This window comes from Coregonus lavaretus, assembly GCF_964263955.1.
Source record: "Coregonus lavaretus genome assembly, chromosome: 27".
In the NCBI taxonomy this organism is placed as follows: Eukaryota; Metazoa; Chordata; class Actinopteri; order Salmoniformes; family Salmonidae; genus Coregonus; species Coregonus lavaretus.
Window position 1 is genome coordinate 37343294 of NC_140014.1, and position 72089 is coordinate 37415382.

General features: G+C 43.8%; 1 pseudogene across 1 annotated transcript; it reads left to right on the plus strand.

Moving 5' to 3' along the window:
- Nucleotides 1-31572: 31572 nt before the first annotated feature.
- Nucleotides 31573-57227, plus strand: LOC311102992 (MAP3K12-binding inhibitory protein 1-like; annotated as a pseudogene). Its single transcript has 10 exons — nucleotides 31573-31581; nucleotides 31968-32066; nucleotides 33102-33221; nucleotides 38653-38913; nucleotides 39550-39646; nucleotides 51050-51115; nucleotides 51231-51407; nucleotides 53112-53191; nucleotides 55917-55962; nucleotides 57113-57227. The product of its transcript is annotated as an MAP3K12-binding inhibitory protein 1-like (transcript).
- Nucleotides 57228-72089: the final 14862 nt, after the last annotated feature.

Here is a 72089-nt window from a genome sequence, read left to right on the forward strand (position 1 = left end):
CTAAGGTACACAATAGTAGGTTTTAGTAGACAGAAGGTGTTGCTAAGGTACAATAGTAGGTTTTAGTAGACAGAAGGTGTTGCTAAGGTACAATAGTAGGTTTTAGTAGACAGAAGGTGTTGCTAAGGTACACAATAGTAGGTTTTAGTAGACAGAAGGTGTTGCTAAGGTACAATAGGTAGACAGAAGGTGCTGCTAAGGTACAATAGTAGGTTTTAGTAGACAGAAAGGTGCTGCTAAGGTACAATAGTAGGTTTTAGTAGACAGAAGGTGTTGCTAAGGTACAATAGTAAGTTTTAGTAGACAGAAGGTGCTGCTAAGGTACAATTGTAGGTTTTGGTAGACAGAAGGTGCTGCTAAAGTACAATAGTATGTTTTAGGAGACAGAAGGTGTTGCTAAGGTACACAATAGTAGGTTTTAGTAGACAGAAGGTGTTGCTAAGGTACAATAGTAGGTTTTAGTAGACAGAAGGTGTTGCTAAGGTACAATAGTAGGTTTTAGTAGACAGAAGGTGCTGCTAAGGTACACAATAGTAGGTTTTAGTAGACAGAAGGTGTTGCTAAGGTACAATAGTAGGTTTTGGTAGACAGAAGGTGTTGCTAAGGTACAATAGTAGGTTTTAGTAGACAGAAGGTGTTGCTAAGGTACAATAGTAGGTTTTAGTAGACAGAAGGTGATGCTAAGGTACAATAGTAGGTTTTGGTAGACAGAAGGTGCTGCTAAGGTACAATAGTAGGTGTGTTGCTAAGGTACAATAGCAGGTTTTAGTAGACAGAAGGTGTTGCTAAGGTACAATGTAGGTTTTAGTAGACAGAAGGTGTTGCTAAGGTACAATAGTAGGTTTTAATAGACAGAAGGTGTTGCTAAGGTACAATAGTAGGTTTTAGTAGACAGAAGGTGTTGCTAAGGTACACAATAGTAGGTTTTAGTAGACAGAAGGTGTTGCTAAGGTACAATATTAGGTTTTTGTAGATAGAAGGTGCTGCTAAGGTACAATAGTATGTTTTAGTAGACAGAAGGTGTTGCTAAGGTACAATAGTAGGTTTTAGTAGACAGAAGGTGTTGCTAAGGTACACAATAGTAGGTTTTGGTAGACAGAAGGTGTTGCTAAGGTACAATAGTAGGTCTTAGGAGATAGAAGGTGCTGATAAGATATAATAGTAGGTTTTAGTAAACAGAAGGTGCTGCTAAGGTACAATAGTAGATTTTAGTAGACAGAAGGTGTTGCTAAGGTACAATAGTAAGTTTTAGTAGACAGAAGGTGCTGCTAAGGTACAATTGTAGGTTTTGGTAGACAGAAGGTGCTGCTAAAGTACAATAGTATGTTTTAGGAGACAGAAAGTGTTGCTAAGGTACACAATAGTAGGTTTTAGTAGACAGAAGGTGTTGCTAAGGTACAATAGTAGGTTTTAGTAGACAGAAGGTGCTGCTAAGGTACACAATAGTAGGTTTTAGTAGACAGAAGGTGTTGCTAAGGTACTATAGTAGGTTTTAGTAGACAGAAGGTGTTGCTAAGGTACAATAGTAGGTTTTAGTAGACAGAAGGTGTTGCTAAGGTACACAATAGTAGGTTTTAGTAGACAGAAGGTGTTGCTAAGGTACAATAGGTAGACAGAAGGTGCTGCTAAGGTACAATAGTAGGTTTTAGTAGACAGAAAGGTGCTGCTAAGGTACACAATAGTAGGTTTTGGTAGAGAGAACGTGTTGCTAAGGTACAATAGTAGGTTTTAGTAGACAGAAGGTGCTGCTAAGGTACACAATAGTAGGTTTTGGTAGACAGAAGGTGTTGCTAAGGTACAATAGTAGGTTTTAGTAGAAAGAAGGTGCTGCTAAGGTACAATAGTAGGTTTTAGTAGACAGAAGTTGATTCTAAGTTACAATAGTAGGTTTTAGTAGACAGAAGGTGTTGCTAAGGTACAATAGTAGGTTTTAGTAGACATAAGGTGCTGCTAAGGTACAATAGTAGGTTTTGGTAGACAGAAGGTGTTGCTAAGGTACAATAGTAGGTTTTAGTAGACAGAAGATGTTGCTAAGGTACAATAGTAGGTTTTAGTAGACAGAAGGTGCTGCTAAGGTACAATTGTAGGTTTTAGTAGACAGAAGGTGTTGCTAAGGTACAATAGTAGGTTTTAGTAGACAGAAGGTGTTGCTAAGGTACAATATTAGGTTTTAGTAGACAGAAGTTGCTGCTAATGTACAATAGTAGGTTTTGGTAGACAGAAGGTGCTGCTAAGGTACAATAGTAGGTTTTGGTAGACAGAAGGTGCTGCTAAGGTACAATAGTAGTTTTTGGTAGACAGAAGGTGTTGCTAAGGTACAATAGTAGGGTTTAGTAGACAGAAGGTGTTGCTAAGGTACAATAGTAGGTTTTAGTAGACAGAAGTTGTTGCTAAGGTACAATTGTAGGTTTTAGTAGACAGAAGGTGCTGCTAAGGTACAATAGTAGGTTTTAATAGACAGAAGGTGTTGCTAAGGTACACAATAGTAGGTTTTGGTAGACAGAAGGTGCTGCTAAGGTACACAATAGTTGGTTTTAGTAGACAGAAGGTGTAGACAGAAGGTGTTTGCTAAGGTACAATAGTAGGTTTTAATAGACAGAAGGTGTTGCTAAGGTACAATATTAGGTTTTAGTAGACAGAAGGTGCTGCTAAGGTAGACAACAGTAGGTTTTGGTAGACAGAAGGTGATGCTAAGGTACAATAGTAGGTTTTACTAGAAAGAAGGTGCTGCTAAGGTACAATAGTAGGTTTTGGTAGACAAAAGGTGTTGCTAAGGTACAATAGTAGGTTTTAGTAGACAGAAGGTGCTGCTAAGGTACACAATAGTAGGTTTTAGTAGACAGAAGGTGTTGCTAAGTTACAATAGTAGGTTTTAATAGACAGAAGGTGTTGCTAAGGTACAATAGTAGGTTTTAGTAGACAGAAGGTGTTGCTAAGGTACACAATAGTAGGTTTTAGTAGACAGAAGGTGCTGCTAAGGTAGACAATAGTAGGTTTTAGTAGACAGAAGGTGTTGCTAAGGTACAATAGTAGGTTTTAGTAGACAGAAGGTGTTGCTAAGGTACAATAGTAGGTTTTAGTAGACAGAAGGTGTTGCTAAGGTACAATAGTAGGTTTTAATAGACAGAAGGTGTTGCTAAGGTACAATAGTAGGTTTTAATAGACAGAAGGTGTTGCTAAGGTACACAATAGTAGGTTTTAGTAGACAGAAGGTGTTGCTAAGTTACAATAGTAGGTTTTAATAGACAGAAGGTGTTGCTAAGGTACAATAGTAGGTTTTAGTAGACAGAAGGTGTTGCTAAGGTACACAATAGTAGGTTTTAGTAGACAGAAGGTGCTGCTAAGGTACACAATAGTAGGTTTTGGTAGACAGAACGTGTTGCTAAGGTACAATAGTAGGTTTTAGTAGACAGAAGGTGCTGCTAAGGTACACAATAGTAGGTTTTGGTAGACAGAAGCTGCTGCTAATGTACAATAGTATGTTTTAGTAGACAGAAGGTGTTGCTAAGGTACAATAGTAGGTTTTGGTAGACAGAAGGTGTTGCTAAGGTACAATAGTAGGTTTTAGTAGACAGAAGGTGTTGCTAAGGTACAATAGTAGGTTTTAGTAGAAAGAAGGTGCTGCTAAGGTACAATAGTAGGTTTTAGTAGACAGAAGGTGTTGCTAAGGTACAATAGTAGGTTTTGGTAGATAGAAGGTGCTGCTAAGGTACAATAGTTGGTTTTAGTAGACAGAAGGTGTTGCTAAGGTACAATAGTACATTTTAGTAGACAGAAGGTGTTGCTAAGGTACAATAGTAGGTTTTAGTAGAAAGAAGGTGCTGCTAAGGTAAAATAGTAGGTTTTAGTAGACAGAATGTGTTTCTAAAGTACAATAGTAGGTTTTGGTAGACAGAAGGTGCTGCTAAGGTACAATAGTTAGTTTTGGTAGACAGAAGGTGCTGCTAAGGTACAATAGTTGGTTTTAGTAGACAGAAGGTGTTGCTAAGGTACAATAGTAGGTTTTAGTAGAAAGAAGGTGCTGCTAAGGTACACAATAGTAGGTTTTAGTAGACAGAAGGTGTTGCTAAGGTACGCACGTAGGTTTAAGTAGACACAAGGTGTTTCTAAGGTACAATAGTAGGTTTTAGTAGACAGAAGGTGTTGCTAAGGTACATTAGTAGGTTTTGGTAGAGAGAAGGTGTTGCTAAGGTACACAATAGTAGGTTTTGGTAGACAGAAGGTGTTGCTAAGGTACAATAGTAGGTATTAGTAGACAGAAGGTGTTGCTAAGGTACAATAGTAGGTTTTGGTAGACAGAAGGTGTTGCTAAGGTACAATAGTAGGTTTTGGTAGACAGAAGGTGTTGCTAAGGTACAATAGTAGGTTTTAGTAGACAGAAGGTGTTGCTAAGGTACAATAGTAGGTTTTAGTAGAAAGAAGGTGATGCTAAGGTACAATAGTAGGTTTTGGTAGACAGAAGGTGCTGCTAAGGTACAATAGTAGGTGTGTTGCTAAGGTACAATAGTAGGTTTTAGTAGACAGAAGGTGTTGCTAAGGTACAATGTAGGTTTTAGTAGACAGAAGGTGTTGCTAAGGTACAATAGTAGGTTTTAGTAGACAGAAGGTGTTGCTAAGGTACAATAGTAGGTTTTAGTAGACAGAAGGTGTTGCTAAGGTACACAATAGTAGGTTTTAGTAGACAGAAGGTGTTGCTAAGGTACAATATTAGGTTTTTGTAGATAGAAGGTGCTGCTAAGGTACAATAGTATGTTTTAGTAGACAGAAGGTGTTGCTAAGGTACAATAGTAGGTTTTAGTAGACAGAAGGTGTTGCTAAGGTACACAATAGTAGGTTTTGGTAGACAGAACGTGTTGCTAAGGTACAATAGTAGGTCTTAGGAGATAGAAGGTGCTGATAAGATATAATAGTAGGTTTTAGTAAACAGAAGGTGCTGCTAAGGTACAATAGTAGATTTTAGTAGACAGAAGGTGTTGCTAAGGTACAATAGTAAGTTTTAGTAGACAGAAGGTGCTGCTAAGGTACAATTGTAGGTTTTGGTAGACAGAAGGTGCTGCTAAAGTACAATAGTATGTTTTAGGAGACAGAAGGTGTTGCTAAGGTACACAATAGTAGGTTTTAGTAGACAGAAGGTGTTGCTAAGGTACAATAGTAGGTTTTAGTAGACAGAAGGTGCTGCTAAGGTACACAATAGTAGGTTTTAGTAGACAGAAGGTGTTGCTAAGGTACAATAGTAGGTTTTAGTAGACAGAAGGTGTTGCTAAGGTACAATAGTAGGTTTTAGTAGACAGAAGGTGTTGCTAAGGTACACAATAGTAGGTTTTAGTAGACAGAAGGTGTTGCTAAGGTACAATAGGTAGACAGAAGGTGCTGCTAAGGTACAATAGTAGGTTTTAGTAGACAGAAAGGTGCTGCTAAGGTACAATAGTAGGTTTTAGTAGACAGAAGGTGTTGCTAAGGTACAATAGTAAGTTTTAGTAGACAGAAGGTGCTGCTAAGGTACAATTGTAGGTTTTGGTAGACAGAAGGTGCTGCTAAAGTACAATAGTATGTTTTAGGAGACAGAAGGTGTTGCTAAGGTACACAATAGTAGGTTTTAGTAGACAGAAGGTGTTGCTAAGGTACAATAGTAGGTTTTAGTAGACAGAAGGTGTTGCTAAGGTACAATAGTAGGTTTTAGTAGACAGAAGGTGCTGCTAAGGTACACAATAGTAGGTTTTAGTAGACAGAAGGTGTTGCTAAGGTACAATAGTAGGTTTTGGTAGACAGAAGGTGTTGCTAAGGTACAATAGTAGGTTTTAGTAGACAGAAGGTGTTGCTAAGGTACAATAGTAGGTTTTAGTAGACAGAAGGTGATGCTAAGGTACAATAGTAGGTTTTGGTAGACAGAAGGTGCTGCTAAGGTACAATAGTAGGTGTGTTGCTAAGGTACAATAGTAGGTTTTAGTAGACAGAAGGTGTTGCTAAGGTACAATGTAGGTTTTAGTAGACAGAAGGTGTTGCTAAGGTACAATAGTAGGTTTTAGTAGACAGAAGGTGTTGCTAAGGTACAATAGTAGGTTTTAGTAGACAGAAGGTGTTGCTAAGGTACAATATTAGGTTTTTGTAGATAGAAGGTGCTGCTAAGGTACAATAGTATGTTTTAGTAGACAGAAGGTGTTGCTAAGGTACAATAGTAGGTTTTAGTAGACAGAAGGTGTTGCTAAGGTACACAATAGTAGGTTTTGGTAGACAGAAGGTGTTGCTAAGGTACAATAGTAGGTCTTAGGAGATAGAAGGTGCTGATAAGATATAATAGTAGGTTTTAGTAAACAGAAGGTGCTGCTAAGGTACAATAGTAGATTTTAGTAGACAGAAGGTGTTGCTAAGGTACAATAGTAAGTTTTAGTAGACAGAAGGTGCTGCTAAGGTACAATTGTAGGTTTTGGTAGACAGAAGGTGCTGCTAAAGTACAATAGTATGTTTTAGGAGACAGAAAGTGTTGCTAAGGTACACAATAGTAGGTTTTAGTAGACAGAAGGTGTTGCTAAGGTACAATAGTAGGTTTTAGTAGACAGAAGGTGCTGCTAAGGTACACAATAGTAGGTTTTAGTAGACAGAAGGTGTTGCTAAGGTACAATAGTAGGTTTTAGTAGACAGAAGGTGTTGCTAAGGTACAATAGTAGGTTTTAGTAGACAGAAGGTGTTGCTAAGGTACACAATAGTAGGTTTTAGTAGACAGAAGGTGTTGCTAAGGTACAATAGGTAGACAGAAGGTGCTGCTAAGGTACAATAGTAGGTTTTAGTAGACAGAAAGGTGCTGCTAAGGTACAATAGTAGGTTTTAGTAGACAGAAGGTGTTGCTAAGGTACAATAGTAAGTTTTAGTAGACAGAAGGTGCTGCTAAGGTACAATTGTAGGTTTTGGTAGACAGAAGGTGCTGCTAAAGTACAATAGTATGTTTTAGGAGACAGAAGGTGTTGCTAAGGTACACAATAGTAGGTTTTAGTAGACAGAAGGTGTTGCTAAGGTACAATAGTAGGTTTTAGTAGACAGAAGGTGTTGCTAAGGTACAATAGTAGGTTTTAGTAGACAGAAGGTGCTGCTAAGGTACACAATAGTAGGTTTTAGTAGACAGAAGGTGTTGCTAAGGTACAATAGTAGGTTTTGGTAGACAGAAGGTGTTGCTAAGGTACAATAGTAGATTTTAGTAGACAGAAGGTGTTGCTAAGGTACAATAGTAGGTTTTAGTAGACAAAAGGTGCTGCTAAGGTAGACAATAGTAGGTTTTAGTAGACAAAATGTGTTGCTAAGGTACAATAGTAGGTTTTAGTAGACAGAAGGTGTTGCTAAGGTACAATAGTAGGTTTTAGTAGACAGAAGGTGTTGCTAAGGTACACAATAGTAGGTTTTAGTAGACAGAAGGTGTTGCTAAGGTACAATAGGTAGACAGAAGGTGCTGCTAAGGTACAATAGTAGGTTTTAGTAGACAGAAAGGTGCCGCTAAGGTACAATAGTAGGTTTTAGTAGACAGAAGGTGCTGCTAAGGTACAATAGTAGATTTTAGTAAACAGGAGGTGTTGCTAAGGTACAATAGTAGGTTTTAGTAGACAAAAGGTGCTGCTAAGGTAGACAATAGTAGGTTTTAGTAGACAGAAGGTGTTGCTAAGGTACAATAGTAGGTTTTAGTAGACAGAAGGTGTTGCTAAGGTACAATAGTAGGTTTTAGTAGACAGAAGTTGCTGCTGAGGTACAATAGTAGGTTTTAGTAGACAGAAGGTGTTGCTAATGTACAATAGTAGGTTTTAGTAGACAGAAGGTGTTGCTAAGGTACAATAGGTAGACAGAAGGTGCTGCTAAGGTACAATAGTAGGTTTTAGTAGACAGAAGGTGCTGCTAAGGTACAATAGTAGGTTTTAGTAGACAGAAGGTGTTGCTAAGGTACAATAGGTAGACAGAAGGTGCTGCTAAGGTACAATAGTAGGTTTTAGTAGACAGAAGGTGTTGCTAAGGTACAATAGTAGGTTTTAGTAGACAGAAGGTGCTGCTAAGGTACAATAGTAGGTTTTAGTAGACAGAAGGTGCTGCTAAGCTACACAATAGTAGGTTATAGTAGACATAAGGTGTTGCTAAGGTACAATAGTAGGTTTTAGTAGACAGAAGGTGTTGCTAAGGTACAATAGTAGGTTTTAGTAGACAGAAGGTGCTGTTAAGCTACATAATAGTAGGTTTTAGTAGACAGAAGGTGTTGCTAAGGTACACAATAGTAGGTTTTAGTAGACAGAAGGTGTTGCTAAGGTACAATAGGTAGACAGAAGGTGCTGCTAAGATACAATAGTAGGTTTTAGTAGACAGAAAGGTGCTGCTAAGGTACAATAGTAGGTTTTAGTAGACAGAAGGTGTTGCTAAGGTACAATAGTAAGTTTTAGTAGACAGAAGGTGCTGCTAAGGTACAATTGTAGGTTTTGGTAGACAGAAGGTGCTGCTAAAGTACAATAGTATGTTTTAGGAGACAGAAGGTGTTGCTAAGGTACACAATAGTAGGTTTTAGTAGACAGAAGGTGTTGCTAAGGTACAATAGTAGGTTTTAGTAGACAGAAGGTGTTGCTAAGGTACAATAGTAGGTTTTAGTAGACAGAAGGTGCTGCTAAGGTACACAATAGTAGGTTTTAGTAGACAGAAGGTGTTGCTAAGGTACAATAGTAGGTTTTGGTAGACAGAAGGTGTTGCTAAGGTACAATAGTAGGTTTTAGTAGACAGAAGGTGTTGCTAAGGTACAATAGTAGGTTTTAGTAGACAGAAGGTGTTGCTAAGGTACAATAGTAGGTTTTAGTAGACAGAAGGTGCTGCTAAGGTACAATAGTAGGTTTTGGTAGACAGAAGGTGCTGCTAAGGTACAATAGTAGGTGTGTTGCTAAGGTACAATAGTAGGTTTTAGTAGACAGAAGGTGTTGCTAAGGTACAATGTAGGTTTTAGTAGACAGAAGGTGTTGCTAAGGTACAATAGTAGGTTTTAGTAGACAGAAGGTGTTGCTAAGGTACAATAGTAGGTTTTAGTAGACAGAAGGTGTTGCTAAGGTACAATATTAGGTTTTTGTAGATAGAAGGTGCTGCTAAGGTACAATAGTATGTTTTAGTAGACAGAAGGTGTTGCTAAGGTACAATAGTAGGTTTTAGTAGACAGAAGGTGTTGCTAAGGTACACAATAGTAGGTTTTGGTAGACAGAAGGTGTTGCTAAGGTACAATAGTAGGTCTTAGGAGATAGAAGGTGCTGATAAGATATAATAGTAGGTTTTAGTAAACAGAAGGTGCTGCTAAGGTACAATAGTAGATTTTAGTAGACAGAAGGTGTTGCTAAGGTACAATAGTAAGTTTTAGTAGACAGAAGGTGCTGCTAAGGTACAATTGTAGGTTTTGGTAGACAGAAGGTGCTGCTAAAGTACAATAGTATGTTTTAGGAGACAGAAAGTGTTGCTAAGGTACACAATAGTAGGTTTTAGTAGACAGAAGGTGTTGCTAAGGTACAATAGTAGGTTTTAGTAGACAGAAGGTGCTGCTAAGGTACACAATAGTAGGTTTTAGTAGACAGAAGGTGTTGCTAAGGTACAATAGTAGGTTTTAGTAGACAGAAGGTGTTGCTAAGGTACAATAGTAGGTTTTAGTAGACAGAAGGTGTTGCTAAGGTACACAATAGTAGGTTTTAGTAGACAGAAGGTGTTGCTAAGGTACAATAGGTAGACAGAAGGTGCTGCTAAGGTACAATAGTAGGTTTTAGTAGACAGAAAGGTGCTGCTAAGGTACAATAGTAGGTTTTAGTAGACAGAAGGTGTTGCTAAGGTACAATAGTAAGTTTTAGTAGACAGAAGGTGCTGCTAAGGTACAATTGTAGGTTTTGGTAGACAGAAGGTGCTGCTAAAGTACAATAGTATGTTTTAGGAGACAGAAGGTGTTGCTAAGGTACACAATAGTAGGTTTTAGTAGACAGAAGGTGTTGCTAAGGTACAATAGTAGGTTTTAGTAGACAGAAGGTGTTGCTAAGGTACAATAGTAGGTTTTAGTAGACAGAAGGTGCTGCTAAGGTACACAATAGTAGGTTTTAGTAGACAGAAGGTGTTGCTAAGGTACAATAGTAGGTTTTGGTAGACAGAAGGTGTTGCTAAGGTACAATAGTAGATTTTAGTAGACAGAAGGTGTTGCTAAGGTACAATAGTAGGTTTTAGTAGACAAAAGGTGCTGCTAAGGTAGACAATAGTAGGTTTTAGTAGACAAAATGTGTTGCTAAGGTACAATAGTAGGTTTTAGTAGACAGAAGGTGTTGCTAAGGTACAATAGTAGGTTTTAGTAGACAGAAGGTGTTGCTAAGGTACACAATAGTAGGTTTTAGTAGACAGAAGGTGTTGCTAAGGTACAATAGGTAGACAGAAGGTGCTGCTAAGGTACAATAGTAGGTTTTAGTAGACAGAAAGGTGCCGCTAAGGTACAATAGTAGGTTTTAGTAGACAGAAGGTGCTGCTAAGGTACAATAGTAGATTTTAGTAAACAGGAGGTGTTGCTAAGGTACAATAGTAGGTTTTAGTAGACAAAAGGTGCTGCTAAGGTAGACAATAGTAGGTTTTAGTAGACAGAAGGTGTTGCTAAGGTACAATAGTAGGTTTTAGTAGACAGAAGATGTTGCTAAGGTACAATAGTAGGTTTTAGTAGACAGAAGTTGCTGCTGAGGTACAATAGTAGGTTTTAGTAGACAGAAGGTGTTGCTAATGTACAATAGTAGGTTTTAGTAGACAGAAGGTGTTGCTAAGGTACAATAGGTAGACAGAAGGTGCTGCTAAGGTACAATAGTAGGTTTTAGTAGACAGAAGGTGCTGCTAAGGTACAATAGTAGGTTTTAGTAGACAGAAGGTGTTGCTAAGGTACAATAGGTAGACAGAAGGTGCTGCTAAGGTACAATAGTAGGTTTTAGTAGACAGAAGGTGTTGCTAAGGTACAATAGTAGGTTTTAGTAGACAGAAGGTGCTGCTAAGGTACAATAGTAGGTTTTAGTAGACAGAAGGTGCTGCTAAGCTACACAATAGTAGGTTATAGTAGACATAAGGTGTTGCTAAGGTACAATAGTAGGTTTTAGTAGACAGAAGGTGTTGCTAAGGTACAATAGTAGGTTTTAGTAGACAGAAGGTGCTGTTAAGCTACATAATAGTAGGTTTTAGTAGACAGAAGGTGTTGCTAAGGTACAATAGTAGGTTTTAATAGACAGAAGGTGCTGCTAAGGTAGACAATTGTAGGTTTTGGTAGACAGTAGGTGTTGCTAAGGTACAATAGTAGGTTTTAGTAGACAGAAGGTGTTGCTAAGGTACAATAGTAGGTTTTAGTAGACAGAAGGTGCTGCAAGGTACATAGTAGTAGGTTTTAGTAGACAGAAGGTGCATCTAAGGTACAATAGTAGGTTTTAGTAGACGGAAGGTGTTGCTAAGGTATAATAGTAGGTTTTAGTAGACAGAAGGTGCTGCTAAGGTACAATAGTAGGTTTTAGTAGACAGAAGGTGTTGCTAAGGTACAATAGTATGTTTTAATAGACAGAAGGTGCTGCTAAGGTACACAATAGTAGGTTTTAGTAGACAGAAGGTGTTGCTAAGGTACAATAATAGGTTTTAATAGACAGAAGGTGCTGCTAAGGTAGACAATTGTAGGTTTTGGTAGACAGAAGGTGTTGCTAAGGTACAATAGTAGGTTTTAATAGACAGAAGGTGTTGCTAAGGTACAATAGTAGGTATTAGTAGACAGAAGGTGTTGCTAAGGTACAATATTAGGTTTTAATAGACAGAAGGTGTTGCTAAGGTACAATAGTAGGTTTTGGTAGACAGAAGGTGTTGCTAAGGTACAATAGTAGGTTTTGGTAGACAGAAGGTGCTGCTAAGGTACAATAGTAGGTTTTAGTAGACAGAAGGTGTTGCTAAGGTACACAATAGTAGGTTTTGGTAGACAGAAGGTGTTGCTAAGGTACAATAGTAGGTTTTAGTAGACAGAAGGTGCTGTTAAGCTACATAATAGTAGGTTTTAGTAGACAGAAGGTGTTGCTAAGGTACACAATAGTAGGTTTTAGTAGACAGAAGGTGTTGCTAAGGTACAATAGGTAGACAGAAGGTGCTGCTAAGATACAATAGTAGGTTTTAGTAGACAGAAAGGTGCTGCTAAGGTACAATAGTAGGTTTTAGTAGACAGAAGGTGTTGCTAAGGTACAATAGTAAGTTTTAGTAGACAGAAGGTGCTGCTAAGGTACAATTGTAGGTTTTGGTAGACAGAAGGTGCTGCTAAAGTACAATAGTATGTTTTAGGAGACAGAAGGTGTTGCTAAGGTACACAATAGTAGGTTTTAGTAGACAGAAGGTGTTGCTAAGGTACAATAGTAGGTTTTAGTAGACAGAAGGTGTTGCTAAGGTACAATAGTAGGTTTTAGTAGACAGAAGGTGCTGCTAAGGTACACAATAGTAGGTTTTAGTAGACAGAAGGTGTTGCTAAGGTACAATAGTAGGTTTTGGTAGACAGAAGGTGTTGCTAAGGTACAATAGTAGGTTTTAGTAGACAGAAGGTGTTGCTAAGGTACAATAGTAGGTTTTAGTAGACAGAAGGTGTTGCTAAGGTACAATAGTAGGTTTTAGTAGACAGAAGGTGCTGCTAAGGTACAATAGTAGGTTTTGGTAGACAGAAGGTGCTGCTAAGGTACAATAGTAGGTGTGTTGCTAAGGTACAATAGTAGGTTTTAGTAGACAGAAGGTGTTGCTAAGGTACAATGTAGGTTTTAGTAGACAGAAGGTGTTGCTAAGGTACAATAGTAGGTTTTAGTAGACAGAAGGTGTTGCTAAGGTACAATAGTAGGTTTTAGTAGACAGAAGGTGTTGCTAAGGTACAATATTAGGTTTTTGTAGATAGAAGGTGCTGCTAAGGTACAATAGTATGTTTTAGTAGACAGAAGGTGTTGCTAAGGTACAATAGTAGGTTTTAGTAGACAGAAGGTGTTGCTAAGGTACACAATAGTAGGTTTTGGTAGACAGAAGGTGTTGCTAAGGTACAATAGTAGGTCTTAGGAGATAGAAGGTGCTGATAAGATATAATAGTAGGTTTTAGTAAACAGAAGGTGCTGCTAAGGTACAATAGTAGATTTTAGTAGACAGAAGGTGTTGCTAAGGTACAATAGTAAGTTTTAGTAGACAGAAGGTGCTGCTAAGGTACAATTGTAGGTTTTGGTAGACAGAAGGTGCTGCTAAAGTACAATAGTATGTTTTAGGAGACAGAAAGTGTTGCTAAGGTACACAATAGTAGGTTTTAGTAGACAGAAGGTGTTGCTAAGGTACAATAGTAGGTTTTAGTAGACAGAAGGTGCTGCTAAGGTACACAATAGTAGGTTTTAGTAGACAGAAGGTGTTGCTAAGGTACAATAGTAGGTTTTAGTAGACAGAAGGTGTTGCTAAGGTACAATAGTAGGTTTTAGTAGACAGAAGGTGTTGCTAAGGTACACAATAGTAGGTTTTAGTAGACAGAAGGTGTTGCTAAGGTACAATAGGTAGACAGAAGGTGCTGCTAAGGTACAATAGTAGGTTTTAGTAGACAGAAAGGTGCTGCTAAGGTACAATAGTAGGTTTTAGTAGACAGAAGGTGTTGCTAAGGTACAATAGTAAGTTTTAGTAGACAGAAGGTGCTGCTAAGGTACAATTGTAGGTTTTGGTAGACAGAAGGTGCTGCTAAAGTACAATAGTATGTTTTAGGAGACAGAAGGTGTTGCTAAGGTACACAATAGTAGGTTTTAGTAGACAGAAGGTGTTGCTAAGGTACAATAGTAGGTTTTAGTAGACAGAAGGTGTTGCTAAGGTACAATAGTAGGTTTTAGTAGACAGAAGGTGCTGCTAAGGTACACAATAGTAGGTTTTAGTAGACAGAAGGTGTTGCTAAGGTACAATAGTAGGTTTTGGTAGACAGAAGGTGTTGCTAAGGTACAATTGTAGGTTTTGGTAGACAGAAGGTGCTGCTAAAGTACAATAGTATGTTTTAGGAGACAGAAGGTGTTGCTAAGGTACACAATAGTAGGTTTTAGTAGACAGAAGGTGTTGCTAAGGTACAATAGTAGGTTTTAGTAGACAGAAGGTGTTGCTAAGGTACAATAGTAGGTTTTAGTAGACAGAAGGTGCTGCTAAGGTACACAATAGTAGGTTTTAGTAGACAGAAGGTGTTGCTAAGGTACAATAGTAGGTTTTGGTAGACAGAAGGTGTTGCTAAGGTACAATAGTAGGTTTTAGTAGACAGAAGGTGTTGCTAAGGTACAATAGTAGGTTTTAGTAGACAGAAGGTGTTGCTAAGGTACAATAGTAGGTTTTAGTAGACAGAAGGTGCTGCTAAGGTACAATAGTAGGTTTTGGTAGACAGAAGGTGCTGCTAAGGTACAATAGTAGGTGTGTTGCTAAGGTACAATAGTAGGTTTTAGTAGACAGAAGGTGTTGCTAAGGTACAATGTAGGTTTTAGTAGACAGAAGGTGTTGCTAAGGTACAATAGTAGGTTTTAGTAGACAGAAGGTGTTGCTAAGGTACAATAGTAGGTTTTAGTAGACAGAAGGTGTTGCTAAGGTACAATATTAGGTTTTTGTAGATAGAAGGTGCTGCTAAGGTACAATAGTATGTTTTAGTAGACAGAAGGTGTTGCTAAGGTACAATAGTAGGTTTTAGTAGACAGAAGGTGTTGCTAAGGTACACAATAGTAGGTTTTGGTAGACAGAAGGTGTTGCTAAGGTACAATAGTAGGTCTTAGGAGATAGAAGGTGCTGATAAGATATAATAGTAGGTTTTAGTAAACAGAAGGTGCTGCTAAGGTACAATAGTAGATTTTAGTAGACAGAAGGTGTTGCTAAGGTACAATAGTAAGTTTTAGTAGACAGAAGGTGCTGCTAAGGTACAATTGTAGGTTTTGGTAGACAGAAGGTGCTGCTAAAGTACAATAGTATGTTTTAGGAGACAGAAAGTGTTGCTAAGGTACACAATAGTAGGTTTTAGTAGACAGAAGGTGTTGCTAAGGTACAATAGTAGGTTTTAGTAGACAGAAGGTGCTGCTAAGGTACACAATAGTAGGTTTTAGTAGACAGAAGGTGTTGCTAAGGTACAATAGTAGGTTTTAGTAGACAGAAGGTGTTGCTAAGGTACAATAGTAGGTTTTAGTAGACAGAAGGTGTTGCTAAGGTACACAATAGTAGGTTTTAGTAGACAGAAGGTGTTGCTAAGGTACAATAGGTAGACAGAAGGTGCTGCTAAGGTACAATAGTAGGTTTTAGTAGACAGAAAGGTGCTGCTAAGGTACAATAGTAGGTTTTAGTAGACAGAAGGTGTTGCTAAGGTACAATAGTAAGTTTTAGTAGACAGAAGGTGCTGCTAAGGTACAATTGTAGGTTTTGGTAGACAGAAGGTGCTGCTAAAGTACAATAGTATGTTTTAGGAGACAGAAGGTGTTGCTAAGGTACACAATAGTAGGTTTTAGTAGACAGAAGGTGTTGCTAAGGTACAATAGTAGGTTTTAGTAGACAGAAGGTGTTGCTAAGGTACAATAGTAGGTTTTAGTAGACAGAAGGTGCTGCTAAGGTACACAATAGTAGGTTTTAGTAGACAGAAGGTGTTGCTAAGGTACAATAGTAGGTTTTGGTAGACAGAAGGTGTTGCTAAGGTACAATAGTAGATTTTAGTAGACAGAAGGTGTTGCTAAGGTACAATAGTAGGTTTTAGTAGACAAAAGGTGCTGCTAAGGTAGACAATAGTAGGTTTTAGTAGACAAAATGTGTTGCTAAGGTACAATAGTAGGTTTTAGTAGACAGAAGGTGTTGCTAAGGTACAATAGTAGGTTTTAGTAGACAGAAGGTGTTGCTAAGGTACACAATAGTAGGTTTTAGTAGACAGAAGGTGTTGCTAAGGTACAATAGGTAGACAGAAGGTGCTGCTAAGGTACAATAGTAGGTTTTAGTAGACAGAAAGGTGCCGCTAAGGTACAATAGTAGGTTTTAGTAGACAGAAGGTGCTGCTAAGGTACAATAGTAGATTTTAGTAAACAGGAGGTGTTGCTAAGGTACAATAGTAGGTTTTAGTAGACAAAAGGTGCTGCTAAGGTAGACAATAGTAGGTTTTAGTAGACAGAAGGTGTTGCTAAGGTACAATAGTAGGTTTTAGTAGACAGAAGATGTTGCTAAGGTACAATAGTAGGTTTTAGTAGACAGAAGTTGCTGCTGAGGTACAATAGTAGGTTTTAGTAGACAGAAGGTGTTGCTAATGTACAATAGTAGGTTTTAGTAGACAGAAGGTGTTGCTAAGGTACAATAGGTAGACAGAAGGTGCTGCTAAGGTACAATAGTAGGTTTTAGTAGACAGAAGGTGCTGCTAAGGTACAATAGTAGGTTTTAGTAGACAGAAGGTGTTGCTAAGGTACAATAGGTAGACAGAAGGTGCTGCTAAGGTACAATAGTAGGTTTTAGTAGACAGAAGGTGTTGCTAAGGTACAATAGTAGGTTTTAGTAGACAGAAGGTGCTGCTAAGGTACAATAGTAGGTTTTAGTAGACAGAAGGTGCTGCTAAGCTACACAATAGTAGGTTATAGTATACATAAGGTGTTGCTAAGGTACAATAGTAGGTTTTAGTAGACAGAAGGTGTTGCTAAGGTACAATAGTAGGTTTTAGTAGACAGAAGGTGCTGTTAAGCTACATAATAGTAGGTTTTAGTAGACAGAAGGTGTTGCTAAGGTACAATAGTAGGTTTTAATAGACAGAAGGTGCTGCTAAGGTAGACAATTGTAGGTTTTGGTAGACAGTAGGTGTTGCTAAGGTACAATAGTAGGTTTTAGTAGACAGAAGGTGTTGCTAAGGTACAATAGTAGGTTTTAGTAGACAGAAGGTGCTGCAAGGTACATAGTAGTAGGTTTTAGTAGACAGAAGGTGCATCTAAGGTACAATAGTAGGTTTTAGTAGACGGAAGGTGTTGCTAAGGTATAATAGTAGGTTTTAGTAGACAGAAGGTGCTGCTAAGGTACAATAGTAGGTTTTAGTAGACAGAAGGTGTTGCTAAGGTACAATAGTATGTTTTAATAGACAGAAGGTGCTGCTAAGGTACACAATAGTAGGTTTTAGTAGACAGAAGGTGTTGCTAAGGTACAATAATAGGTTTTAATAGACAGAAGGTGCTGCTAAGGTAGACAATTGTAGGTTTTGGTAGACAGAAGGTGTTGCTAAGGTACAATAGTAGGTTTTAATAGACAGAAGGTGTTGCTAAGGTACAATAGTAGGTATTAGTAGACAGAAGGTGTTGCTAAGGTACAATATTAGGTTTTAATAGACAGAAGGTGTTGCTAAGGTACAATAGTAGGTTTTGGTAGACAGAAGGTGTTGCTAAGGTACAATAGTAGGTTTTGGTAGACAGAAGGTGCTGCTAAGGTACAATAGTAGGTTTTAGTAGACAGAAGGTGTTGCTAAGGTACACAATAGTAGGTTTTGGTAGACAGAAGGTGTTGCTAAGGTACAATAGTAGGTTTTAGTAGACAGAAGGTGCTGTTAAGCTACATAATAGTAGGTTTTAGTAGACAGAAGGTGTTGCTAAGGTACACAATAGTAGGTTTTAGTAGACAGAAGGTGTTGCTAAGGTACAATAGGTAGACAGAAGGTGCTGCTAAGATACAATAGTAGGTTTTAGTAGACAGAAAGGTGCTGCTAAGGTACAATAGTAGGTTTTAGTAGACAGAAGGTGTTGCTAAGGTACAATAGTAAGTTTTAGTAGACAGAAGGTGCTGCTAAGGTACAATTGTAGGTTTTGGTAGACAGAAGGTGCTGCTAAAGTACAATAGTATGTTTTAGGAGACAGAAGGTGTTGCTAAGGTACACAATAGTAGGTTTTAGTAGACAGAAGGTGTTGCTAAGGTACAATAGTAGGTTTTAGTAGACAGAAGGTGTTGCTAAGGTACAATAGTAGGTTTTAGTAGACAGAAGGTGCTGCTAAGGTACACAATAGTAGGTTTTAGTAGACAGAAGGTGTTGCTAAGGTACAATAGTAGGTTTTGGTAGACAGAAGGTGTTGCTAAGGTACAATAGTAGGTTTTAGTAGACAGAAGGTGTTGCTAAGGTACAATAGTAGGTTTTAGTAGACAGAAGGTGTTGCTAAGGTACAATAGTAGGTTTTAGTAGACAGAAGGTGCTGCTAAGGTACAATAGTAGGTTTTGGTAGACAGAAGGTGCTGCTAAGGTACAATAGTAGGTGTGTTGCTAAGGTACAATAGTAGGTTTTAGTAGACAGAAGGTGTTGCTAAGGTACAATGTAGGTTTTAGTAGACAGAAGGTGTTGCTAAGGTACAATAGTAGGTTTTAGTAGACAGAAGGTGTTGCTAAGGTACAATAGTAGGTTTTAGTAGACAGAAGGTGTTGCTAAGGTACAATATTAGGTTTTTGTAGATAGAAGGTGCTGCTAAGGTACAATAGTATGTTTTAGTAGACAGAAGGTGTTGCTAAGGTACAATAGTAGGTTTTAGTAGACAGAAGGTGTTGCTAAGGTACACAATAGTAGGTTTTGGTAGACAGAAGGTGTTGCTAAGGTACAATAGTAGGTCTTAGGAGATAGAAGGTGCTGATAAGATATAATAGTAGGTTTTAGTAAACAGAAGGTGCTGCTAAGGTACAATAGTAGATTTTAGTAGACAGAAGGTGTTGCTAAGGTACAATAGTAAGTTTTAGTAGACAGAAGGTGCTGCTAAGGTACAATTGTAGGTTTTGGTAGACAGAAGGTGCTGCTAAAGTACAATAGTATGTTTTAGGAGACAGAAAGTGTTGCTAAGGTACACAATAGTAGGTTTTAGTAGACAGAAGGTGTTGCTAAGGTACAATAGTAGGTTTTAGTAGACAGAAGGTGCTGCTAAGGTACACAATAGTAGGTTTTAGTAGACAGAAGGTGTTGCTAAGGTACAATAGTAGGTTTTAGTAGACAGAAGGTGTTGCTAAGGTACAATAGTAGGTTTTAGTAGACAGAAGGTGTTGCTAAGGTACACAATAGTAGGTTTTAGTAGACAGAAGGTGTTGCTAAGGTACAATAGGTAGACAGAAGGTGCTGCTAAGGTACAATAGTAGGTTTTAGTAGACAGAAAGGTGCTGCTAAGGTACAATAGTAGGTTTTAGTAGACAGAAGGTGTTGCTAAGGTACAATAGTAAGTTTTAGTAGACAGAAGGTGCTGCTAAGGTACAATTGTAGGTTTTGGTAGACAGAAGGTGCTGCTAAAGTACAATAGTATGTTTTAGGAGACAGAAGGTGTTGCTAAGGTACACAATAGTAGGTTTTAGTAGACAGAAGGTGTTGCTAAGGTACAATAGTAGGTTTTAGTAGACAGAAGGTGTTGCTAAGGTACAATAGTAGGTTTTAGTAGACAGAAGGTGCTGCTAAGGTACACAATAGTAGGTTTTAGTAGACAGAAGGTGTTGCTAAGGTACAATAGTAGGTTTTGGTAGACAGAAGGTGTTGCTAAGGTACAATAGTAGATTTTAGTAGACAGAAGGTGTTGCTAAGGTACAATAGTAGGTTTTAGTAGACAAAAGGTGCTGCTAAGGTAGACAATAGTAGGTTTTAGTAGACAAAATGTGTTGCTAAGGTACAATAGTAGGTTTTAGTAGACAGAAGGTGTTGCTAAGGTACAATAGTAGGTTTTAGTAGACAGAAGGTGTTGCTAAGGTACACAATAGTAGGTTTTAGTAGACAGAAGGTGTTGCTAAGGTACAATAGGTAGACAGAAGGTGCTGCTAAGGTACAATAGTAGGTTTTAGTAGACAGAAAGGTGCCGCTAAGGTACAATAGTAGGTTTTAGTAGACAGAAGGTGCTGCTAAGGTACAATAGTAGATTTTAGTAAACAGGAGGTGTTGCTAAGGTACAATAGTAGGTTTTAGTAGACAAAAGGTGCTGCTAAGGTAGACAATAGTAGGTTTTAGTAGACAGAAGGTGTTGCTAAGGTACAATAGTAGGTTTTAGTAGACAGAAGATGTTGCTAAGGTACAATAGTAGGTTTTAGTAGACAGAAGTTGCTGCTGAGGTACAATAGTAGGTTTTAGTAGACAGAAGGTGTTGCTAATGTACAATAGTAGGTTTTAGTAGACAGAAGGTGTTGCTAAGGTACAATAGGTAGACAGAAGGTGCTGCTAAGGTACAATAGTAGGTTTTAGTAGACAGAAGGTGCTGCTAAGGTACAATAGTAGGTTTTAGTAGACAGAAGGTGTTGCTAAGGTACAATAGGTAGACAGAAGGTGCTGCTAAGGTACAATAGTAGGTTTTAGTAGACAGAAGGTGTTGCTAAGGTACAATAGTAGGTTTTAGTAGACAGAAGGTGCTGCTAAGGTACAATAGTAGGTTTTAGTAGACAGAAGGTGCTGCTAAGCTACACAATAGTAGGTTATAGTAGACATAAGGTGTTGCTAAGGTACAATAGTAGGTTTTAGTAGACAGAAGGTGTTGCTAAGGTACAATAGTAGGTTTTAGTAGACAGAAGGTGCTGTTAAGCTACATAATAGTAGGTTTTAGTAGACAGAAGGTGTTGCTAAGGTACAATAGTAGGTTTTAATAGACAGAAGGTGCTGCTAAGGTAGACAATTGTAGGTTTTGGTAGACAGTAGGTGTTGCTAAGGTACAATAGTAGGTTTTAGTAGACAGAAGGTGTTGCTAAGGTACAATAGTAGGTTTTAGTAGACAGAAGGTGCTGCAAGGTACATAGTAGTAGGTTTTAGTAGACAGAAGGTGCATCTAAGGTACAATAGTAGGTTTTAGTAGACGGAAGGTGTTGCTAAGGTATAATAGTAGGTTTTAGTAGACAGAAGGTGCTGCTAAGGTACAATAGTAGGTTTTAGTAGACAGAAGGTGTTGCTAAGGTACAATAGTATGTTTTAATAGACAGAAGGTGCTGCTAAGGTACACAATAGTAGGTTTTAGTAGACAGAAGGTGTTGCTAAGGTACAATAATAGGTTTTAATAGACAGAAGGTGCTGCTAAGGTAGACAATTGTAGGTTTTGGTAGACAGAAGGTGTTGCTAAGGTACAATAGTAGGTTTTAATAGACAGAAGGTGTTGCTAAGGTACAATAGTAGGTATTAGTAGACAGAAGGTGTTGCTAAGGTACAATATTAGGTTTTAATAGACAGAAGGTGTTGCTAAGGTACAATAGTAGGTTTTGGTAGACAGAAGGTGTTGCTAAGGTACAATAGTAGGTTTTGGTAGACAGAAGGTGCTGCTAAGGTACAATAGTAGGTTTTAGTAGACAGAAGGTGTTGCTAAGGTACACAATAGTAGGTTTTGGTAGACAGAAGGTGTTGCTAAGGTACAATAGTAGGTTTTAGTAGACAGAAGGTGCTGTTAAGCTACATAATAGTAGGTTTTAGTAGACAGAAGGTGTTGCTAAGGTACACAATAGTAGGTTTTAGTAGACAGAAGGTGTTGCTAAGGTACAATAGGTAGACAGAAGGTGCTGCTAAGATACAATAGTAGGTTTTAGTAGACAGAAAGGTGCTGCTAAGGTACAATAGTAGGTTTTAGTAGACAGAAGGTGTTGCTAAGGTACAATAGTAAGTTTTAGTAGACAGAAGGTGCTGCTAAGGTACAATTGTAGGTTTTGGTAGACAGAAGGTGCTGCTAAAGTACAATAGTATGTTTTAGGAGACAGAAGGTGTTGCTAAGGTACACAATAGTAGGTTTTAGTAGACAGAAGGTGTTGCTAAGGTACAATAGTAGGTTTTAGTAGACAGAAGGTGTTGCTAAGGTACAATAGTAGGTTTTAGTAGACAGAAGGTGCTGCTAAGGTACACAATAGTAGGTTTTAGTAGACAGAAGGTGTTGCTAAGGTACAATAGTAGGTTTTGGTAGACAGAAGGTGTTGCTAAGGTACAATAGTAGGTTTTAGTAGACAGAAGGTGTTGCTAAGGTACAATAGTAGGTTTTAGTAGACAGAAGGTGTTGCTAAGGTACAATAGTAGGTTTTAGTAGACAGAAGGTGCTGCTAAGGTACAATAGTAGGTTTTGGTAGACAGAAGGTGCTGCTAAGGTACAATAGTAGGTGTGTTGCTAAGGTACAATAGTAGGTTTTAGTAGACAGAAGGTGTTGCTAAGGTACAATGTAGGTTTTAGTAGACAGAAGGTGTTGCTAAGGTACAATAGTAGGTTTTAGTAGACAGAAGGTGTTGCTAAGGTACAATAGTAGGTTTTAGTAGACAGAAGGTGTTGCTAAGGTACAATATTAGGTTTTTGTAGATAGAAGGTGCTGCTAAGGTACAATAGTATGTTTTAGTAGACAGAAGGTGTTGCTAAGGTACAATAGTAGGTTTTAGTAGACAGAAGGTGTTGCTAAGGTACACAATAGTAGGTTTTGGTAGACAGAAGGTGTTGCTAAGGTACAATAGTAGGTCTTAGGAGATAGAAGGTGCTGATAAGATATAATAGTAGGTTTTAGTAAACAGAAGGTGCTGCTAAGGTACAATAGTAGATTTTAGTAGACAGAAGGTGTTGCTAAGGTACAATAGTAAGTTTTAGTAGACAGAAGGTGCTGCTAAGGTACAATTGTAGGTTTTGGTAGACAGAAGGTGCTGCTAAAGTACAATAGTATGTTTTAGGAGACAGAAAGTGTTGCTAAGGTACACAATAGTAGGTTTTAGTAGACAGAAGGTGTTGCTAAGGTACAATAGTAGGTTTTAGTAGACAGAAGGTGCTGCTAAGGTACACAATAGTAGGTTTTAGTAGACAGAAGGTGTTGCTAAGGTACAATAGTAGGTTTTAGTAGACAGAAGGTGTTGCTAAGGTACAATAGTAGGTTTTAGTAGACAGAAGGTGTTGCTAAGGTACACAATAGTAGGTTTTAGTAGACAGAAGGTGTTGCTAAGGTACAATAGGTAGACAGAAGGTGCTGCTAAGGTACAATAGTAGGTTTTAGTAGACAGAAAGGTGCTGCTAAGGTACAATAGTAGGTTTTAGTAGACAGAAGGTGTTGCTAAGGTACAATAGTAAGTTTTAGTAGACAGAAGGTGCTGCTAAGGTACAATTGTAGGTTTTGGTAGACAGAAGGTGCTGCTAAAGTACAATAGTATGTTTTAGGAGACAGAAGGTGTTGCTAAGGTACACAATAGTAGGTTTTAGTAGACAGAAGGTGTTGCTAAGGTACAATAGTAGGTTTTAGTAGACAGAAGGTGTTGCTAAGGTACAATAGTAGGTTTTAGTAGACAGAAGGTGCTGCTAAGGTACACAATAGTAGGTTTTAGTAGACAGAAGGTGTTGCTAAGGTACAATAGTAGGTTTTGGTAGACAGAAGGTGTTGCTAAGGTACAATAGTAGATTTTAGTAGACAGAAGGTGTTGCTAAGGTACAATAGTAGGTTTTAGTAGACAAAAGGTGCTGCTAAGGTAGACAATAGTAGGTTTTAGTAGACAAAATGTGTTGCTAAGGTACAATAGTAGGTTTTAGTAGACAGAAGGTGTTGCTAAGGTACAATAGTAGGTTTTAGTAGACAGAAGGTGTTGCTAAGGTACACAATAGTAGGTTTTAGTAGACAGAAGGTGTTGCTAAGGTACAATAGGTAGACAGAAGGTGCTGCTAAGGTACAATAGTAGGTTTTAGTAGACAGAAAGGTGCCGCTAAGGTACAATAGTAGGTTTTAGTAGACAGAAGGTGCTGCTAAGGTACAATAGTAGATTTTAGTAAACAGGAGGTGTTGCTAAGGTACAATAGTAGGTTTTAGTAGACAAAAGGTGCTGCTAAGGTAGACAATAGTAGGTTTTAGTAGACAGAAGGTGTTGCTAAGGTACAATAGTAGGTTTTAGTAGACAGAAGATGTTGCTAAGGTACAATAGTAGGTTTTAGTAGACAGAAGTTGCTGCTGAGGTACAATAGTAGGTTTTAGTAGACAGAAGGTGTTGCTAATGTACAATAGTAGGTTTTAGTAGACAGAAGGTGTTGCTAAGGTACAATAGGTAGACAGAAGGTGCTGCTAAGGTACAATAGTAGGTTTTAGTAGACAGAAGGTGCTGCTAAGGTACAATAGTAGGTTTTAGTAGACAGAAGGTGTTGCTAAGGTACAATAGGTAGACAGAAGGTGCTGCTAAGGTACAATAGTAGGTTTTAGTAGACAGAAGGTGTTGCTAAGGTACAATAGTAGGTTTTAGTAGACAGAAGGTGCTGCTAAGGTACAATAGTAGGTTTTAGTAGACAGAAGGTGCTGCTAAGCTACACAATAGTAGGTTATAGTAGACATAAGGTGTTGCTAAGGTACAATAGTAGGTTTTAGTAGACAGAAGGTGTTGCTAAGGTACAATAGTAGGTTTTAGTAGACAGAAGGTGCTGTTAAGCTACATAATAGTAGGTTTTAGTAGACAGAAGGTGTTGCTAAGGTACAATAGTAGGTTTTAATAGACAGAAGGTGCTGCTAAGGTAGACAATTGTAGGTTTTGGTAGACAGTAGGTGTTGCTAAGGTACAATAGTAGGTTTTAGTAGACAGAAGGTGTTGCTAAGGTACAATAGTAGGTTTTAGTAGACAGAAGGTGCTGCAAGGTACATAGTAGTAGGTTTTAGTAGACAGAAGGTGCATCTAAGGTACAATAGTAGGTTTTAGTAGACGGAAGGTGTTGCTAAGGTATAATAGTAGGTTTTAGTAGACAGAAGGTGCTGCTAAGGTACAATAGTAGGTTTTAGTAGACAGAAGGTGTTGCTAAGGTACAATAGTATGTTTTAATAGACAGAAGGTGCTGCTAAGGTACACAATAGTAGGTTTTAGTAGACAGAAGGTGTTGCTAAGGTACAATAATAGGTTTTAATAGACAGAAGGTGCTGCTAAGGTAGACAATTGTAGGTTTTGGTAGACAGAAGGTGTTGCTAAGGTACAATAGTAGGTTTTAATAGACAGAAGGTGTTGCTAAGGTACAATAGTAGGTATTAGTAGACAGAAGGTGTTGCTAAGGTACAATATTAGGTTTTAATAGACAGAAGGTGTTGCTAAGGTACAATAGTAGGTTTTGGTAGACAGAAGGTGTTGCTAAGGTACAATAGTAGGTTTTGGTAGACAGAAGGTGCTGCTAAGGTACAATAGTAGGTTTTAGTAGACAGAAGGTGTTGCTAAGGTACACAATAGTAGGTTTTGGTAGACAGAAGGTGTTGCTAAGGTACAATAGTAGGTTTTAGTAGAAAGAAGGCGCTGCTAAGGTACACACCTGTAGGTTTTGGTAGACAGAAGGTGTTGCTAAGGTACAATAGTAGGTTTTAGTAGAAAGAAGGCGCTGCTAAGGTACACACCTGTAGGTTTAAGTAGACACAAGGTGTTTCTAAGGTACAGTAGTAGGTTTTAGTAGACACAAGATGTTTCTAAGGTACAATAGTAGGTTTTAGTAGACAGAAGGTGTTGCTAAGGTACATTAGTAGGATTTGGTAGACAGAAGGTGTTGCTAAGGTACACAATAGTAGGTTTTGGTAGACAGAAGATGTTGCTAAGGTATAATAGTATGTTTTAGTAGACAGAAGGTGTTTCTAAGGTACAATAGTAGGTTTTGGTAGACAGAAGGTGTTGCTAATGTACCATAGTAGGTTTTAGTAGACAGAAGGTGTTGCTAAGGTACAATAGTAGGTTTTAGTAGACAGAAGGTGTTGCTAAGGTACACACCTGTAGGTTTAAGTAGACAGAAGGTGCTGCTAAGGAACAATAGTAGGTTTTGGTAGACAGAAGGTGTTGCTAAGGTACAATAGTAGGTTTTGGTAGACAGAAGGTGTTGCTAAGGTACAATAGTAGGTTTTAGTAGACAGAAGGTGTTGCTAAGGTACACAATAGTAGGTTTTGGTATACAGAAGGTGTTGGTAAGGTACACACCTGTAGGTTTAAGTAGACACAAGGTGTTGCTAAGGTACAATAGTAGGTTTTAGTAGACAGAAGGTGTTGCTAAGGTAGACAATTGTAGGTTTTGGTAGACAGTAGGTGTTGCTAAGGTACAATAGTAGGTTTTAGTAGACAGAAGGTGTTGCTAAGGTACAATAGTAGGTTTTAGTAGACAGAAGGTGCTGCAAGGTACATAGTAGTAGGTTTTAGTAGACAGAAGGTGCATCTAAGGTACAATAGTAGGTTTTAGTAGACGGAAGGTGTTGCTAAGGTATAATAGTAGGTTTTAGTAGACAGAAGGTGCTGCTAAGGTACAATAGTAGGTTTTAGTAGACAGAAGGTGTTGCTAAGGTACAATAGTATGTTTTAATAGACAGAAGGTGCTGCTAAGGTACACAATAGTAGGTTTTAGTAGACAGAAGGTGTTGCTAAGGTACAATAATAGGTTTTAATAGACAGAAGGTGCTGCTAAGGTAGACAATTGTAGGTTTTGGTAGACAGAAGGTGTTGCTAAGGTACAATAGTAGGTATTAGTAGACAGAAGGTGTTGCTAAGGTACAATATTAGGTTTTAATAGACAGAAGGTGTTGCTAAGGTACAATAGTAGGTTTTGGTAGACAGAAGGTGTTGCTAAGGTACAATAGTAGGTTTTGGTAGACAGAAGGTGCTGCTAAGGTACAATAGTAGGTTTTAGTAGACAGAAGGTGTTGCTAAGGTACACAATAGTAGGTTTTGGTAGACAGAAGGTGTTGCTAAGGTACAATAGTAGGTTTTAGTAGAAAGAAGGCGCTGCTAAGGTACACACCTGTAGGTTTTGGTAGACAGAAGGTGTTGCTAAGGTACAATAGTAGGTTTTAGTAGAAAGAAGGCGCTGCTAAGGTACACACCTGTAGGTTTAAGTAGACACAAGGTGTTTCTAAGGTACAGTAGTAGGTTTTAGTAGACACAAGATGTTTCTAAGGTACAATAGTAGGTTTTAGTAGACAGAAGGTGTTGCTAAGGTACATTAGTAGGATTTGGTAGACAGAAGGTGTTGCTAAGGTACACAATAGTAGGTTTTGGTAGACAGAAGGTGTTGCTAAGGTATAATAGTATGTTTTAGTAGACAGAAGGTGTTTCTAAGGTACAATAGTAGGTTTTGGTAGACAGAAGGTGTTGCTAATGTACCATAGTAGGTTTTAGTAGACAGAAGGTGTTGCTAAGGTACAATAGTAGGTTTTAGTAGACAGAAGGTGTTGCTAAGGTACACACCTGTAGGTTTAAGTAGACAGAAGGTGCTGCTAAGGAACAATAGTAGGTTTTGGTAGACAGTAGGTGTTGCTAAGGTACAATAGTAGGTTTTGGTAGACAGAAGGTGTTGCTAAGGTACAATAGTAGGTTTTAGTAGACAGAAGGTGTTGCTAAGGTACACAATAGTAGGTTTTGGTATACAGAAGGTGTTGGTAAGGTACACACCTGTAGGTTTAAGTAGACACAAGGTGTTGCTAAGGTACAATAGTAGGTTTTAGTAGACAGAAGGTGTTGCTAAGGTAGACAATTGTAGGTTTTGGTAGACAGTAGGTGTTGCTAAGGTACAATAGTAGGTTTTAGTAGACAGAAGGTGTTGCTAAGGTACAATAGTAGGTTTTAGTAGACAGAAGGTGCTGCAAGGTACATAGTAGTAGGTTTTAGTAGACAGAAGGTGCATCTAAGGTACAATAGTAGGTTTTAGTAGACGGAAGGTGTTGCTAAGGTATAATAGTAGGTTTTAGTAGACAGAAGGTGCTGCTAAGGTACAATAGTAGGTTTTAGTAGACAGAAGGTGTTGCTAAGGTACAATAGTATGTTTTAATAGACAGAAGGTGCTGCTAAGGTACACAATAGTAGGTTTTAGTAGACAGAAGGTGTTGCTAAGGTACAATAATAGGTTTTAATAGACAGAAGGTGCTGCTAAGGTAGACAATTGTAGGTTTTGGTAGACAGAAGGTGTTGCTAAGGTACAATAGTAGGTTTTAATAGACAGAAGGTGTTGCTAAGGTACAATAGTAGGTATTAGTAGACAGAAGGTGTTGCTAAGGTACAATATTAGGTTTTAATAGACAGAAGGTGTTGCTAAGGTACAATAGTAGGTTTTGGTAGACAGAAGGTGTTGCTAAGGTACAATAGTAGGTTTTGGTAGACAGAAGGTGCTGCTAAGGTACAATAGTAGGTTTTAGTAGACAGAAGGTGTTGCTAAGGTACACAATAGTAGGTTTTGGTAGACAGAAGGTGTTGCTAAGGTACAATAGTAGGTTTTAGTAGAAAGAAGGCGCTGCTAAGGTACACACCTGTAGGTTTTGGTAGACAGAAGGTGTTGCTAAGGTACAATAGTAGGTTTTAGTAGAAAGAAGGCGCTGCTAAGGTACACACCTGTAGGTTTAAGTAGACACAAGGTGTTTCTAAGGTACAGTAGTAGGTTTTAGTAGACACAAGATGTTTCTAAGGTACAATAGTAGGTTTTAGTAGACAGAAGGTGTTGCTAAGGTACATTAGTAGGATTTGGTAGACAGAAGGTGTTGCTAAGGTACACAATAGTAGGTTTTGGTAGACAGAAGGTGTTGCTAAGGTATAATAGTATGTTTTAGTAGACAGAAGGTGTTTCTAAGGTACAATAGTAGGTTTTGGTAGACAGAAGGTGTTGCTAATGTACCATAGTAGGTTTTAGTAGACAGAAGGTGTTGCTAAGGTACAATAGTAGGTTTTAGTAGACAGAAGGTGTTGCTAAGGTACACACCTGTAGGTTTAAGTAGACAGAAGGTGCTGCTAAGGAACAATAGTAGGTTTTGGTAGACAGAAGGTGTTGCTAAGGTACAATAGTAGGTTTTGGTAGACAGAAGGTGTTGCTAAGGTACAATAGTAGGTTTTAGTAGACAGAAGGTGTTGCTAAGGTACACAATAGTAGGTTTTGGTATACAGAAGGTGTTGGTAAGGTACACACCTGTAGGTTTAAGTAGACACAAGGTGTTGCTAAGGTACAATAGTAGGTTTTAGTAGACAGAAGGTGTTGCTAAGGTACAATAGTAGGTTTTGGTAGACAGAAGGTGTTGCTAAGGTACAATAGTAGGTTTTAGTAGACAGAAGGTGCTGCTAAGCTACACAATAGTAGGTTTTGGTAGACAGAAGGTGTTGCTAAGGTAAACAATTTTAGGTTTTAGTAGACAGAAGGTGCTGCTAAGGTACAATAGTAGGTTTTAGTAGACAGAAGGTGTTGCTAAGGTACAATAGTAGGTTTTAGTAGACAGAAGGTGTTGCTAAGGTACAATAGTAGGTTTTAGTAGACAGAAGGTGCTGCTAAGGTACAATAGTAGGTTTTAGTAGACAGAAGGTGCTGCTAAGCTACACAATAGTAGGTTATAGTAGACATAAGGTGTTGCTAAGGTACAATAGTAGGTTTTAGTAGACAGAAGGTGTTGCTAAGGTACAATAGTAGGTTTTAGTAGACAGAAGGTGCTGTTAAGCTACATAATAGTAGGTTTTAGTAGACAGAAGGTGTTGCTAAGGTACAATAGTAGGTTTTAATAGACAGAAGGTGCTGCTAAGGTAGACAATTGTAGGTTTTGGTAGACAGTAGGTGTTGCTAAGGTACAATAGTAGGTTTTAGTAGACAGAAGGTGTTGCTAAGGTACAATAGTAGGTTTTAGTAGATAGAAGGTGCTGCAAGGTACATAGTAGTAGGTTTTAGTAGACAGAAGGTGCATCTAAGGTACAATAGTAGGTTTTAGTAGACGGAAGGTGTTGCTAAGGTATAATAGTAGGTTTTAGTAGACAGAAGGTGCTGCTAAGGTACAATAGTAGGTTTTAGTAGACAGAAGGTGTTGCTAAGGTACAATAGTATGTTTTAATAGACAGAAGGTGCTGCTAAGGTACACAATAGTAGGTTTTAGTAGACAGAAGGTGTTGCTAAGGTACAATAGTAGGTTTTAATAGACAGAAGGTGCTGCTAAGGTAGACAATTGTAGGTTTTGGTAGACAGAAGGTGTTGCTAAGGTACAATAGTAGGTTTTAATAGACAGAAGGTGTTGCTAAGGTACAATAGTAGGTATTAGTAGACAGAAGGTGTTGCTAAGGTACAATATTAGGTTTTAATAGACAGAAGGTGTTGCTAAGGTACAATAGTAGGTTTTGGTAGACAGAAGGTGTTGCTAAGGTACAATAGTAGGTTTTGGTAGACAGAAGGTGCTGCTAAGGTACAATAGTAGGTTTTAGTAGACAGAAGGTGTTGCTAAGGTATACAATAGTAGGTTTTGGTAGACAGAAGGTGTTGCTAAGGTACAATAGTAGGTTTTAGTAGAAAGAAGGCGCTGCTAAGGTACACACCTGTAGGTTTTGGTAGACAGAAGGTGTTGCTAAGGTACAATAGTAGGTTTTAGTAGAAAGAAGGCGCTGCTAAGGTACACACCTGTAGGTTTAAGTAGACACAAGGTGTTTCTAAGGTACAATAGTAGGTTTTAGTAGACACAAGATGTTTCTAAGGTACAATAGTAGGTTTTAGTAGACAGAAGGTGTTGCTAAGGTACATTAGTAGGATTTGGTAGACAGAAGGTGTTTCTAAGGTACAATAGTAGGTTTTGGTAGACAGAAGGTGTTGCTAAGGTACACACCTGTAGGTTTAAGTAGACAGAAGGTGCTGCTAAGGAACAATAGTAGGTTTTGGTAGACAGAAGGTGTTGCTAAGGTACAATAGTAGGTTTTAGTAGACAGAAGGTGTTGCTAAGGTATAATAGTAGGTTTTAGTAGACAGAAGGTGTTGCTAAGGTACACACCTGTAGGTTTAAGTAGACAGAAGGTGCTGCTAAGGAACAATAGTAGGTTTTGGTAGACAGAAGGTGTTGCTAAGGTACAATAGTAGGTTTTGGTAGACAGAAGGTGTTGCTAAGGTACAATAGTAGGTTTTAGTAGACAGAAGGTGTTGCTAAGGTACACAATAGTAGGTTTTGGTATACAGAAGGTGTTGGTAAGGTACACACCTGTAGGTTTAAGTAGACACAAGGTGTTGCTAAGGTACAATAGTAGGTTTTAGTAGACAGAAGGTGTTGCTAAGGTACAATAGTAGGTTTTGGTAGACAGAAGGTGTTGCTAAGGTACAATAGTAGGTTTTAGTAGACAGAAGGTGCTGCTAAGCTACACAATAGTAGGTTTTGGTAGACAGAAGGTGTTGCTAAGGTAAACAATTTTAGGTTTTAGTAGACAGAAGGTGCTGCTAAGGTACAATAGTAGGTTTTAGTAGACAGAAGGTGTTGCTAAGGTACAATAGTAGGTTTTGGTAGACAGAAGGTGTTGCTAAGGTATACAATAGTAGGTTTTAGTAGACAGAAGGTGTTGCTAAGGTACAATAGTAGGTTTTAGTAGACAGAAGGTGTTGCTAAGGTACAATAGTAGGTTTTAGTTGACAGAAGGTGTTGCTAAGGTATACAATAGTAGGTTTTAGTAGACAGAAGGTGTTGCTAAGGTACAATAGTAGGTTTTAGTAGACAGAAGGTGCTGCTAAGGTACAATAGTAGGTTTTAGTAGACAGAAGGTGTTGCTAAGGTACAATAGTAGGTTTTAGTAGACAGAAGGTGCTCTTGGGTAAAAGGGGTAAATTGGTGTTCATAAAGAAAGGAGGGTCAAAGCACTCTTCATATCATTAATTAAAATGCCTTTATTTGTATGGCATGTTCAATGGAAACAAAGATTAAAAACTCTGACGCGTTTTGGCTGCATGGCCTTCGTTAGTTAGAGCAGCCGAAACGCGTCAGAGTTTTTAATCTTTGTTTCCATTGAACATGCCATACAAATAAAGGCATTTGAATTTATGATTTGAAGAGTGCTTTGGCCCTCCTTTCTTTTTAAATCAGTAGATGTTTGACTAACCAAGTCATTGGTTCACTTTGTTGTTAGGAGTTTCTGACTTATCACCTTGAGTCCCTGCTGCTATTCTAAAAAGAAATTATATTCTATTCAAGTCTGTTCTATTATCTATTTATTCTATAGTGATGATATTTTTGCTACAAAGATAGTGGAGAATGAATGGATTTTAAATGGGCATAATATAGATTTTTTTTTCAGTTCAGGTTTATACTAATGCCAACTTGTTGAATGTTTTATGATCATTAGGCCCCATTAATTTACTACTTTGCATCTAGCAAGGAAATATCAAGATACAGAGACGAAATGTATATGATTTTGAATCTGCTCACAGACTTCGGGAGTGAGGTTGGTATAATAATGATTTTACACACAATCTAATCCAGCTACAGTAGCGTCGATCACTGCGAGAGATGCCCACGCGATGTGCAGCATATCTGTTCTTATCAAATATTAAATTATACAATGTTCCAAGAATGGTGTTGCTGTTGTATCTCGCTCGCTCCTCTGCAGCATAGTAGACTGCTACTACTAACTACCTTGCAGTAGCAGTGTTTACATTTGCCAGAAGATAACGCCCCCACTATTACGCATGTTTACACTGAGCTGCACTGGGGTCAAAACGCAATCATGGTTCCATTAAGACAACATGGAGCCAGGTCGAGATATGGGTCGGAAAACGTACCTCAATGCAGGGATGGGATATGCCACTGTACCCTAAATGGTACCTTTATCCACACTGCTCCATCGAGAAGATTGGAATACTGCTAGTTTCTTCGGAAAACTACCCTTTTCATCTTCATCCTAGCTAGCAGTAACCACCTCAGCCTTTTTGGAATGGCAGGTGTCAGACAATCAGCTCCTTTGTTGTTCAACATGACGTGCCATTCCAAAATGGTACAATATGGAGTACAGTGGCATATCGTATCCATGCATTGAGGTACATTTTCCGGCCCATATCTCACGCAGGCTCCACGGTGTCTTAATATAATCATGATTGCATTCCGACACAAGTGCAGCTCAGTGTATACAAGCTTAAAGGTAGGGTCGGTATCTTCTGCCAATGTTTACATATAATTTAGACTACTAGCTGGCTGTAGCAGTGTTTACATAGACTCCTATATCTAGCAGGCTAAACGCAACGAAGTCGCAATTCATGCAGCAATGTAACAAATAATATCCCAAATAATAGTAATATGAGAAAAGGATAATTGTAGTAGTAACTTATTTTTGTTATTTTTGCCCTGAAAATAATATACAGTTTATAGCCTTAGTAGCTTACAGCAAAAATGGTGTGAATTAATTTGTGAGAAGTAAGGAGAATAGGTATCCAATTGAAGCAGATTTGTGATTATTTATTTTGTAAATGTTTTTCATTTCAAGCTGAAAGTGGGTGAACTTGCTCTGAAAATCAGCGCCAGCGTAGAAGCAGTGGATGTGACTTCTGTTCAACCTGCTCGTCATGTACTCACCTGTCTTCAGCAGCACATCTCCAAACTACAGGTAGACTACAGTCTCACAACGATGTGCTGGCAGGTGCACAAATGGATGCTGGCTTTCAGTGGTGTCATATGGAAAATCTGAAGTGTCGGAAATTAAGGATGCAAGTGCCAATGCAACACTTATTTCAGTGTATATATATATATTTTTAAAGTCATTTATGCATCTCTATGTATTCTTAGTGTCACTAAACCAATGTGGATGTGGTGGAGGAGTCAAGCGCAGGAAACAGAGGTTTAGTCCAACAAGACTTTAATAGTCTAAGTAACACGAGTGAAAACCCCGACCTCGAAAATACACGAAGTGGCGAGGGAAAATACGCACACGCGGAATGTCTACCAAAACCTACAAAACGGAATACAAACACGTAGCATAGGCAAAGTGGCAACAAAATAACAACACACAATTACCCTAGAGCAAAACAAGGAACTTATAAGACACGTAATCAACACCCAAACAGACACAGGTGTGACAGACAGACAAAAGCAATCAAATACAGAAACATAGAGCGGTGGCAGCTAGTACTCCGGGGACGGCGAACGCCGAAGCCTGCCCGAACCAGGAGGAGGAGCAGCCTCGGCCGAAACCGTGACAGTACCCCCCCCTTGACGCGCAGCTCCAGCCGCGCGCCGACCCCGGCCTCGGGGACGGCCAGGAGGACGCGGACCCGGGCGCGTGGGATGCCCACGTTGAAACTCAGTCAGGAGGGATGGATCGAGTATGTCCCTCCTGGGCACCCAGCACCGTTCCTCCGGGCCGTACCCCTCCCACTCCACGAGATACTGGAGACCACTCCTCCGGCGCCTCGAGTCCAAGATGGTCCGGACCCTGTACGCCGGGGCCCCCTCGATGTCCAAAGGGGGCGGAGGGGTCTCTCCTATCTCATCTTCTTGGAGTGGGCCAGCTACCACCGGCCTGAGAAGAGACACATGGAACGAGGGGTTAATATTTTTATACTCAATTGGCAGTTGTAACCTGTAACACACCTCGTTCAATCTTCTCAGGACTTTGAAGGGCCCCACAAACCGCCGACCCAGCTTCCGGCAGGGCAGGCGGAGGGGCAGGTTTCGAGTCGAGAGCCAGACTCGATCTCCCGGTGCGTACACCGGTCCCTCACTGCGGTGGCGATCGGCGCTCGCCTTTTGTTGACGGATGGCACGCTGCAGATGGACATGGGCAGCGTCCCACGTCTCCTCCGAGCGCCGAATCCACTCGTCCACCGCAGGGGCCTCGATCTGGCTCTCGTGCCACGGTGCCAGGACCGGCTGATAACCTAAAACACACTGGAAAGGTGTTAAGTTGGTGGAGGAGTGGCGGAGAGAGTTCTGGGCCATCTCTGCCCAGGGGATGAACCTCGACCACTCCTCCGGCCGGTCCCGGCAATAGGACCTCAAAAACCTACCCACATCCTGGTTGACACGTTCCACCTGCCCATTACTCTCTGGGTGGTACCCCGAGGTAAGGCTTACCGAGACCCCCAACCGTTCCATGAACGCTCCCCAAACTCTGGAAGTGAACTGGGGACCTCGGTCAGACACAATATCCTCGGGGACCCCATAGTGCCGGAACACATGGGTAAATAGGGCCTCAGCGGTTTGTAGGGCAGTAGGGAGACCCGGCATGGGAAGGAGACGACAGGCCTTGGAAAACCGATCCACAACGACCAATATGGTGGTATTCCCCTGGGAGGGGGGTAGGTCTGTTACGAAATCCACCGATAGGTGGGACCATGGTCGTTGTGGAACGGGCAGGGGATGTAGCTTACCCCTGGGCAAATGTCTAGGCGCCTTACACTGGGCACACACCGAGCAGGAGGAGACATAAACCCTCACATCCCTAGCTAACGTTGGCCACCAGTATTTCATGCTAAGACAGTGCACGGTCCGGCCAATACCTGGATGTCCAGAGGAGGGTGATGTATGAGCCCAATAAATAAGACGACCACGGACCTCGAGCGGAACGTACGTCCGCCCCACAGGACACTCGGGGGGAGTAGGGTCGGTACGCAGTGCCCGCTCGATTTCCGCATCGACCTCCCATACCACCGGAGCCACCAAACAAGACTCCGGCAATATGGAAGTAGGCTCGTTGGACCTCTCCTCCGTGTCATACCGCCGGGACAGGGCGTCTGCCTTACCATTCTGGGACCCTGGGATGTATGTGATCTTAAAAACAAACCGGGTTAGGAACATATTCCACCTAGCCTGACGAGGGTTCAATCTCCTAGCTGCCCGGATGTACTCCAGGTTACGGTGATCAGTCAGAATGAGGAAAGGGTGTTGAGCCCCCTCAAGCCAATGCCTCCACACCTTTAGGGCTTGGACTACGGCTAACAGCTCCCTGTCCCCAACATCATAGTTGCGCTCCGCCGAGCTGAGCTTCTTAGAGTAGAAAGCACAGGGGCGGAGTTTAGGTGGCGCGCCGGACCGTTGTGACAGGACTGCCCCAATACCGGTCTCGGACGCGTCTACCTCAACCTGGAATGGTAAAGAGGGATCCGGATGCGCCAGCACCGGAGCCGAGGTGAACAGGTTCTTCAGTTTGACAAATGCCCTGTCCGCCTCAGCCGACCACTGCAAACGAACCGGACCCCCCTTTAGCAGGGACGTAATGGGAGCTGCAACCTGTCCAAAACCCCGAATAAACCTCCGGTAGTAATTAGCAAAACCCAAGAACTGCTGCACCTCTTTTACAGTGGTTGGAGTTTGCCAATTACGCACGGCCGATACCCGGTCTACCTCTATCTCCACACCAGACGCGGACAACCGATAACCCAAAAAGGAGACGGACTCCTGGAAGAACAGGCATTTCTCTGCCTTGACATACAAGTCATGCTCCAACAGTCTTCTCAACACTCGGCGCACCTGGGCTACATGCTCGGCTCGAGTAGCAGAGTACACTAGGATGTCGTCGATGTAAACTACTACCCCCTGCCCATGCATGTCCCGGAAAATCTCGTCAACAAAGGATTGGAAGACTGCAGGAGCATTCATTAACCCGTATGGCATGACGAGATACTCGTAATGACCCGAGGTGGTGCTAAATGCTGTCTTCCATTCATCCCCCTCCCTAATGCGCACCAGATTGTACGCGCTCCTAAGATCCAACTTTGTGAAGAACCGCGCTCCGCGTAATGATTCCGTCATCGTCGCAATCAGTGGAAGTGGGTAGCTGTATTTAACTGTGATCTGATTGAGACTACGATAATCAATACACGGGCGCAATCCCCCGTCCTTCTTCTTCACAAAGAAGAAACTCGAGGAGACTGGGGAAGTAGAGGACCGTATGTATCCCTGTGCCAAGGACTCGGTTATATATGTCTCCATAGCCGCTGTTTCCTCTTGAGACAGGGGATACACACAACTCCGTGGAAGAGCCGCTCCTATTTGGAGATTTATCGCACAGTCCCCCTGTCTATGAGGAGGTAGCCGTGTTGCCCTCAATTTGCTAAACACGAGTGCTAAATCCTCATACTCGGGGGGAATGCGCAGTGCGGGCACTTGGTTCGGACTCTCTACCGAGGTCGCCCCTACGGAAACACCTAGACATCTCCCTACACACTGGGCAGACCACTCCATAAGAGCCCTCTGTTGCCACGCTATGGTAGGATCATGGGTGCTTAACCAGGGAAGGCCCAACACCACGGGGTACGCAGGAGAGTCAATCAGATAAAACTGAATGCTCTCCTCATGACCCCCCTGCGTCGTCATCGTCAGTGGTGCTGTGACCTCCCTGATCAGGCCCGACCCCAACGGCCGGCTGTCTAAGGCGTGGACAGGAAATGGAGCTTCTACCGGCCGAAGGGGAATTCCTAACCTACTACAAAATGCCCGATCAATAAAGTTCCCAGCTGCGCCTGAATCTACTAGCGCCTTATGCTGGGAATGAGGTGCCACCTGTGGAAACCTCACAGGAATACTCATGTGACCAACAGAGAGCTCTGGGTAAGTGGGGCGCCTACTCACCTGAAATGACTCCCCAGTGCGTGGCCTGTTGTCACCTCTCCCAGGAGACCCTCCCCAGCACCTGGTCGCAGTGTGTCCTCCACGACCGCAGGTGGTGCAGGGGATGGCCCCCCTCGGGTTCCCTCTCCTCCTCTCTCTAGCGCCAGCACCTCCGAGCTCCATGGGAATCGGCTCGGGGGTGCTGGAGGGTGGACTGGACGACCCCCACTCGGGACGTCCGCGGGTAGCCAGCAGGGTGTCCAGACGGATGGAAATGTCCACCAACTGGTCAAACGACAAGTTGGTGTCCCTGCAGGCCAGCTCCCGACGAACGTCCTCTCGTAGACTACACCGGTACTGGTCGATGAGGGCCCTCTCATTCCACCCCGCATCCGCCGCTAGTGTCCGGAACTCCAGTGCGAACTCCTGTGTGCTCCTCTTCCCCTGTCGGAGGTGGAATAGACGCTCTCCCGCCGCTTTCCCCTCAGGTGGATGATCGAAGACAGCCCTGAAGCGGCGGGAGAACTCCGCGTAGGTGATGGTTGCGGCGTCTATTCCCCTCCATTCGGCGTTGGCCCACTCCAACGCCTTGCCGGAGAGACAGGAGATGAGGGCGGAGACGCTCTCGTATCCCGAGGGCGCCGGGTGTATGGTGGCAAGGTAAAGTTCCACCTGCAGGAGGAATCCCTGACACCCGGCTGCAGAACCGTCATATGCCCTCGGGAGCGAGAGCCGAATGCCACTGGGTTCCGGTGCTGAGAGAGGAGGACTGGCCGTTGGTGATGAGTTGTTGTAAGGGTCCTTGGCCACCTCTTGATTCACCAATCGGCACAGAGTGTTGGACACCTCGTCCATGGCGGTCCCGAGTTGCTGGATCATGGCGTCCTGGAAGTTGATCCGGTCCAGCAGGGATTCGGGTGCCGCCGCTGTTCCTGCTGACTCCATGATGGTGTGTTGTTCTGTCACTAAACCGATGTGGATGTGGTGGAGGAGTCAAGCGCAGGAAACAGAGGTTTAGTCCAACAAGACTTTAATAGTCTAAGTAACACGAGTGAAAACCCCGACCTCGAAAATACACGAAGTGGCGAGGGAAAATACGCACACGCGTAAAACACTAAACATGAAAACAAAACGGAATACAAACACGTAGCATAGGCAAAGTGGCAACAAAATAACAACACACAATTACCCTAGAGCAAAACAAGGAACTTATAAGACACGTAATCAACACCCAAACAGACACAGGTGTGACAGACAGACAAAAGCAATCAAATACAGAAACATAGAGCGGTGGCAGCTAGTACTCCGGGGACGGCGAACGCCGAAGCCTGCCCGAACCAGGAGGAGGAGCAGCCTCGGCCGAAACCGTGACACTTAGTTTTTTCTTCTTTGTGTCCTATTAGTTCATGGATGTAGAAAGTGTATGTTGAATGAGACTTCACCGTCCCCTCCCCATAACATATTTCTTATCCTGTTTCCTTTCTTTACAGTCAGTATCAGACAACCTAAGGGTACTGGTGGAGGCAGAAGACCAGTCCTCATCTTCAAAGAGCAACCTATCAGAGGGCAACAAGAAATAAATGATTACCACAGTCTCTTCTGATGGGGAGATGACTGTAGACTCTGAGCCCATTCTACCTGAGTCTCAGCCAACCAGGCCAGAACTAGAGGAGGAGGGCAAGTTGCAGTTTGATGGCCTCACGTAGCAGGCTGATGACCTCAGCATTCAGATCAGAGCCAACAAATCAGAGGTGAGTGATTGTAGCTTTTGTCATTGATCAGCTGTACTGAAGCTGCTGTTTATGCAGGAGTATTCATATTCTCTGCTAAAGCTAATGAATAATGATAAGTAATCGCTTCTGAGTGTACAGCACACTTTCCAATAACATAGTAGTGAAACAAATGCTTGATCAAGGCCTCATGATAAGCCAGTTTAGCACAGAATAAGGGCTCCTTCAGAGTGCTGCAGTCAGGGAACTTGTGTGTGTTTGTGTGTGTGTGGTCGCTGACTGCGGTGCGGTGGCAGTAGCAGGAGGGCTTTGAGAGAGGGCCAGGCCCTTCATAGATTATGAAGTGGATGCTCATTACTTTAGAGAGATTGCATGTGGATGAAGGACAAGAGGATGTCTGGGCTTGTTGTATTTCATTGTGTATTTGTTTTGCTAGCCAAATAAACAGGATTTTGTAGTACATTTTTGGTATTCCGAATCTGAATAAATGTCATGTGCTGTTTGGATGAGAATGGTAGTCCCTTCCCCCTTTTGACCCGGGCTTATTACCATCACATGGACAAAAATGGACCGTGGTTTGATTTCAATAGCTCATCAATCCAGCCCTGTCAACCCTCTCTCTCCAACTGTGTCTCCTCTCCTTCTCTACTACTATAGATTGATAGGTGAATATCTGCATTTATAGAGCGCAAGCAGCTGGAGATCAATGAAGACAACGTGAGGGACTTTTGCAACGTGATCGACTGCAATCAGGGTAAGAATTGGAATGAGGTGTGGGGAGGGATGTGAGTGTGAGACGGAGAGAGAGAATTGGGTGCCGGTTAGCGGTGGTGTGACAGCACACAGATTGGCAATGTTTGGGAGAGTGCTGATTTCCACAGACAGAGAGGTGAGAGGCCAGACTGAACCGTTATAATGGTGAGACTGAAGTAGCTAACACCCTCCTCAGCTGGCCCCAAAATACAATCAGCTTTGTCCAACTGCTTTGAACATAAGGGACAAGTTTGTTGTTATTTTCTTCAGCAATAGATGGTGTGAAATGACGGTAACAGAAATGACGGTAACAGAAGTGAACAAGTCACAGGGCCAGTTCAATTAATTTTAAACTGATGTGTCTCCAGTTAATAAAGGCCACACAATTTATATTCCAAAGGTGTGTGTGTGTATATACACTACCAGTCAAAAGTTTGGACACACCTACTCATTCAAGGGTTTTTCTTTATTTTTTAAAAATGTTTACATTGTAGAATAATAGTGAAGACATCAAATATGAAATAACACATATGGAATCATGTAGTAACCAAAAAAGTGTTAAACAAATTAAAATATATTTATATTTGAGATTCTTCAAATAGCCACCCTTTGCCTTGATGACAGCTTTGCACACTCTTGGCATTCTCTGAACCAGCTTCATGAGGTAGTTACCTGGAATGCATTTCAATTAACAGGTGTGCCTTCTTAAAAGTTCATTTGTGGCATTTCTTTCCTTCTTAATGCATTTGAGCCAATCAGTTGTGTTGTGACAAGGTAGGGGGGGTGTACAGAAGATAGTCTTATTTGGTAAAAGACCAAGTCCATATTATGGCAAGAACAGCTCAAATAAGCAAAGACAAACGACAGTCCATCATTACTTTAAGACATGAAGGTCAGGCAATACAGAACATTTCGAGAACCTTGAAAGTTTCTTCAAGTGCAATTGCAAAAACCATCAAGCGCTATGATGAAACTGGCTCTCATGAGGACCACCACAGGAATGGAAGACCCAGAGTTACCTCTGCTGCAGAGGATAAGTTCATTAGAGTTACCAGCCTCAGAAATTGCAGCCCAAATAAATGCTTCACAGAGTTCAAGTAACAGACACATCTCAACATCAACTGTTCAGAGGAGACTGTATGAATCAGGACTTCATGGTCGATTTGCTGAAAAGAAACCACTACTAAAGGACACCAATAAGAAGAAGATACTTGCTTGGGCCAAGAAACACGAGCAATGGACATTAGACTGGTGGAAATGTGTCCTTTTGTCATGCCCTGACTTATGGAACTCTTGTATGTTGAGTCAGGGTGTGGAAATCTATGTTGTTATTTCTATGTTTACATTCTAGGTGTTGTGTTTCTATGTTTGGCCGAGTGTGATTCCCAATCAGAGGCAGCTGTCGCTCGTTGTCTCTGTTTGCGATCCTTAGTTGTGGGATCTTGTTCCGTGTATAGGCTTGTATTGTGTTTAGCCTGTGGACTTCACGGTACGTTGTTTTGTTCGTGTGTGCATTTCACGCTGCGCCTTGGTCTGACCTGTCCTTCAACGCCCATGACAGAAGATCCCACCACCAAAAACGGACCAAGCAGCGTGCCCAGGAGGAGCAAACACCCTGGACACAGGTGGGGAAGATGTGGTCTTGGGAGGAGATATTTGCGGGGAAAGGACCATGGGCGAAGGTAGAAGCCCAGGCAGGAGAGGAGAAACGGCGACCCAAAAGGAAGTCAGGAAGAAAGCCCGAGAAGCAGCCCCAAGAAAATGTTTGGGGGGGGGCACACGGGGTGGTTGGCGGAGCCTGGGTTCAGATCAGAGCCAACTCCCCGTACTCACGCTAGGAAGCGTGTGACAGTGCAGGCTCTGTGTTATACGGAGCTACGCACTGTGTCGCTAGTGCGCCGGCACAGTCCTGTGCGTCCTGTGCTAGCACCACGCATGTGGCATGCGAAAATGGGCATCCAGCCAGGACGGGGTGTGCCGGCTTAACGCTCCTGGTCTCCAGTACGCCTCCTCGGTCCAGCATATCCTGCGCCGGTTCTACGTCCTGTATCGCCAGTGCGCGTGCACAGCCCAGTGCGTCCTGTGCTAATGCCACACACGTACTGTGCGGAAGTGGGCATCCAGCCAGGACGGGTTGTGCCAGCTCTCCGCTCCAGACCTCCAGTCCGCCTCCACAGTCCGGTACGCCCCGTACCTGCTCCCCGCACCAAACCAGTGGTGCGCGTATCCAGTCCGGTACAGCCCGTGCCAGCTCCTCACACCAAACCAGTGGTGCCTGTCGCCAGCCCGGTACGTCCCGTACCTGCTCTCCGCACCAAGCCAGTGGTGCATGTTCCCAGTCCAGTACGGCCCGTCCCTGCTCCTCACACCAGACCAGTGGTGCGTGTTCAGACCCAGACGTCAGCCCCTCTCCAGGTTCGGGTCTCCCACACCAGGGACCAGACAGGGCTTGGTGCATCGCGGGAGGATTGCCGATCCAGGCCCAGACGTCAGCCCCTCTCCAGGTTCAGGGTCTCCCACACCAGGGTCCAGACAGGGCTTGGTGCATCGTGGGAGGAAGGAGAGGGGAAGCAGCGCGCCGAGGTCCAGACCAGACCAGGGGCGCAACGGGGAGGCTGAGAGAATGAGGTCGTCACGCCCGGAGCCGGATCCGCCGCCGAGGCGGAGTGCCCACCCAGACCCTACCCTGTTATGTCAGGTTTGTGCGGTCAGAGTCCGCACCTTTGGAGGGGGGTACTGTCACGCCCTAACTTATGGAACTCTTGTATGTTGAGTCAGGGTGTGGAGATCTATGTTATTATTTCTATGATTACCTTCTAGGTATTGTGTTTCTATGTTTGGCCGGGTGTGATTCCCAATCAGAGGCAGCTATCGCTCGTTGTCTCTGATTGGGGATCATACTTAAGTAGCCTGTTTGCAATCATTAGTTGTGGGATCTTGTTCCGTGTATAGGCTTGTATTGTGTTTAGCCTGAGGACTTCACGGTACGTTGTTTTTGTTTGTGTGTTTATTTTAATATATAAACATGTATGCATTTCACGCTGCGCCTTGGTCTGACCCGTCCTTCAACGCCTGTGACACCTTTGGTCTGGAGTCCAAATGGTTCCAACCGCCGTGTCTTTGTGAGACGCGGTGTGGGTGAACGGATTATCTCCGCATGTCTACAGTGCCTTGCAAAAGTATTCATCCCCCTTGGCGTTTTTCCTATTTTGTTGCATTACAACCTGTAATTTAAATTGATTTTTATTAGGATTTCATGTAATGGACATACACAAAATAGTCCAAATTGGTGAAGTGAAATGAAAAAAATAACTTGTTTCAAAATATTCGAAAATATAAATAACGGAAAAGTGGTGTGTGCATATGTATTCACCCCCTTTGCTATGAAGCCCCTAAATAAGATCTGGTGCAACCAATTACCTTCAGAAGTCACATAATTAGTTAAATAAAGTCCACCTGTGTGCTATCTAAGTGTCACATGATCTGTCACATGATCTCAGTATATTTGCACCTGTTCTGAAAGACCCTAGAGTCTGCAACACCACTAAGCAAGGGGCACCACCAAGCAAGCGGCACCATGAAGGCCAAGGAGCTCTCCAAACAGGTCAGGGACAAAGTTGTGGAGAAGTACAGATCAGGGTTGGGTTATAAAAAAATATCAGAAACTTTGAACATCCCATGGAGCACCATTAAATCCATTATAAAAAAATTGAAAGAATATGGTACCACAACAAACCTGCCAAGCGAGGGCCGCCCACCAAAACTCACGGACCAGGCAAGGAGGGCATTAATCAGAGGCAACAAAGAGACCAAAGATAACCCTGAAGGAGCTGCAAAGCTCCACAGCGGAGTTTGGAGTATCTGTCCATAGGGCCACTTTAAGCCATACACTCCAAAGAGCAGGGCTTTATGGAAGAGTGGCCAGAAAAAAAGCCATTGCTTAAAGAAAGAAATAAGCAAACACGTTTGGTGTTCACCAAAAGCCATGTGAGAGACTCCCAAAACATATGGAAGAAGGTACTCTGGTCAGATGATACAAAAATTGAGCTTTTTGGCCATCAAGGAAAACGTTATTTCTGGCGCAAACCCAACACCTCTCATCACCCTGAGAATACCATACCCACAGTGAATCATGGTGGTGGCAGCATCATGCTGTGGGGATGTTTTTCACGCTCCCTCAAAATTTGAGACATCTGTGGCATTGTGTTGTGTGACAAAACTGCACATTTTAGAGTGGTCTTTTATTGTCCCCAGCACAAGGTGCACCTGTGTAATGATCATGCTGTTTAATCAGCTTCTTGACATTCCACATCTGTCAGGTGGATGGATATTCTTTGGCCAAGGAGAAATACTCACTAACAGGGATATAATCAAATTTGTACACAAAATTTGAGATAAATAAAGCTTTTTGTGCAAATGGAAAATTTCTGGGATCTTTAATTTCAGCTCATGAAACATGGGACCAACACTTTAAATATTTTTGTTCAGTATACCTCAATTACCTCATACCCCTGCACATCAACTCGGTACTGGTACCCCATGTATATAGCCATGTTATTATCTCGTAGCCCTGCACATGGACTCGGTACTGGTACCTCGTGTATATAGCCATGATATTATCTCGTAGCCCTGCACATCAACTTGGTACTGGTACTCCCTGTATACAGCCATGTTATTACCTCGTACCCCTGCACATGGACTCGGTACTGGTATTCCCTGTATATAGCCATGTTATTACCTCGTACCCCTGCACATGGACTCGGTACTGGTACTCCCTGTATACAGCAATGTTATTATCTCGTAGCCCTGCACATCAACTTGGTACTGGTACTCCCTGTATACAGCCATGTTATTACCTCGTACCCCTGCACATGGACTCGGTACTGGTACTCCCTGTATATAGCCATGTTATTACCTCGTACCCCTGCACATGGACTCGGTACTGGTACTCCCGGTATATAGCCATGTTATTACCTCGTACCCCTGCACATGGACTCGGTACTGGTACTCCCTGTATACAGCCATGTTATTACCTCGTACCCCTGCACATGGACTCGGTACTGGTACTCTCTGTATACAGCCATGTTATTACCTCGTACCCCTGCACATGGACTTGGTACTGGTACTCCCTGTATACAGCCATGTTATTATCTCGTAGCCCTGCACATCAACTTGGTACTGGTACTCCCTGTATACAGCCATGTTATTATCTCGTAGCCCTGGACATCAACTTGGTACTGGTACTCCCTGTATACAGCCATGTTATTATCTCGTAGCCCTGCACATGGACTCGGTACTGGTACTCCCTGTATACAGCCATGTTATTATCTCATACCCCTGCACATGGACTTGGTACTGGTACTCCCTGTATATAGCCATGTTATTATCTCGTAGCCCTGCACATCAACTTGGTACTGGTACTCCCTGTATACAGCCATGTTATTACCTCGTACCCCTGCACATCAACTTGGTACTGGTACTCCCTGTATATAGCCATGTTATTATCTCGTACCCCTGCACATGGACTTGGTACTGGTACTCCCTGTATATAGCCATGTTATTATCTCGTAGCCCTGCACATCAACTTGGTACTGGTACTCCCTGTATACAGCCATGTTATTACCTCGTACCCCTGCACATCAACTTGGTACTGGTACTCCCTGTATATAGCCATGTTATTATCTCGTACCCCTGCACATAGACTCGGTACTGATGCTCCCTGTATATAGCCATGTTATTATCTCGTACCCCTGCACATGGACTCGGTACTGGTACTCCCTGTATACAGCCATGTTATTATCTCGTAGCCCTGCACATCAACTTGGTCCTGGTACTCCCTGTATACAGCCATGTTATTATCTCGTAGCCCTGCACATCAACTTGGTACTGGTACTCCCTGTATACAGCCATGTTATTATCTCGTAGCCCTGCACATCAACTCGGTACTGGTACTCCCTGTATACAGCCATGTTATTACCTCGTACCCCTGCACATCAACTCGGTACTGGTACTCCCTGTATACAGCCATGTTATTACCTCGTACCCCTGCACATCAACTCGGTACTGGTACTCCCTGGATATAGCCATGTTATTATCTCGTAGCCCTGCACATCAACTCGGTACTGGTACTCCCTGTATATAGCCATGTTATTATCTCATACCCCTGCACATCAACTCGGTACTGGTACTCCCTGTATACAGACATGTTATTATCTCGTAGCCCTGCACATCAACTCGGTACTGGTACTCCCTGTATACAGCCATGTTATTACCTCGTACCCCTGCACATCAACTCGGTACTGGTACTCCCTGTATATAGCCATGTTATTATCTCGTAGCCCTGCACATCAACTTGGAACTGGTACTCCCTGTATACAGCCATGTTATTACCTCGTACCCCTGCACATCAACTCGGTACTCGTACTCCCTGTATATAGCCATGTTATTATCTCATACCCCTGCACATGGACTCGGTACTGGTACTCCCTGTATACAGCCATGTTATTATCTCATACCCCTAAACATGGACTTGGTACTGGTACTCCCTGTATACAGCCATGTTATTATCTCATACCCCTGCACATGGACTTGGTACTGGTACTCCCTGTATACAGCCATGTTATTACCTCATACCCCTGCACATGGACTTGGTACTGGTACTCCCTGTATACAGCCATGTTATTACCTCGTAGCCCTGCACATGGACTCAGTACTGGTACTCCCTGTATATAGCCATGTTATTACCTCGTAGCCCTGCACATGGACTCGGTACTGGTACTCCCTGTATATAGCCATGTTATTACCTCGTAGCCCTGCACATGGACTTGGTACTGGTACTCCCTGTATATAGCCATGTTATTACCTCGTACCCCTGCACATGGACTTGGTACTGGTACTCCCTGTATATAGCCATGTTATTACCTCGTAGCCCTGCACATCAACTTGGTACTGGTACTCCCTGTATACAGCCATGTTATTACCTCGTACCCCTGCACATGGACTCGGTACTGGTACTCCCTGTATATAGCCATGTTATTACCTCGTACCCCTGCACATGGACTCGGTACTGGTACTCCCTGTATATAGCCATGTTATTACCTCGTACCCCTGCACATGGACTCGGTACTGGTACTCCCTGTATACAGCCATGTTATTACCTCGTACCCCTGCACATGGACTCGGTACTGGTACTCTCTGTATACAGCCATGTTATTACCTCGTACCCCTGCACATGGACTCGGTACTGGTACTCCCTGTATATAGCCATGTTATTACCTCGTAGCCCTGCACATGGACTCGGTACTAGTACTCCCTGTATATAGCCATGTTATTACCTCGTAGCCCTGCACATGTACTCGGTACTGGTACTCCCTGTATACAGCCATGTTATTACCTCGTACCCCTGCACATGGACTCGGTACTGGTACTCCCTGTATATAGCCATGTTATTACCTCGTACCCCTGCACATGGACTCGGTACTGGTACTCCCTGTATACAGCCATGTTATTACCTTGTACCCCTGCACATGGACTCGGTACTGGTACTCCCTGTATATAGCCATGTTATTATCTCGTAGCCCTGCACATGGACTCAGTACTGGTACTCCCTGTATACAGCCATGTTATTATCTCGTAGCCCTGCACATGGACTCAGTACTGGTACTCCCTGTATACAGCCATGTTATTACCTCGTACCCCTGCACATCAACTCGGTACTGGTACTCCCTGTATATAGCCATGTTATTACCTCGTACCCCTGCACATGGACTCGGCACTGGTACTCCCTGTATATAGCCATGTTATTACCTCGTACCCCTGCACATCAACTTGTTACTGGTAACCCCTGTATATAGCCATGTTATTACCTCGTACCCCTGCACATCAACTTGGTACTGGTACTCCCTGTATATAGCCATGTTATTATCTCGTAGCCCTGCACATCAACTTGGTACTGGTACTCCCTGTATACAGCCATGTTATTACCTCGTACCCCTGCACATCAACTCGGTACTGGTACTCCCTGTATATAGCCATGTTATTATCTCATACCCCTGCACATGGACTCGGTACTGGTACTCCCTGTATACAGCCATGTTATTACCTCGTACCCCTGCACATGGACTCGGTACTGGTACTCCCTGTATATAGCCATGTTATTACCTCGTACCCCTGCACATGGACTCGGTACTGGTACTCCCTGTATATAGCCATGTTATTACCTCGTAGCCCTGCACATGGACTCGGTACTGGTACTCCCTGTATATAGCCATGTTATTACCTCGTACCCCTGCACATGGACTTGGTACTGGTACTCCCTGTATATAGCCATGTTATTACCTCGTACCCCTGCACATGTACTCGGTACTGGTACTCCCTGTATATAGCCATGTTATTACCTCGTACCCCTGCACATGGACTCGGTACTGGTACTCCCTGTATACAGCCATGTTATTACCTCGTACCCCTGCACATGGACTCGGTACTGGTACTCCCTGTATATAGCCATGTTATTACCTCGTAGCCCTGCACATGGACTCGGTACTAGTACTCCCTGTATATAGCCATGTTATTACCTCGTAGCCCTGCACATGTACTCGGTACTGGTACTCCCTGTATACAGCCATGTTATTACCTCGTACCCCTGCACATGGACTCGGTACTGGTACTCCCTGTATATAGCCATGTTATTATCTCGTAGCCCTGCACATGGACTCAGTACTGGTACTCCCTGTATACAGCCATGTTATTTTCTCGTAGCCCTGCACATGGACTCAGTACTGGTACTCCCTGTATACAGCCATGTTATTACCTCATACCCCTGCACATCAACTCGGTACTGGTACTCCCTGTATATAGCCATGTTATTACCTCGTACCCCTGCACATGGACTCGGCACTGGTACTCCCTGTATATAGCCATGTTATTACCTCGTACCCCTGCACATGGACTCGGTACTGGTACTCCCTGTATATAGCCATGTTATTACCTCGTACCCCTGCACATCAACTTGTTACTGGTAACCCCTGTATATAGCCATGTTATTACCTCGTACCCCTGCACATCAACTTGGTACTGGTACTCCCTGTATATAGCCATGTTATTATCTCGTAGCCCTGCACATCAACTTGGTTATGGTACTCCCTGTATACAGCCATGTTATTACCTCGTACCCCTGCACATCAACTCGGTACTGGTACTCCCTGTATATAGCCATGTTATTATCTCATACCCCTGCACATGGACTCGGTACTGGTACTCCCTGTATACAGCCATGTTATTATCTCATACCCCTGCACATGGACTTGGTACTGGTACTCCCTGTATACAGCCATGTTATTATCTCATACCCCTGCACATGGACTTGGTACTGGTACTCCCTGTATACAGCCATGTTATTACCTCGTAGCCCTGCACATGGACTCAGTACTGGTACTCCCTGTATATAGCCATGTTATTACCTCATAGCCCTGCACATGGACTCGGTACTGGTACTCCCTGTATATAGCCATGTTATTACCTCGTAGCCCTGCACATGGACTCGGTACTGGTACTCCCTGTATATAGCCATGTTATTACCTCGTACCCCTGCACATGGACTCGGTACTGGTACTCCCTGTATACAGCCATGTTATTACCTCGTACCCCTGCACATGGACTCGGTACTGGTACTCCCTGTATATAGCCATGTTATTACCTCGTAGCCCTGCACATGGACTCGGTACTAGTACTCCCTGTATATAGCCATGTCATTACCTCGTAGCCCTGCACATGTACTCGGTACTGGTACTCCCTGTATACTGCCATGTTATTACCTCGTACCCCTGCACATGGACTCGGTACTGGTACTCCCTGTATATAGCCATGTTATTATCTCGTAGCCCTGCACATGGACTCAGTACTGGTACTCCCTGTATATAGCCATGTTATTACCTCGTACCCCTGCACATGGACTCGGCACTGGTACTCCCTGTATATAGCCATGTTATTACCTCGTACCCCTGCACATCAACTTGGTACTGGTACCCCCTGTATATAGCCATGTTATTATTACTCATTGTGTATTTATTCCTTGTTATTTTTCTATTTATTCCTCTTTATTAAATTGTTTTAATGTTTCTACTATTTGTCTTTTTCTCTCTCTCTGCGTTGTTTGGAAGGGCCGTAAGTAAACATTAGTCTACACCTGTTGTTTACAAAGCGTGTGACAAATACAATTTGATTTGGTTTGAAACTGTTGAGCATGAAAAACCAAGCAGCGTTACCGTTGGAACATTGCTGCGGGGACTTGCTTCCATTCAGCCACAAGCGTTAGTGAGGTCGGGCACTGATGTTGGGCGATTAGGCCTTGCTCGCAGTCGGCGCTCCAATTTATCCCAAAGGTGTTCGATGGGTTTGAGGTCAGGGCTCTGTGCAGGCCAGTCAAGTTCTTCCACACTGATCTCAACAAACCATTCCTGTATGGACCTCGCTTTGTATACGGGGGCATTGTCATGCTGAAACAGGAAAGGGCCTTCCCCAAACTGTTGCCACAAAGTTGTAAGCACAGAATCTTCTAGAATGTCAATGTGTGTTGTAGCGTTAAGATTCCCCTTCACTGGAACTAAGGGGCCTAGCCCAAACCATGAAAAACAGCCCTAGACCCTTATTCCTCCTCCACCAAACTTTACAGTTTGCACTATGCATTCGGACAGGTAGCGTTCTCTTGGCATCCGCCAAACCCAGATTCGTCCGTCAGACTGCCAGATGGTGAAGCGTGATACATCACTCCAGAGAACGCGTTTCCACTGCTCCATAGTCCAATGGCGGCGAGCTTTACACCACTCCAGGCAACGCTTGGCATTGTGCATGGTAATCTTAGGCTTGTGTGCGGCTGCTCGGCCATGGAAACCCATTTCATTAAGCTCCTGACAGTTCTTGTGCTGACGTTGCTTCCAGAGGCAGTTTGGAAGTCGGTATTGAGTGTTGCAACCGAGGACAGACAATTTTTACACGCTACGCGCTTCAGCACTTGGCGGTTCCGTTCTGTGAGCTTGTGTGGCCTACCACTTCACGGCTGAGCCGTTGTTGCTCCTAGACGTTTCCACTTCACAATAACAGCACTTACAGTTGACCCCATGCAGCTCTAGCAGGGAAGAAATTTGACGAACTGACTTGTTGGAAAGGTGGCACAATATGATGGTGCCACATTGAAAGTCACTGAGCTCTTCAGTAAGGCCATTCTACTGCCAATGTTTTCTATGGAGATTGCATGGCGGTGTGCTCGATTTTATACACCTGTCAGCAATGGGTGTGGCTGAAATAGCCAAATCCACGAATTTGAAGGGGTGTCCACATACTTTTGTGTATATAGTGTATAATGCACTGATTCATATTTACTGTTGTCTTTTGCTATGATATACAGTAGAAGAGCGCTGTGCCAGAACAAATGCAGTATTCACACCCTACCCAGGCTTCAAAAGTAATGTCAAAGGTAAGAACATTCTGCTTTAAGTATAAATATATTGGTATGTTTCTTTACTTTGCTTGTGACCTTTAATGGGTTTCAATTGATAGTTTTCTATTGTCATTATGCTTTGTGTATGCAGTGACTGGTGTGGTGAACACCTACGGGCCTCAGACTGGTTGATGGGGACGAGGATTAGGAGGAGGTGGCATGGGGAGGCTGGAGAGCAGCAGAGAGCCGTGGTGTCTAGAGACTGTGGGAATCCACCAGCCATAGAGGAACGCCTGTACAATATAGACATACCTGAAGCTCCTAACAGGTGAGGTGGTTAAACAACATAGATACCTGAAGCTCCTAACAGGTGAGGTGGTTAAACAACATAGATACCTAAAGCTCCTAACAGGTGAGGTGGTTAAACAACATAGATACCTGAAGCTCCTAACAGGTGAGGTGGTTAAACAACATAGATACCTGAAGCTCCTAACAGGTGAGGTGGTTAAACAACATAGATACCTAAAGCTCCTAACAGGTGAGGTGGTTAAACAACATAGATACCTGAAGCTCCTAACAGGTGAGGTGGTTAAACAACATAGATACCTGAAGCTCCTAACAGGTGAGGTGGTTAAACAACATAGATACCTGAAGCTCCTAACAGGTGAGGTGGTTAAACAACATAGATACCTGAAGCTCCTAACAGGTGAGGTGGTTAAACAACATAGATACCTGAAGCTCCTAACAGGTGAGGTGGTTAAACAACATAGATACCTGAAGCTCCTAACAGGTGAGGTGGTTAAACAACATAGATACCTGAAGCTCCTAACAGGTGAGGTGGTTAAACAACATAGATACCTGAAGCTCCTAACAGGTGAGGTGGTTAAACAACATAGATACCTGAAGCTCCTAACAGGTGAGGTGGTTAAACAACATAGATACCTGAAGCTCCTAACAGGTGAGGTGGTTAAACAACATAGATACCTGAAGCTCCTAACAGGTGAGGTGGTTAAACAACATAGATACCTGAAGCTCCTAACAGGTGAGGTGGTTAAACAACATAGATACCTGAAGCTCCTAACAGGTGAGGTGGTTAAACAACATAGATACCTGAAGCTCCTAACAGGTGAGGTGGTTAAACAACATAGATACCTGAAGCTCCTAACAGGTGAGGTGGTTAAACAACATAGATACCTAAAGCTCCTAACAGGTGAGGTGGTTAAACAACATAGATACCTGAAGCTCCTAACAGGTGAGGTGGTTAAACAACATAGATACCTGAAGCTCCTAACAGGTGAGGTGGTTAAACAACATAGATACCTAAAGCTCCCAACAGGTGAGGTGGTTAAACAACATAGATACCTGAAGCTCCTAACAGGTGAGGTGGTTAAACAACATAGATACCTAAAGCTCCTAACAGGTGAGGTGGTTAAACAACATAGATACCTGAAGCTCCTAACAGGTGAGGTGGTTAAACAACATAGATACCTGAAGCTCCTAACAGGTGAGGTGGTTAAACAACATAGATACCTGAAGCTCCTAACAGGTGAGGTGGTTAAACAACATAGATACCTGAAGCTCCTAACAGGTGAGGTGGTTAAACAACATAGATACCTGAAGCTCCTAACAGGTGAGGTGGTTAAACAACATAGATACCTGAAGCTCCTAACAGGTGAGGTGGTTAAACAACATAGATACCTGAAGCTCCTAACAGGTGAGGTGGTTAAACAACATAGATACCTGAAGCTCCTAACAGGTGAGGTGGTTAAACAACATAGATACCTGAAGCTCCTAACAGGTGAGGTGGTTAAACAACATATATACCTGAAGCTCCTAACAGGTGAGGTGGTCTGCTAAATGGTACATAATAGGAGGTTAAACAAGATGTGGTGTCAGACATATTGTGGTCTCTCTACCATGACATTTCCATACTTTAGGAGGTTTGTGAGACTTGACTGTCTTACAAAATACTGATCTTCTATTGTAACTTTCCCCCTATCAGACACACAAACCTTTCTACTCTCTTATCCAGAGGGTCCAATGCCTTTAGGTGTGTACCAGAGGCTGAAGAAGCTTGAAGATCGGATCCTATAGTTGGATGGACTCCAGTCTGTGAGTTTGGTGTTTGGTCTGGGAGAATAGTTTTAAACATCTTATTTTTTCTAGTGCAGGTCAGAGGCACCAAGGTGGATTGTTGGTGCACACACGGTCTGCTGTGTGGGTGTGTGTTGGCTAGTATTCATCCTTATTAGTATTTCTCCATAGTGAGCCTGATAGTTATCTCATTCCATGATGATCAGACGTGGGGTATTTCTTCCTCCCTCTACCCTCTTCAGTTCAGAATATGTCATCCATATCAGATTGTAGCCTATCGTAGTTAGCTGAGTGAGAGGGCTTGAGTTGCTGCATGCCTCCTAACACTCCATTCTCTTGGCTTGACGTGGTGTTTCTAAGTGTGTGTCTCTGTGTGTGTGTGTGTGTGGGTGATCTGCGTATGTGTGTGAGCACAGAGAGCGGGGGGTTGAGAGTCTCTTTGAATAAACTGAGCTGGTCTTTTTTATTCTGAGTGCCACTGTTTAAGCAATTTCTGCAAATAGTTGGAAGTACATGTTGAAGAGATTTTCAAAGGTGGAGGGAGGAGGACGGAGGAGGGGGTGGTTGAGGATGGGAGATGTTGCCTCAGTAATGGCCTACAGTGCATTTGGAAAGTATTCAGACCCCTTCACCTTTTCCGCATTTTGTTACGTTACAGCCTTATTCTAAAATGGATTAAATCATTTTTTTCCCCTCATCAATTTTTGCAAATGTATTACAAATTAAAAACGGAAATATTACATTTACATAAGTATTCAGACCCTTTACTCAGTACTTTGTTGAAGTACCTTTGGCAGCGATTACAGCCTTGATTCTTGGGTATGACGCTACAAGCTTGGCACACCAGTATTTGGGGAGTTTCTCCCATTCTTCTCTGCAGATCCTCTCAAGCTCTATCAGGTTGGATGGGGAGTGTCGCTGCACAGCTATTTTCAGGTCTTTCCAGAGATGTTCGAACGGGTTCAAGTCCGGGCTCTGGCTGGGCCTCTCAAGGACATTCAGAGACTTGTCCAAAAGCCACTCCTGCGTTGTCTTGGCTGTGTGCTTAGGGTTGTTATCCTGTTGGAAGGTGAACCTTTCGCCCCAGTCTGAGGTCCTGAGCGCTCTGGAGCAGGTTTTCATCAAGGATCTCTCTGTACTTTGCTCCATTCATCTTTCCCTCGATCCTGACTAGTCTCCCAGTCCCTGCCACTGAAAAACATCCCCACAGCATGATCCTGCCACAACCATGCTTCACCGTAGAGATGGTATTGGCCAGGCGATGAGCGGTGCCTGGTTTCCTCCAGGCGTGACGCTTGGCATGGTCTGAGAACCTTTAGGTGCCTTTTGGCAAACTCCAAGCGGGCTGTAATGTGCCTTTTACTGAGGAGTGGCTTCCATCTGGCCACTCTACCGTAAAGGCCTGATTGGTGGAGTGCTGCAGAGATGGTTGTCCTTCTGGAAGGTTCTCCCATCTCCACAGAGGAACTCTGGAGCTCTGTCAGAGTGACCATCGGGTTCTTGGTCACCTCCCTGACCAAGGCCCTTCTCCCCAGATTGCTCAGTTTGGCCGGGTGGCCAGCTCTAGGAAGAGTCTTGGTGGTTCCAAACTTTTTCCATGTAAGAATGATGGAGACCACAGTGTTCTTGGGGACCTTCAAATCTGCAGAACTTTTTTGGTAACCTCCCCCAGATCTGTGCCTCGACACAATCCTGTCTCGGCGCTCTACGGACAATTCCTTTGACCTCATGGCTTTGTTTTTGCTCTGACATGCACTGTCAACTGTGGGACCTTTATATAGACAGGTGTGTGCCTTTCCAAATCATGTCCAATCAATTGAATTTACCACAGGTGGACTCCAATCAAGTTGTAGAAACATCTCAAGGATGATCAATGGAAACAGGATGCACCTGACCTCAATTTTGACTCTCATAGCAAAGGGTCTGAATATTTATGTAAATACGGTATTTCTGTTTTTTGTTTTTTTATAAATTTGCAAACATTTCTAAAAACCTGTTTTCGCTTTTTCATTATGGGGTATTGTGTGTAGATTGATGACGAAAATGTTTTATTTTAATCCATTTTAGAGTAAGGCTGTAATAAATGTTTTGGGGGAAAGGGTGAAGGGGTCTGAATACTTTCCCAATGCACTGTATAATCGGGTCTATAATCTCATTTTAATACTTAACATACAAAGATGGAAGTAAAGTGGCTCCTGGGCAGAACTTGGAGGTAATTCACCATCATGAAAAGGATGAATGTGTAGTGTAGTATTGGCTAGGACAGCTGCCTTCAGAGAACATGTACTGTGCAATAACCTCCTTATTGTTTTAATTGGTTTATGGTGATGTGGGAGGGGCTAGGAGACTGTTACTCCTCCATCAGTGGTTTAGCTGAGACATTAGCCAAGCCTTTAGATTGATAGAACTGTATGTTGCATAGCAGACTGCAGTGGGTGGTGCATTAAAAAACGTTCATGGTTGGGGTGAGGGTGAGAAGGCTATGTTTTAGTACTTTCATTCCTGGCCCTTTCATTTCCAGAAATAGAAGGTATTTTCTGAGGTCTGTGTATCGATGTAAAAACGAAGAAGTAGCTCTCAGGGCTAATTGAATGGCTGGAAAATATTTGTTCAGTCTGTCTATGACCCTGTGGCAGGAATGTTGCAAATGCCCACCTTACCTCTTTCTCAGTTCTCTGCTCTCTCTCCCAACGTTACCTGCACTGCCTAACCTGTTGCTCCTCATACCCCTGTGTTCTTTCAGAGTTACATGCACAAGCGACCGAAGACGACAGTGTCTCAGGGGAGTTGTGTTCTAATGCCTTTCCTCCTACATTCAAGTTCCAAGCAGTGTTTTTACCTCTGGTCCGTGGACCACTGCCAGTTTAGAGTTACAATGATTTAGTGTGCACGTACAGCTGCGGTGAAATATATTAGCACCCTTGCACAATTCACTATTTCTTCTAAAATAAGTTGAAATTGAAAGGAAAAAAACATTTGGTGTTCACACGTGTATTTGTTTGATTTACAACTGCACAGGACAACAACAAAACATCTAAACTGAAATTGAGATCTTTCACTTTAATGTCAAGAAATTGCCTGGATTAAATCATTCAAAATTCTAATTAATTTGGATGGAGGCAAGTTTACTGTGTAATTTATCTCACCTGTGGTAGTTGCAGGTGCCTACAGAGTAAAAATAGCAATTCAACCAGTTTTGAAAAGAGAAAACAGAACATTCTGCTCCATAGACGGGTTGGCTGACAACATCACGAAAATGATGCACGCGCATTGATGTGGCTGGAAGCCTCGCGTCATGATTGAACGGTCAGATAGCTAGCAACAATGACAAGAAGCTGTCATGTGGGGAATCGTAGGTGGCTCGTTGTATCTTGTTATTGATACCGTGTCTTGTTTTGAGTTTTTTTAAACTGATTTCATGTCAATGCTAATATGGCAAACATTTGCTAGCTAGCTAACCAACAAATGTAACAATGTATTTGTGAGACAGCAAGTGCTCATTGTGCAAATGTATTTATGTTTTCAATAAACATTTGGAGACTAAATATAGTTTACATGTCATCAACACTGTCTGTTTTGCCCCATAGTTGCATACGCGTCGGTTTTGTTGCCTAACAACCCATCTATTGCACTCCATTGTAAAGTTCAAGGGTGCCAATCAGTGGAGGCTGCTGAGGGAGGACGGCTCATAATAATGGCTGGAACGGAGTAAATGGAATGGCATCAAACAAATGGAAACCATGTGTTTTGATGTATTTGATACCCTTCCGCTCCAGCCATTACCACGAGCCCGTCCTCCCCAATTAAGGTGCCACCAACCTCCTGTGGCACCAATATATTTGACCGTAACTGTATGTGGATATACTTGTATGTCTATGGAGAGGTAGACCTGTGTGCACCGGGATTGACTGTGCTTGTTCTTGTCTCCCATGTTGGCAGCCTGTCGGAGCTGGATGGGAAGATCAGTGCGGTCAAAGCGGCCCTACTGAAAAGGATGGGGGAGTTTGGGCTGGTAACGTATGTCACAGTGTCTCCTCTGACCCCCAACCTTTGACCTATGACCTTCACACACACACACCACCACATTGGGCATGAGACTAGAGGAGGAGATGTGGATAACCCCCCGCTGTTGAATGGTGCCACAGTTTTATTGAGTACAATGATTGGAACCGAAGGTCTTCGTCAGGCTGCAAGATCCTACCTTCTAGAAGATCTGTAGGTCTTCGTTATCAACCTTTGAGTTGAAAGGTTGTACTCCATATAACTGCAGAAGGTTTCAACAGTGTGTGGTTATCTATACTGTATATCTTTCATGACTTAACCTTTAGGTTCTTGTACCTACAATAATCTGAACTGCATATTGTCAACCAGAAACCCTGAAAATATCAAGGTGGGAGAACAATTATTCTAATACTTATACTTACTTCTTTCACTGTTGTGTTGTAAAGTATATTATGCAACGGGTGGTTCTAATCCTGAATGCTAATTGGTTAAAAGTGCATTCCAGACGGTGTCTATTCCACAAGTTACCACCGGCTAAATCAATTACGTTAAAATGCCTATTTACTCTGTTCCATCTGACTGCGCAATCCACTGTCTCATCAGCCCATCAGGCCTGTAATATGATTGTTTTGTAAATAGATTATCTTTTTCATTTTGCAAACATGTTGAAGGGGACGTGGATTCATGGTTCTAATCCCATTGTACACAGTTTACACCAGCCTGGTCACCCATGATACAAGTCAGTGTTCGACGTCTATCCATGTCTGAGGACATCGGGAGATGATGTGGAAACCGGCCACCAGGGGCAACAGTGAGCGCTGTTACCTTAAAAGGTTTAAGTTTTGCTAGGGCATTGTGGAGGGGGATGGTGGATGGTTGTAAGCATCTGCCTCTGATTCCAAAGGATGCAAGTTTGAATCCAATGATAAAAAGTAGTTTTTGATATTTTAGTTTTAAGCCTATCCCTTACCTTAACCATTCAGAGTGAATGCCTAACCTTAAGAATGTGGAGTTAATGCCTAAACATAACCTTATAAACATCAACATTTGACGTTTGGAACAACTTCGAAATGTTATGTTTGAGAAACATGGGTTGAATGTCTAATTCTGACGCACGGTTGAGAGCTGGTAGGTGACACACACACACACACACACACACACACACACACACACACACACACACACACACACACACACACACACACACACACACACACACACACACACACACACACACACACACACAGTACATGAACAGTGTTAGACACACACACACACACACACAGTACATGAACAGTGTTAGACACACACACACACAGTACATGAACAGTGTTACACACACACACACACACACACACACAGTACATGAACAGTGACACACACACACACAGTACATGAACAGTGTTAGACACACACACAGTACATGAACAGTGACACACACACAGTACATGAACAGTGTTAGACACACACACACAGTACATGAACAGTGTTAGACACACGCACACACACAGTACATTAACCCTGTTAGACACACACACACAGTACAGGAACAGTGACACACACACACACACACACACACACACACACACACACACACACACACACACACACACACACACACACACACACACACACACACACACACACACACACACACACACACACACAGTACATGAACAGTGTTAGACACACACACACACACAGTACATGAACAGTGACACACACACAAAGTACATGAACAGTGTTAGACACACACACACAGTACATGAACAGTGACACACACACACAGTACATGAACAGTGTTAGACACACACACACACACAGTACATGAACAGTGTTAGACACACACACACACACACACAGTACATGAACCCTGTTAGACACACACACACACAGTACAGGAACAGTGACACACACACACAGTACATGAACAGTGTTAGACACACACACACAGTACATGAACAGTGACACACACACACAGTACATGAACAGTGTTAGTTATACACACAGTTCGCAATTAATTTTCCTTTTCTAAATTGTTGTACACAACTTAAGAGGTTTAAATTTCCCTCCGTGAGGTAATTCATATAAAAGAGTGTCGGTGGGAACCCGCAAATCCAGGAAATGATTTGGCAGGGAGCCACTTTAAAATCTGCACTCTCTTTTCAGTGTGAACTTTGAATCAACAGCCCATTTTAAAGTACAGTACTTTATAGTTAGGAATTCAGTAGTGCCATTTGTGTATATGTCCATATATAATGAGATTTTATGTAGAATACGTGTATGTGAACAAGTCTATTAAATTGTGTGTACACAAATCTATTGAGTTGTGTGTGTGTGTGTGTGTGTGTGTGTGTATTTGGGGTGTGTCAGAGACCTGATTCAGCTGGCTGTATGTCTGTCTGTCCGTCTGCTTCGCTGTGAGGCTGATGATCACCATGACGTCTATCATCACAACACATGACCTGATTACTAGATCTCTGTCTGCACGGCACAACACATAGAGGCCTGAGGCCTCACAGCCACGCAACACACACACACAGTTAAGGAAATCGCTCTCTGTATCTGTAGGCATAAATTGATGTGTGAAAGCTAGATTCATGTTCACGGCCACACGACTAGACAGGTTAAATGCCTGATATAGAATTACTATTGACTGTCATTTCATCTGCAAAATCAATCTATGGTTTGCAATGATTGGGCATCAAAAAGCAATAGGATTTGTAACATTTCTTGTGGAATTGAAGTCATCCTTATATTCGGACTCTAATTGTACATCTATTGTGCGTGGTGCCTTCGACATTGATTGATGGAGAGGGTCTCCAAGCACAAAAATAAAATGTTATTATGTGTCTGTCTCGTGCAGTCAGATAATATTCCGTTATTTCTGTCGAAATGGGGAAACCTTTTCCTCTCAGTCCTTTTTCAGGTGTTCCTCACATTTTCTGGTCATTCTGTCACTCTCTTATGCTTCTAAACTTTCTGGGTACAAGGCCCACACAGCACTAAGGGAGGGACGTGAGCACTGTGACAATGAGAACAGATGTTCTCTGTATTGCTGTGACAATGAGAACAGATGTTCTCTGTATTGCTGTGACAATGAGAACAGATGGTCGCTGTGGCAATGAGAACAGAGGGTCTCTGTATTGTTCTCCTGTGGTTCCTTTGTCTCAGATACAGAACCCTTATAAGGTTAATGAGAACTGATTGGTCTGAGATACAGAACCCTTATAAGGTTAATGAGAACTGATTGGTCGCTGATGCAGAACCCTTATAAGGTTAATGAGAACTGATTGGTCGCTGATACAGAACCCTTATAAGGTTAATGAGAACTGATTGGTCTGAGATACAGAACCCTTATAAGGTTAATGAGAACTGATTGGTCGCTGATACAGAACCCTTATAAGGTTAATGAGAACTGATTGGTCTGAGATACAGAACCCTTATAAGGTTAATGAGAACTGATTGGTCTGAGATACAGAACCCTTATAAGGTTAATGAGAACTGATTGGTCTGAGATACAGAACCCTTATAAGGTTAATGAGAACTGATTGGTCTGAGATACAGAACCCTTATAAGGTTAATGAGAACTGATTGGTCTGAGTGTAACAAACGGATTAAAGATGTGGACAAAGGGCTTCATTGGGAGGTTTGTCTGTGGGGCTGTGTCCCACATGGCACCCTATTCCCTATATAGGCCCATAAAGTAATGCACTGTAGAGGGAATAGTGTGCCCTATGGGAGGTAACCTGTCTGTCTAGCTAAGATGGATCCACCCATGAATTGTATTTTGTAATTATTAAGGAACCCCATTAGCTGCTGCCAAGGGCAAGGCAGCAGCGACTATTCCTGGGGTCCAGCAACATTAAGGCAGTTACTGTATATACAGTTTAAAATATGACATAACATTACATGATGAGGGTATTGAACTGAGTATACAGACCAAGGGGCAGATGATGAAGCATTACACTGCTTACTAACTATCCCATTATCTTTATCAAGTCTTTATGCCATGATATTTCAGCGTCCGTTGGGCTCTAGCCCAGGTCCAGACTGAGTATAAGGGTTGAGGAGGTGCCCTCTGTGTGATCTAGTTCACGTCCCTCATGCCCTGATTAGAGCCAGGTGATGCTGTAACAACACAGCTCAAAAAAGTTATTTCACTTCATCAACTATAATTAGAAGCAGGAGCCGCAACAGTCACATTGCTCAAATTGATATATTATTATTTCTTAGTTGAATTACATACATGGATGTTAATTGTACCACCGTATTTGTTCCAAGACGGTAAAGTTATCATGTCAGTAATTAGTTTATTACTCCATGGGTGGTTAAGCACAGTATGGCCTTTTAGAAGACTAAAGAGCCACTTCCAACACCAACTCTATGCTCCCTCTGTCTGTCTGTCTGTCTGTCTCTCTGTCTCTGTCTCTGTCTGTCTCTGTCTCTCTGTCTCTGTCTCTCTGTCTCTCTGTCCCTCTGTCTCTCTGTCTCTCTGTCTCTCTGTCTGTCTGTCTGTCTCTGTCTCTCTGTCTCTCTGTCTCGCTGTCTCTCTGTCTCTCTGTCTCTCTGTCTCTCTGTCTCTCTGTCTCTCTGTCTCTCTGTCTCTCTGTCTGTCTGTCTGTCTGTCTGTCTCTGTCTCTCTGTCTCTCTGTCTCTCTGTCTCTCTGTCTCTCTGTCTCTCTGTCTGTCTCAATTCAATTTAAGGGGCTTTATTGGCATGGGAAACATATGTTAACATTGCCAAAGCAAGTGAAATAGATAATAAACAAAAGTGAAATAAACAATATCAAATGAACAGTAAACATTACACTCACAAAAGTTCCAGAAGAATATACATTTAAAATGTGTAAAAGTGTTGTAACAATGTGCAAATAGTTAAAGTACAAAAGGGAAAATAAATAAACATAAATATGGGTTGTATTTACAATTGTGTTTGTTCTTCACTGGTTGCCTTTTTCTTGTGGCAACAGGTCACAAATCTTGCTGCTGTGATTGCACACTGGTATTTCATCCAATATCGGAGTTGATCAAAATTGGATTTGTTTTCAAATTCTTTGTGGGTCTGTGTAATCTGAGGGAAATGTGTGTCTGTAATATGGTCATACATTTGGCAGGAGGTTAGGAAGTGCAGCTCAGTTTCTACCTCATTTTGGGGCAATGTGCACATCTTCTCTTGTGTCTCTCTCTGTCTGTCTGTCTGTCTCTCTCTCGCTCTGTCTCTCTGTCTGTCTGTCTGTCTGTCTGTCTCTCTGTCTGTCTGTCTCTCTCTGTCTGTCTCTCTCTTGCTCTGTCTCTCTGTCTGTCTGTCTGTCTGTCTGTCTGTCTGTCTGTCTGTCTGTCTGTCTGTCTGTCTCTCTCTCTGTGTCTCTCTCTGTCTCTGTGCCCCCCCCCCCCCGTAACTATTTATACTCCTGTGATTAAGTCTCTCTGGGAACCTTGAGGGAGGTTTATCCTGGTCTTGTATCAGGGTCCCTCTGCATTATATCAAGGCCAGGGAGGAGAGATTCATATCCATTCATAACTCCCCAACTCTTAATGGGCTCGGGCCCTCCAGAAAGAAAGCTCTTTCCTATAACTAGTCAGCTCCAGTCCTCATTCAGCCCTGTAGCTCCATGTCAAAAAAGACTGTTGCTCGTTTGTGTCCTGAACAATGAGGAACAAGTCTGAATCTCTGGCCGGGGACAAAGGGGAGAAAACAGCCTTTTCATTCTGCAGAACATTAGATTGTGACACATTTTGCCATGGCAGGGTTTTATTCTTGGGTCCTGAGTGCTGCAGGGTGTGGGTCTTTAAAAGGACCACCTGTTGGTTACCAGCCGGGTCTTCATTACGACTATTATCACAGGGTGAGGAGCGTACCACGGGGGGGGTTCTAAAGTTAACCCTGTTGATCAGGAACCAGGCTGGAAGGAACCACGTTCCACAGCCATGCCTTTAAGGGGAAATAGGCCTACATAACCAAGTCCAGTGTCATGTCCAATTCTATTTCATCACTATCTGGATTTTGTGGATCAAGACAAAGGGGGGTATTCATTCACAGCTGTCACTCACTCACAAATGACTCAGAAATACAACAATATTACAACATTACCATTGTTCAAGCCACTTAATTATAGATAACTTGTTTTTCTTTTAAGTGTAGACTTCAGAAACCAAATGTTTATATGCATGCATTACTAAATAACACATCTGTGCAAAAATGATTACTTTATTATTATATTTCAGTTTTAAAAATGTATTAACAATACTTGATGCTCCAACAGTTCAGTCTATTATTTTTACATCTCTATGGCTGCCGAGAGAGTTTAATATTTGTCATTTCTGAATGGAAATTTGACAATTTTCTTCCCCAAAGCCATAATCAGAGCAAGAACATAACCTCCTATGATTTTTGTGAATGCTGTGAACGTGTTCAAGCCTCAAAATACCCATTATTTACATTGTAATAGTCTGCGAGAGCATTGGAGATCAGATTATCTGTATTAAAATCCTCTGACGCTGCTGTAGACACTGAACCAAATACCCATACAGTACTGACTATCACTTTGTATGTCAATGTGTATATAGTATGTTGTCACACAGCTTTTATTTTAAATCGCACACATACTGAGATGTTCTTACACCTCTGACCTCACTGGAGCAGAGAGAGGGAGAGAGAGGAAAAGTGAGAGAGAGAAAGAGAGAGAGAGAGGTAGTCAGCTGCTCTCTGTGGCCCTTTCTGCCTGCTGCATTCCCCAGTCTGTGTGGAGTTAGCATGTGCCTGTGATATTGCCAGGATGGATCAGCGGGAGCCGAATTCAGGCAATTACAATCAAGTCAGGGAATAGTTAGTGCGTGGGCCCAGCACCTGAGCTGGATGCTGATGAGACACTTAGCCCCAACCAAACCCCAACCCTCCTCCATGCATTGGCCCAGACACAGCTTAGTGCCTCAACCCCCAACCTCCCAACCCCCTGGTGGACAGCAACCATTCCCTTCACCTCATTGAACCCCCTCCGTAATACTCTCTCTCTCACCTCTCTCTGTTCTTCGTTCTACAACATACTGCACAATACATAGGCTGTGGGTTGTGGTGGTCATCCACATTTAAAGAGTTTAGTTCCAAAACGCTATATCCACCAATTTTTCACATTTGTGTTTTTTCATCAGAAATGAATGCTTATGGGGACCTTCATGTGTGTGTAAATATTACTGTTCTCAGATCTCATATTACTGTATTCATTTATTAAAAAAAACATATATATATATATACAGTACCAGTCAAAAGTTTGGACACACCTATTCATTCAAGGGTTTTTCTTAATTTTTACTATTTTCTACATTGTAGAATAATAGTGAAGACATCAAAACTATGAAATAACACATATGGAATCATGTAGTAACCCAAAGAAGTGTTAAACAAATCAATGTATATTTTATATTTCAGATTCTTCAAATAGCCACTCTTTGCCTTGATGACAGCTTTGAACACTCTTGGCATTCTCTCAACCAGCTACACCTGGAATGCTTTTCCAACATTCTTGAAGGAGTTCCCTCATATGCTGAGCACTTGTTGGCTGCTTTTCCTTCACTCTGCTGTCCGACTCATCCCAAACCATCTCAATCGCTGCAGAATGCTGTGGTAGCCATACTGGTTAAGTGTGCCTTGAATTCTAAATACAGACAGTGTCACCATCAAAGCACCCCCACACCATAACACCTCCTCCTCCATGCTTTACAGTGGGAAATATACACGCAGAGATCATCCGTTCACCCACACTGCGTCTCACAAAGACACGGCGGTTGAAACCAAAGAGCTCCAATTTTGACTCCAGACCAAAGGACAAATTTCCACCGGTCTAATGTCCATTGCTCGTGTTTCTTGGCCCAAGCAAGTCTCTTCTTCTTATTGGTGTCCTTTAGTAGTGATTTCTTTGCAGCATTCGATCATGAAGGCCTGATTCACACAGTCTCCTCTGAACAGTTGATGTTGAGATGTGTCTGTTACTTGAACTCTGTGAAGCATTTATTTGAGCTGCAATTTCTGAGGCTGGTAACTCTAATGAACTTATCCTCTGCAGCAGAGGTAACTCTGGGTCTTCCATTCCTGTGGCGGTCCTCATGAGAGCCATTTTCATCATAGCGCTTGATGGTTTTTGTGACTGCACTTGAAGAAACTTTCAAAGTTCTTGACATTTTCTGGATTGACTGACCTTCATGTCTTAAAGTAATGATGGACTGTCATTTCTCTTTGCTTATTTGAGCTGTTCTTGCCATAATATGGACCTGGTCTTTTACCAAATAGGGCCATCTTGTCACAACACAACTGATTGGCTCAAACGCATTAAGAAGGAAAGAAATTCCACAAATTAACTTTTAAGAAGGCACACCTGTTAATTGAAATGCATTCCAGGTGACTACCTCATGAAGCTGGTTGAGAGAATGCCAAGAGTGTGCAAAGCTGTCATCAAGGCAAAGGGTGGCTATTTGAAGAATCTCAAATCTCAAATATATTTTTATTTGTTTAACACTTTTTTGGTTACTACATGATTCCAAATGTGTTATTTCATAGTTTTGATGTCTTCACTATTATTCTACAATATAGAAAATATTAAAATAAAGAAAAACACTTGAATGAGTAGGTGTGTCCAAACTGTTGACTGGTGGTGTATATCGATGTCACAAATGTGTCATTTGTACAGTTCTTTATAAAAAATGTACAGTGCTATGAAAAAGTATTTGCCCCCTTTCTAATTTTCTCTACTTTTGCATATTTGTGATACTGAATGTTATCAGATCTTCAACCAAAACATAATATTAGATAAAGGGAACATACGTGAATAAATAACACAACAATTACATATTTATTTCAGAAACAAAGTTATGCAACACCCAATTCCCCTGTGTGAAAAAGTAATTGCCCCCTTACACTCAATAACTGGTTGTGTCACCTTTAGCTGCAATGACTCCAACCAAATGCTTCCTGTAGTTGTTGATCAGTCTCTCACGTCACTGTGGATGAATTTTGGCCCACTCTTCCATGCAGAACTGCTTTAACTCAGTGACGTGTGGGTTTTCAAGCATGAACTGCTCGTTTCAAGTCCTGCCACAACATCTCAATTGGGATTAGGTCTGGACTTTGACTAGGCCATTCCAAAACTTCCAATTTGTTGCTTTTTAGCAATTTTCTTGTGGACTTGATTGTGTGTTTTGGATCATTGTCTTGCTGCATGACCCAGCTGCGCTTCAGCTTCAGCTCACAGACGGATGGTCTGACATTCTCCTGTAGAATTCTCTGATACAGAGCAGAATTCATGGTTCCTTCTATTAAGGCAAGTCGTCCAGGTCCTGAGGCAGCAAAGCATCCCCAAACCATCACACCACCACCACCATGCTTGACCTTTGGTATGATGTTCTTACTGTGGAATGGAGTGTTTGGTTTTCGCACATTGGTCAGATAGAGCTCAAGAATATGGAGTCAAAAGACAAAAGGCTCTCCGATCATTCTTAGCCCCCTTTTTCCTACAAGATGCTCTTTGGAAAGGTAAGGAAAGCCAGCAGGCTAGTCACCCTCACTCAGGTGGGCAGGCAGCACACTTTGCTGAAGGGTCGTCGTGATTCTTCAGATCAGGTTATGCACTACTATCTACACTACTCACACCGCTGGTTGCTCCGAATTAGTCCCTATTAATAAAAGCACACAGCTCTCAATTTAAAGACCTGAAAGCAGTCTCTCCTGAAGTAAAGGGCAGCAGGACTTATTTTTCCCGCTCTCTGTTTTTTGTTCTCTCTCGCTCGCTCTGTCTCCCCCCTCTCTCTATCCCCCCACTCTCTCTCTATCTCTAATCTGTACGCATGCATCTTTCATCTGTTGTTTTGAAGTGCACTGACTGTCTGTTTTGGCAGATTGCTAGCCTTGATCCCCATTCTATTCAACCCTCAGAGCCTGTGGCACCAACATATCTAAGAATCCTCCTGTGTGTTTGTGGTAGTTTGGTGGGGCGTGGTGCTGATGTTGAACACATCTATGTCGCCAAACATTTAAATGTAGATTACACCAGTGCTGTTTGAGGTAGTTGCTAGTTTGGTGGGGCGTATGGGTGAATTTGAACACCATCTTTCTCCCAATACTTGCCATAATGCGTTTTTTGACAATGGTTTATTTTCCTGAGGCTGTAGATGCCAGGCTGCTGTGGGTTGTTTCTGTCAAATTATTGATGCTTAAAGATTCCTACAGTGTGTGATAGTGGTAGTTGGTAATAGTTTGTTGGGCGTAGGGGTGAGGCTGAAGACGCATTTCCTTTTCCAAATTTCTGCCATAATGGTAGCTTTTTTGACTCCGGTTTATGTATCTATTTTTTCTTCAGGCTTTCTTTTTGTGTGGTTGGATACCTACCACCAGCCCAGACAACCAGGGTTGTCTCTGTCAAATTATTCCATCTTGGTCGAAGAAAGATAAATTGGATTGTGTTGATCCTGTTCTGTTCCTGGGAGGGTGGCAGCGGCATTATCCTCGGCTGACACCGCTGTCCAAGAGGCAATCACCGTGGCCTCGCCTCATTCCCCTCGCCTCGCCTCGTTCCCCTCGCCTCGTTCCCCTCGCCTCGTTCCCCTCCCCTCGCCTCGCCTCCCTGCGACAAAAACACTCCATCTGCTAGGAGAGGAAATCACACCACAATGAGTCTCTCTGAGACTGCTGCTACGGCGGTATGGCCGGCCTGGGCTGACAGCTGGGCCCTGAGAGAGAGGGACTGCTGCTACGGCGGTATGGCCGGCCTGGGCTGACAGCTGGGCCCTGAGAGAGAGGGACTGCTGCTACGGCGGTATGGCCGGCCTGGGCTGACAGCTGGGCCCTGAGAGAGAGGGACTGCTGCTACGGCGGTATGGCCGGCCTGGGCTGACAGCTGGGCCCTGAGAGAGAGGGACTGCTGCTACGGCGGTATGGCCGGCCTGGGCTGACAGCTGGGCCCTGAGAGAGAGGGACTGCTGCTACGGCGGTATGGCCGGCCTGGGCTGACAGCTGGGCCCTGAGAGAGAGGGACTGCTGCTACGGCGGTATGGCCGGCCTGGGCTGACAGCTGGGCCCTGAGAGAGAGGGACTGCTGCTACGGCGGTATGGCCGGCCTGGGCTGACAGCTGGGCCCTGAGAGAGAGGGACTGCTGCTACGGCGGTATGGCCGGCCTGGGCTGACAGCTGGGCCCTGAGAGAGAGGGACTGCTGCTACGGCGGTATGGCCGGCCTGGGCTGACAGCTGGGCCCTGAGAGAGAGGGACTGCTGCTACGGCGGTATGGCCGGCCTGGGCTGACAGCTGGGCCCTGAGAGAGAGGGACTGCTGCTACGGCGGTATGGCCGGCCTGGGCTGACAGCTGGGCCCTGAGAGAGAGGGACTGCTGCTACGGCGGTATGGCCGGCCTGGGCTGACAGCTGGGCCCTGAGAGAGAGGGACTGCTGCTACGGCGGTATGGCCGGCCTGGGCTGACAGCTGGGCCCTGAGAGAGAGGGACTGCTGCTACGGCGGTATGGCCGGCCTGGGCTGACAGCTGGGCCCTGAGAGAGAGGGACTGCTGCTACGGCGGTATGGCCGGCCTGGGCTGACAGCTGGGCCCTGAGAGAGAGGGACTGCTGCTACGGCGGTATGGCCGGCCTGGGCTGACAGCTGGGCCCTGAGAGAGAGGGACTGCTGCTACGGCGGTATGGCCGGCCTGGGCTGACAGCTGGGCCCTGAGAGAGAGGGACTGCTGCTACGGCGGTATGGCCGGCCTGGGCTGACAGCTGGGCCCTGAGAGAGAGGGACTGCTGCTACGGCGGTATGGCCGGCCTGGGCTGACAGCTGGGCCCTGAGAGAGAGGGACTGCTGCTACGGCGGTATGGCCGGCCTGGGCTGACAGCTGGGCCCTGAGAGAGAGGGACTGCTGCTACGGCGGTATGGCCGGCCTGGGCTGACAGCTGGGCCCTGAGAGAGAGGGACTGCTGCTACGGCGGTATGGCCGGCCTGGGCTGACAGCTGGGCCCTGAGAGAGAGGGACTGCTGCTACGGCGGTATGGCCGGCCTGGGCTGACAGCTGGGCCCTGAGAGAGAGGGACTGCTGCTACGGCGGTATGGCCGGCCTGGGCTGACAGCTGGGCCCTGAGAGAGAGGGACTGCTGCTACGGCGGTATGGCCGGCCTGGGCTGACAGCTGGGCCCTGAGAGAGAGGGACTGCTGCTACGGCGGTATGGCCGGCCTGGGCTGACAGCTGGGCCCTGAGAGAGAGGGACTGCTGCTACGGCGGTATGGCCGGCCTGGGCTGACAGCTGGGCCCTGAGAGAGAGGGACTGCTGCTACGGCGGTATGGCCGGCCTGGGCTGACAGCTGGGCCCTGAGAGAGAGGGACTGCTGCTACGGCGGTATGGCCGGCCTGGGCTGACAGCTGGGCCCTGAGAGAGAGGGACTGCTGCTACGGCGGTATGGCCGGCCTGGGCTGACAGCTGGGCCCTGAGAGAGAGGGACTGCTGCTACGGCGGTATGGCCGGCCTGGGCTGACAGCTGGGCCCTGAGAGAGAGGGACTGCTGCTACGGCGGTATGGCCGGCCTGGGCTGACAGCTGGGCCCTGAGAGAGAGGGACTGCTGCTACGGCGGTATGGCCGGCCTGGGCTGACAGCTGGGCCCTGAGAGAGAGGGACTGCTGCTACGGCGGTATGGCCGGCCTGGGCTGACAGCTGGGCCCTGAGAGAGAGGGACTGCTGCTACGGCGGTATGGCCGGCCTGGGCTGACAGCTGGGCCCTGAGAGAGAGGGACTGCTGCTACGGCGGTATGGCCGGCCTGGGCTGACAGCTGGGCCCTGAGAGAGAGGGACTGCTGCTACGGCGGTATGGCCGGCCTGGGCTGACAGCTGGGCCCTGAGAGAGAGGGACTGCTGCTACGGCGGTATGGCCGGCCTGGGCTGACAGCTGGGCCCTGAGAGAGAGGGACTGCTGCTACGGCGGTATGGCCGGCCTGGGCTGACAGCTGGGCCCTGAGAGAGAGGGACTGCTGCTACGGCGGTATGGCCGGCCTGGGCTGACAGCTGGGCCCTGAGAGAGAGGGACTGCTGCTACGGCGGTATGGCCGGCCTGGGCTGACAGCTGGGCCCTGAGAGAGAGGGACTGCTGCTACGGCGGTATGGCCGGCCTGGGCTGACAGCTGGGCCCTGAGAGAGAGGGACTGCTGCTACGGCGGTATGGCCGGCCTGGGCTGACAGCTGGGCCCTGAGAGAGAGGGACTGCTGCTACGGCGGTATGGCCGGCCTGGGCTGACAGCTGGGCCCTGAGAGAGAGGGACTGCTGCTACGGCGGTATGGCCGGCCTGGGCTGACAGCTGGGCCCTGAGAGAGAGGGACTGCTGCTACGGCGGTATGGCCGGCCTGGGCTGACAGCTGGGCCCTGAGAGAGAGGGACTGCTGCTACGGCGGTATGGCCGGCCTGGGCTGACAGCTGGGCCCTGAGAGAGAGGGACTGCTGCTACGGCGGTATGGCCGGCCTGGGCTGACAGCTGGGCCCTGAGAGAGAGGGACTGCTGCTACGGCGGTATGGCCGGCCTGGGCTGACAGCTGGGCCCTGAGAGAGAGGGACTGCTGCTACGGCGGTATGGCCGGCCTGGGCTGACAGCTGGGCCCTGAGAGAGAGGGACTGCTGCTACGGCGGTATGGCCGGCCTGGGCTGACAGCTGGGCCCTGAGAGAGAGGGACTGCTGCTACGGCGGTATGGCCGGCCTGGGCTGACAGCTGGGCCCTGAGAGAGAGGGACTGCTGCTACGGCGGTATGGCCGGCCTGGGCTGACAGCTGGGCCCTGAGAGAGAGGGACTGCTGCTACGGCGGTATGGCCGGCCTGGGCTGACAGCTGGGCCCTGAGAGAGAGGGACTGCTGCTACGGCGGTATGGCCGGCCTGGGCTGACAGCTGGGCCCTGAGAGAGAGGGACTGCTGCTACGGCGGTATGGCCGGCCTGGGCTGACAGCTGGGCCCTGAGAGAGAGGGACTGCTGCTACGGCGGTATGGCCGGCCTGGGCTGACAGCTGGGCCCTGAGAGAGAGGGACTGCTGCTACGGCGGTATGGCCGGCCTGGGCTGACAGCTGGGCCCTGAGAGAGAGGGACTGCTGCTACGGCGGTATGGCCGGCCTGGGCTGACAGCTGGGCCCTGAGAGAGAGGGACTGCTGCTACGGCGGTATGGCCGGCCTGGGCTGACAGCTGGGCCCTGAGAGAGAGGGACTGCTGCTACGGCGGTATGGCCGGCCTGGGCTGACAGCTGGGCCCTGAGAGAGAGGGACTGCTGCTACGGCGGTATGGCCGGCCTGGGCTGACAGCTGGGCCCTGAGAGAGAGGGACTGCTGCTACGGCGGTATGGCCGGCCTGGGCTGACAGCTGGGCCCTGAGAGAGAGGGACTGCTGCTACGGCGGTATGGCCGGCCTGGGCTGACAGCTGGGCCCTGAGAGAGAGGGACTGCTGCTACGGCGGTATGGCCGGCCTGGGCTGACAGCTGGGCCCTGAGAGAGAGGGACTGCTGCTACGGCGGTATGGCCGGCCTGGGCTGACAGCTGGGCCCTGAGAGAGAGGGACTGCTGCTACGGCGGTATGGCCGGCCTGGGCTGACAGCTGGGCCCTGAGAGAGAGGGACTGCTGCTACGGCGGTATGGCCGGCCTGGGCTGACAGCTGGGCCCTGAGAGAGAGGGACTGCTGCTACGGCGGTATGGCCGGCCTGGGCTGACAGCTGGGCCCTGAGAGAGAGGGATGTATACTAACCGGCCGCTAGCTACACAACGCACCATACCATACCATACCATACCATACCATACCATACCATACCATACCATACCATACCATACCATACCATACCATACCACAGAACTTCACACAACAGCAGCCATATGTACTCCACAAATGCTATGCACCTGTTCACACACAGAGCAG